Source organism: Gossypium raimondii, chromosome 3 (assembly GCF_025698545.1).
Source record: "Gossypium raimondii isolate GPD5lz chromosome 3, ASM2569854v1, whole genome shotgun sequence".
NCBI lineage: Eukaryota > Viridiplantae > Streptophyta > Magnoliopsida > Malvales > Malvaceae > Gossypium > Gossypium raimondii.
In genome coordinates, this window is record NC_068567.1 from 50,795,846 (window position 1) to 50,867,934 (window position 72,089).

Consider the following 72,089-nt stretch of genomic DNA (forward strand, 5'->3'; position numbering starts at 1 on the left):
TCTGGCTTGATAATACTATCAGAGTGTTGGATGAATTATCTTGTACTCCAGAAGAAAGTCTCAAATGTGCTATCTCATTGTTGAGGGATTCAGCTTATAATTGGTGGAAAACTTTAGTGTCAGTGGTGCCTAAAGAGAAAGTTACATGGGATTTCTTTCAAGAAGAATTCCGGAAGAAGTATGTAAGTCAGCGTTTCATTGATCAAAAGAGAAAAGAGTTTCTTGAATTGAAACAAGGGCGTATGACGGTAGCCGAATATGAACGAGAATTTGTCAAATTAAGCAAGTATGCCCAAGAGTGTGTATCTAATGAAGCTACATTGTGTAAAAGGTTTGAAGATGGATTAAACGAGGATATCCGATTGCTAGTGGGAATTCTTGAAATTAAAGAGTTAGTGGTACTAGTTGAAAGAGCTATCAAGGTGAAGAATTGAGCAAAGAGAAAAGAAAGGTGGAAAGTGAAGCAAGAGATGCAAGAAAAGATCAATGGGCAAGCCATTTCGGTCTCAAGCGAAGAAGTTTAAAGAAATGAATACTCGATCGAATGTTTCTAGTGTGAATTTTCAAAGAGATCGAGGAAGACAATATTCGTGTTCTAAAGCTCGTGCAACTTCTATGGCAAGTACAAGTAGTGTTAAACCTACTAGACCGAATGTCAACATTGTGGAAAACGACATTTGGGGAATGTTATTTAATCACCGAGCTTGTTTTAAATGTGGATCTCAAGATCATTTTGTGAAAGATTGTCCAAAAGAGAAGAGATAGAAAAGTTTCGAATGTGAGATCGAGCGGTGTGACTACTAGAGGAAGACCACGAGAAATGTGGGATTGGAACTAGTGGTAGAGGCGTAACAAAAGACACGATCAGAAGATCTCAAGTGGGAGCTCCAGCAAGAGCTTATGCCATCCGAGCTAGAGAGGAAGCATCTTCTCCTGATGTGATCACTGGTATATTTTCTCTTTACGACACTAATGTTCTTGCATTGATTGATCCTGGTTCTACTCACTCGTATGTATGCGTGAATTTAGTGTCTGATAAGAATTTTTGTGTTGAATTGACTGAGTATGTGGTTAAAGTGTCGAATCCTTTAGGCAAGCATGTGATAGTTGATAAAATATGCAAAAATTGTCCTTTGATTATACAAGGTCAGTGTTTCCCTGCCAACTTAATGTTGTTGCCATTTGATGAATTTGATGTTATTTTGGGAATGGATTGGTTGACATTACATAAGGCCAAGATAGATTGCAGTCAGAAAATTCTTGAGTTGAAGTGTGGTAGTGGTACAGTTCTTCGGGTTGAAACAGATAAGTCAAATGTGATGCCAATTGTGATTTCTGCCATGTCTGCTCAGAAGTGTTTGAAAAATGGTTGTGAAGCATATCTTGCTTATGTGTTGAATACAAAAGTGTCTGAAATAAAGATCGAATCGATGCCGTGGTATGTGAGTATGTAGATGTGTTCCCGGAAGAGTTGCGTGTTTGCCTCCGATTAGAGAAGTAGAGTTTGGTATTGAAGTAATGCAGTCTTCGCTCCAATATCGATTGCTCCCTACAGAATGGCACTAACTGAATTAAAAGAATTAAAAGTGCAATTACAAGAGCTGACAGATAAAGGATTTGTAAGACCAAGTTACTCTCCGTGGGGTGCTCCTGTGCTATTTGTGAAGCAAAAGGATGGGACATTGAGATTATGTATCGATTATCGCCAACTTAACAAAGTGACAGTGAAGAATAAGTATCCATTGCCCCGAATAGATGACTTGTTTGATCAGTTAAAGGATGTCACAGTGTTTTCCAAAATTGATTTGAGATCCGGATATTACCAATTGGGGGTTAAAGAGTCAGATGTGCCAAAGACTGCTTTCAGAACCCGGTATGGCCACTATGAATTTCTTGTAATGCCTTTTGGTCTGACTAATGCTCCAGCTATTTTTATGGATTTGATGAATCGAATTTTCCGGCCCTATTTGGATAAATTTGTTGTGGTGTTTATAGATGATATTCTTATTTATTCCCGAAGTGAAGCCGAGCATGCTGAACATTTAAGAATTGTGCTACAAACGCTGCGAGAAAAGAAATTGTTTGCTAAATTTAGCAAAAGTGAATTTTGGCTTAGTGAAGTTGGATTTTTGGGGCATATTGTCTCGGGAGATGGCATTCGAGTGGATCCGAATAAGATATCGGCAATAGTTGAGTGGAAGCCTCCAAGAAATGTATCTGAAGTTAGGAGTTTTCTGGGCTTAGCCGGATATTACCGTCGATTTGTAGAAGGTTTTTCGATGATAGCTTCACCGATGACAAAATTGTTGCAAAAAGATGTTAAGTTCGAATGGACCGAGGAATGTCAACAAAGTTTTGAGAAATTAAAGAAGTGTTTAACTGAGGCACCAGTGTTAGTGCAACCTGAGTCAGGAAAGGAATTTATTGTTTATAGTGACGCGTCATTAAATGGGCTTGGATGTGTATTGATGCAAGAAGGAAAAGTGATAGCGTATGCTTCTCGACAATTGAAACCGCATGAACGAAATTATCCTACCCATGATTTAGAGTTGGCTGCTATTGTCTTTGCTTTGAAGATTTGGCGTCATTATTTATATGGTGAGAAATGTCGTGTTTTTACAGATCATAAAAGTTTGAAATATGTTATGACACAAAAAGATCTGAATTTGCGGCAGCGAAGATGGTTGGAATTGATGAAAGACTATGAACTTGTGATAGATTATCATCCGGGAAAAGCCAATATAGTTGCTGATGCTTTGAGTAGAAAATCTCTCTTTACTTTGAGAGCTTTGAATACGAGATTAACATTGACTGAGGATGGATCATTGTTTGCAGAGTTAAAAGCTAGACCATTGTTTCTTCAAGAAATTTGTGAGGCTCAAAAGTGGATAATGAATTGCGAGAAGAAAGACTCGATGCAAAGTGGATGATAATTCGATTTTTGGATTGATTCAGATGGATGTTTAATGTTTCATGACAGAATATGTGTTCCGAAAAAATGTTGATTTAATTCAGAAAATTTTGCAGGAAGCACATGATAGTCGTTTGGCAATTCACCCCGGTAGTGTAAAAATGTACAATGATTTAAAGAAATTATATTGGTGGCCGGGTATGAAACGAGATATCTCTGAGTATGTGACAAAGTGTTTTGTGTGCCAACAAGTAAAAGCTGAACACCAAGTACCTTCAGGATTACTTCAACCTATTATGGTGCCCTAGTGGAAATGGGATAGAATTACTATGGATTTTGTTTCTGGATTGCCATTGTCACCAAAAAGAAAGACTCAATTTGGGTTATAGTTGATCGATTGACTAAGTCGGCTCATTTCATTCCTGTGCGAATGAGTTTTTCACTTGACAAGTTAGCTGAATTGTATATTGCTGAGATAGTCCGATTACATGGTGTACCTATGTCTATTATATCTGATAGAGATCCACGATTTACTTCAAGGTTTTGGAAGAAATTACAAGAGGCATTGGGTACTAAATTGAATTTTAGTACAGCATTCCATCCCCAAACCGATGGACAGTCTGAAAGAGTAATTCAAATACTCGAAGACATGTTGAGATGTTGTCTATTGGAATTTGAAGGTAATTGGGAAAGATATTTACCTTTGGTGGAATTTGCTTATAATAATAGTTATCAGTCAAGCATAAAAATGGCACCTTATGAAGCGTTGTATGGACGAAAGTGTCGGACTCCATTATATTGGACTGAACTTAATGAAAATCAGTTACATGGAGTTGATTTGGTAAAAGAAACCGAAGAAAAAGTGAAGATAATCCGTGATTGTTTGAAAGCTGCATCGGATCGACAAAAGTCGTATGCGGATTTGAAAAGAAAAGAGATTGAGTTTCAAGTGGGTGATAAAGTATTTCTGAAAGTGTCTCCATGGAAGAAAATTCTGAGATTTGGCCGTAAAGGTAAATTAAGTCCAAGATTTATTGGTCCGTATGAAGTGATAGAAAGAATTGGTCCAGTGGCTTATCGATTGTCTTTACCACCGGAATTGGAAAGAATTCATAATGTGTTTCATGTTTCTATGTTGAGGCGATATCGATCGGACCCATCACATGTGATTTCACCGACTGAAGTGGAAATTCGATCGGATATGACATACGAAGAAGAACCGATTCGAATCTTGGCACGAGAAGTGAAACAGTTGAGAAACAAAGAAATTGCTTTAGTGAAAGTGTTATGGCAACGACATGGGATGGAAGAGGCAACATGGGAAACCGAGGAGGCTATGAGGAAACAGTATCCCAACTTATTCACTGGTAAGATTTTCGGGGACGAAAATCCCTAAGGGGGGAGAATTGTGATAGCCCGAAATAGGGCCTAATCGGAATAGTGGTTTCGTAACCACAAATCCGAAGTGAAATAGTTTAATTTTATAAATTTTTATTAGTTCTTGATTGATTGAAATATTGTGTGAAAATATAGATAGGAAATTTTAATGCTTTAGTGCTTAATTGAATTTTAGGACTAAATTGAGAAAAATGCAAAGTGTGTCTAATTAGTGATTAAATGACTTAATTGAATTATTGCATGAAATTGGAAGTGTTTATGTGGCAATTAGACCATAAATTAGTGTTATGGACACAAAAGGGTATTTCTAGAAAAATATCTAAGTAATGTGTCAAGGGCATTTTTGTCCAAATTGAATAAAGACAAAATAAAGATGAAAACAAGTGTTCATCTTCTTAAAATCAGACGTTTGCTGCCAAAAAAATTCATGTCACCATAGCTAGGGTTCTTGAACTTCCTAAGCTCAATTATCAAGAAAGAAGAAATAGTGGAAGTGATCGGGGAAAAGAGAAAGTTATCGACTAAATTACAAAAATAGTCGTTTTGCATCCGAGGTAAGTTATGTGTAAATAATAGTAATATATTTTTATAAATTATGAATTTTATTGATATGTGAATCAATATTGAATGTGGAAGGAAAATTGTTCATGAATTATTCAAGTGATAAAGTGTTAAAATAAAGTGTTAAGTGTAAATTCCGGTTGAACTTAGGAATAGAAGTGGATACAAGTGACATGTCACTAGAGATCGATGTTCTGATGTTACAGTGAGTCCCGGGTGCTGGGTGATCTAGCATGTGTTGCAGACACCTGACAGTTGTGTGAGCAGGCCCGTGGACATTTCCAGTGTTATTGATCAGTGGTAGCTTGGCTACGTTTGATGGTAGCTTGGCTACATTTCGATGGTAACCGGCTACATAACAAATGGTAACCGGCTACATATCGTTGTTGCACTTATGTGCTAAATCTCTACGTATCTGTGTATATTCCGAGTGTTCAACAGATTAATGATGGGTTAAAGTGAATATGAAATGAAGTGTGTATGCAGGTACAATTGAAAGAATTGAGCATATGTGATAAATGTTAAGTGTGAAAATGTATATGCAAGTGAATTGGTAAGATTGTGCATGTGTAAGTGATTGAAATTGCTAAGAAATGTTTTGATTAGTTATATGTTAAAAGTGTTAATTATTAAATGAGTAATTATTGTTTACATGTAACTTACTAAGCTATTTATAGCTTACACCTTTCTTTCTTTTCCTTTGTTTTATAGTGATTTGAACTTGATCGAATTGGGGATCGTCGGAGCTCGTATCACACTATCATAATCATCTCGGTATTATGTGCTTTTCAAAACGTTTAAACTATGGCATGTATAGAGTCTTAATCATTTTGAGCATGTTCAAATGATATGGCTAATATTAGCTATTGAAGTAGTTATTAAAGAATATGTTTTGGTGTTATGTATGTTAAAATGGTAACTAATTCAAAGAAGCAGTTTCTTTGACAGCAGCAGTGACGTGAATGTGAAAAATCACCATAAATAGTATAAATGGAATTAGGGAGTGAATTATATATATAATTAAAGCTTATCGAGTCTATTTTTATGTGGAAGAAACAGTGTAGGCAAAGGAATTTTATAGTTTGAGATATTTGAATTTTAGTGAGACAGGGTCAGAATGGTTTTTGAAGTCCCCTATTCTGACTTTAGAAAATCATTATAAATTGTACAGAAATAATTATAGGTCATAATTTATATTTGTAGATTCCTTATTGAGTATATTTTCAAAAGAAATAAACGGTAACCTTATATTAATTCTGTACAATGAGATAATTGATTTTTAGTGCCAAGAGGTCAGATCTGTCGAGCTGTGAAACAGGGGATACTTTAATGAATAAACTGTACTAATTGGCCAAGTCAAAAATTCTGAAAATTTTATGGTAAGTAGGAATATGAGTCTAGTTTCAGGGAAAATTTATGGATTTAAAATTCGAGTTTCGTAACTTGAGTTATAATTAAATTAGTGACAGTCGCGCAGGTGAACAATCTTGTTATGAACAGTGAATTTAATTTTAAAAGCAAATTTTTATGCTCTGAATTGGTAAGTTAAATTGGATAACATCTCGTACTCGATTCCGGCGACGGTCTCGGGTAAGGGGTGTTACAGATTTTCTAGGAATAGTACTCTCCACTTGTTTCTTTTATAATTCTTTTCTAAATGCTGGTGATTACTTTCTATTTCATGTTTGTACGGAAGTATACATTATTTCTGAGTTAAATGTTATTTTATTCAATCTTGCTTCTACTATTTAATCTTTGGATTTGAATGTTTATTGCATGGAAGTGTTATTACAGTCACTGACACTGGAAAGTGCAGTGACAGTTCAAGCTAACAACCATGACAATGGAAGTTGCTTGAGGATTAGAGGAATTTAATCCACTTGTCCTTAATAGTGTTCCATTGCCATCACCGAAAGGTGTGGCTAATGTGCATGTTTAAGTCTTAGATTAAATATAGAAGTTAAGCTTGGTAAGATATTCATTGCAATTTAATGCATTGTCAATCACCTATCCTTTTATACCTTGTAAGCACTTAGTATTCTGTTCAATATTCACGTTGGGGATCCCAGTTTATCATTATCATATTTTATCTTATTGTTTTCAAGTTATTGCTTCGATAACTACTCTCACAATTTATCTCATTTCTATCTATTTATTGCACTGACATTGATAGACAAAAGACAACCATCCTCATGGGATCAATATCCTACAGACTCATATCTATCTACTATACTTGCATCGACAGTGTACGCTTTCACATTATTGCTATGACGTTAAACAGCCGATCAAGTTTTGGCGTCGTTGCCGAGGATGGCGTTTGTTTGATGTTTATTTTTGTTTGTTTTTATTTCATAATATTTAGTTGTTACTAACCTATTTTATTTTTTTTCGCTGTTTTCACATTTTATTTTAGGTGTTTTATGACCCGAAGAAATTTGGAGTTTATTGTCAATTTTGATCCAGAAATTGAAAGAACCGTTCAGAGGAGACTTTAAGAACAAAGAAGTATAGCTTTACCAAGAAACTATGAAGTCATACCCTTGATGTAGCACCAAAATGCTAATGATCCACCGTTGCCATAAGACGTTCAAATACAAAATAGGACTATACGAGATTTTGTAGTACCTGTCTTGGATGACTTACAACTGGGAGTTGTTAGGCCAGCAATCCAAGCTGGAAATTTTGAACTCAAGCCAGTAATGTTTCAAATGTTGAATTCTAATGGGCAATATATTGGACTGCCACATGAAAATGCATGAGAACATCTTAAATCATTTTTATTTATTTGTGCTTCCTTTAGTCAACAAGACGTTCCTAATTACGCTTTGAAGATGCAATTATTTCCTTATTCCTTGTAGGGAAGAGCTCGTACTTGGTTCCTTGTGTTACCTGCCGGCTCAATTACTTCTTAGAATGCACTAGCAACATAGTTTGTTTTGTGATTTAACTTGCCAACAATGAATACTCGTCTCTGAAATGATATTACAGCTTATCATTAGCTAGATGATGAGAATCTTTACACCACATGGGAAAATTATAAGTCTTTACTTCAACATTGTCCCTTGCACGGCATTTAATAGGAAACACAAATTGAGATTTTCTATAATGGGGTGAATTCACACACGAGGAATATTGTCAACACATCAGCCAATGGTCCTTTGTTGGATTGTACTTATAATGATGCTATTGGAATTCTTGAGAGAATTGGTCAGAATTATTATCAATATCCTATCTCTAGAACTGCACAAGCAAAAGCTACTTCGGGAGTTATTGAATTGGACACAATATCTGCACTTAGTTCTCAATTTTCTTCTCTTGCAAATATGATGAAAAAATATGCAAGGGACTAGTGACGTTGCACCTATACAAGTCGCTCAACAAGTCGATGTTCCTACTTTTTGTTGTGAGATTTGCAGTGACAACCACAGCGATGAAGATTGTCCACAACATGCAGAGAATGTCCTTTATGTCAGTAACATCTGCAACAATTCTTATGGTATCTCTTAGAATAACTCTGTACGCAATCAACAGTCTTAGGGAACTCACAATGCTGGACAAAATGCTGCGACATTTTGATATAGGAATATATCTACTCAAGGCAATTATAATTCATGATAAGGGAATTACAATCAACAACAGCAGAACTACAATCAGCACACTCAGATGCATCCAAACAAAGCTAGATGCTTCCATACCAGAATCAGACGCAACCACAACACTCTTTAATGCTGAATCAACATGTTCAAGAACATCGACGATAATAGTACATGCAAGCTTCTCCTTCTAACCCGTTAGCAGCTCTTGAAGCTTTAATGCAGGAGCATATGACTCGTACAGAAGTTATTGTGCAAGGGAATTCATCTTCTATTCGGGCATTGGAGGCACAATTAGGACAACTTGTGTAACACTCTTAACCCGTATCCGTCGCTGGACTAGAGTTAAGAGGCATTACCGAACAATTCGTATCATTATACAAACATTTCATATACATTGATCATGTATCATCATATCAAATTCATTCATAATCACATTGTCCGTTAAATAGGTTTACAAGATCTAAAACATGATTTTAAGAAGGTTCGGGACTAAACTGGTTACACATAAAAATTTCTAAAACTTTAAGAATTTTCTAAGTAACAGATGTCTCACGCCTATGTGAACAGCCGCATGGACGAATATAGGCCATTTGCAAGGCCAATTCTCCAACCATAAGGGTCAACCCTACACAAGCACATAATATAACATTATTCATCGATTGTGAATATCAATTTTGAACACTTCCACTAATGCATCAATAACTTTACTAAAGCTTACCACATAACCACAGTCACATTCCAATTATAAAGTCATCTACATATCAAACCTCACATTATAAACAAGCAAAATCTCATGGCTCAATACATCTCAAACATATAGGCACCAATAGCCAAAATCACTTATACACTTAACAAACCAACTAGCCTATACATGCCACATAACCAAAATTTCAAACCTTTTAAGTACCGAAACCATAGCTGAATAGTGTGATGGGATCTCCAACAATTTCCAACTCGAGCGAGCCTTCGGAACACTATAAACATAGAAAAATAACACAAAGTAAGCTATAAAGCTTAGTAAGTTGATATGTAAATAATAAGCAATCTGTTAACCTACTTTACCAATCCTCACAACATGTTCTCAAGATAATACAATCAAAATTGCACATAGTTCCACTATTTATTCATGTTCACATCAAGCTATCTACACGAGCCATATTCACTAAATTATTTATATCTTAGGCTACAGAACTCCAAATTAAGATCTGCTTGATTTTTTCAAAACTAGACTCACATATCTTCTTACTATAAAATTTTCAGAATTTTTTGTTTAGCCAACAACTACATTTAATTCTTCACAGTCGTCCCTATTCTGCTGTTTGATAGTTCCAACCCTTCTTCTCTAAAAATTAATTATCTCTTAGTACGGGATTTGGATGATATTCTTGTTTATTTCTTTTGAAAATAGACTCATTAAGAATTTTAATCATATAAATTCTAACCCATAATTATTTTTATACAATTTTAATGATTTTCAAAGTCAAAATAGGGATTCCAAAATCATTCGACTTTATCTAAAAAATTCAAATATCTCATAATACGAGATTCTTTTTCTTACACCATTTCTTCTATGTGAAACTAGACTCAATAAGCTTTAATTTCATTTCTTATTCAACCTCTAATGTGATTCTCACAATTTTTAGTGATTTTTCAAAGTTATACAATTCTTGCTGTCCAAAACTGTTTTATTGCAAATTTTACTCTTTCATGATTTCTTTCATACATTTCATAAAATTTTGTTTCCAATTCCATACGTCCTCATAAAACATATCATATTTCATCTATAAAATTCACATAGATCATATTTCATTTCATTCGCAATCATATAATCATTTATATAGCTAACCTTAGCTTTCACAAATTTAATCAATTTAATTCTCATATAAGATTCAATTCATACTTCCATATAGCCAAATGAGCACATTTTGGTATACGACATATTTAAACACGTACCTTTCTCATTTCATATACATGATACAGTATGAACTGACCAATTCACTTTCATTCGATTCTCACATAGGTTCTGTGCGTACCTGTCTTGCTTAACTCGATCGTACTTCCATTCTCAACTCGATCGTACTTCCATTCTCAACTTTCACTTACTTGTTGATTTCTGTCATGACTACTTTGCTTTCGTTGTACCGTCACTTATAACCAGGTTTCATCCACTTTTCTCGTTGAACCATTTGGAATACTACAGGATACTCAGGGATATCGTACACATAGTACCATAACAATGCCATATCCCAGATATGGTATTACATGTATCCCGTATCGATGCTAATAGCCCAACCATGGTCTTACACGAAATCACATATCGATGCCAATATCCCAGACATGGTCTTACACGAATTCTCATATCGATTCCATATCCTAGATATGGTCTTACACGTAATCTCGGTAATCCTAATGTCATAACATTTGTATCCTATCTATTCCTAAGGTTCAATCGGGACTTTTACTTTGTCGAATCTCCGTCAAACATTTCCAAATCATTGTAATCATAATTAAATTAAATATTTAAGCATTCACCATAATTATATCAATTAAGCATTTAAACATGTATAATTTAATGCTTATTAAACATACGAACTTACCTCATTCGCTGAACCGACAAATTAGGTCAACTAATTCAATACTTTGTTTTCCCCCGTTTTAGATCCAAATCTCGTTTATCTCAATCTATATAATATCAAATTTTACTTATTTAATCATCATTTCATTCAATTTAGCACAATTTACACATTTTGTAAAAATTACATTTTTGCCCTATTATTTCACATTTTGTAATTTAATCCTTATCACATAAAATCACAATTTCATGAAATTAAACACAAACCCAAGCTAGCCCAATTTTCCATATATTACTACCAGCCCATATTTTCAATTTATTTCACATTTTAACCACTAAATTTCCACATTTCATAATTTAGTCCAAAATTGACATTTTTCTAAAAAAAATCACTTTACAAAAGATGAAAAATCTAACATCATATATTCATAATCTATCATAAATCATCAATTTACTCAAGCATTCAACAATAGAAACATGTTAAATCTTTAATAGTTTTGAATTCAGAGGCACGGGGTAGCTAGATTACGAAGCAACGATCACAAAAACATAGAAATAATTAAAAATGAGACAAAAAAAACATGACACACAAGCTAGGAAATAATTTCCGAATGTAAAAGCTCTCAAATGGCTTTTCTTGCCCTAAAATTCGGTTGAAGATGGAGAAGAAAAGACGATACATTTACTTTATTTTACTTAATTTATCATTATTAATTAATTTACTTTTATAACCTTTAAAACATTTAAAATTTACACAAATGCCAAGCCATCACATTCCACTATCAACACTAATGGTCTAATTACCATATAGGGACTTCCACTTTAAATCCCTATAGCTATTTAATACCTTTAGCTATTAGAACTCAACTTTTACGCTTTACGCGATTTAGTCCTTTTTACCAAATTAAACACTTAAACGATAAATTTTCTTTACGAAAATTTCACACAAGTCTAATATCATGCTGTAAATACTAAAATAATAATAAAATAAATTTTATAACCTCAAATTTGTGGTTCCAAAACCACTATTCTGATTTAGCTAAAATCTCGCTGTTACAACTTACTTTGAAACTGAATACTCGACCACCGGGCACACTACCTAGTGACGCGAAAAATCCTAGTCCGATGGGGAAAGAACACTGCAAGGCTATCACTCTTAGGAGTGGTAAACAAACTGGCGAGCCCACTACAGACTCTACTGTAGCACCTCAAGATACTAGTGAAGTGATCCCTAGTGAGAAGGTTGAATTTGAAGAGCTTGTCGAAGTACAAGTTAAAGAAGTTACACAAATTGTCACTCATATGCCTAATTTCTAACCCTCGAAACTGTTGATGCAATCAAAGGTGTCGGCGCAATCAGATGTACCTCCACCTTTACCTTTTCCACAAAGATTCAGGGAGAATGAGCAGGATAAACAGTACCAACAGTTCCTGAACAAACTAAAGCAACTTCAGGTCAATATTATTTTAGTAGACGCTCTTGTAAAAATCTTGAATTATGAGAAATTTATGAAGGAGCTCTTGTCCAAGAAGAAGAAACTCAGTGATATAGAAACTATTTTACTCACAAAGGGTTGTAGTGTTGTTTTGACAAATAAGTTGCCCCCCAAAATGAAAGATCCTGGGAGCTTTACTATCCCATGTTCAATTGAAAACCATTATTTGGGAAAGACTTTATGTGACTTGGGAGCTAGTATCAACCTAATGCCACTATCCACTTTCCCTAATGACATTGCAACTAGCAGATCGATCCTTGGCTCAACTTGAAAGGCAAATCAAAGATATCTTAGTTCATGTGGATAAATTTATTTTTCCGACTGATTTTATCAAACTTGACAGCGAGACAGACAAGGAGGTTCCCATAATCTTGGGACGACCATTTTTAGCCATCAGACGAACTCTTATTGATGTTTAAAAAGCTGAACTAGCCATGCGACTTAATGATAAGCACATTACCTTTAGTGTTTTTGAATCTATTCAATGCAAGGATAAAAAATAACGTCATACTGTCGATGTGCTAGATGATCTAATTGAGGAAGAATTCAATGACCAAAGCACATTACTTTCTGAAGAGTTTGCAGTGACATCTAATGATGAATTCTTAGATAATTTTGATAGCATGGTTGAAGCTAATAATATTGAACTCAAGCATGGATGGCAGATTGAATCCTTAGACTTAGCCAGCAAAACAACTCCAATTTTCAAGCCATCTATCGACGAAGCTCCTACTCTGAAATTGAAACCACTACCTACTCATCTTAAATACGTCTTTCTTGGTGATAACAATACTTTTCCAGTTATTATCTTTGTAACACTGGATGTAACTCAAGAACAGAAATTGGTCCATATTCTTAAGCAACATAAATGAGCTATTGCTTAGAGTATTACCGATATTCGAGGCATTAGTCCATCTTTTTGCATGCACAAGATCAAGTTGGAAGATGAAGGTAAGCAATCGATTGAGCAACAAAGAAGATTAAACGAGAAGATGAAGGAAGTTGTTAAAAAAATTATAAAATGGCTTGATGCTGAAATTATTTACCCTATTTCTGATAGCACTTGAGTAAGTCCAGTGCAATGTGTTCCTAAAAAGAGTGGCACAACTATGGTTAGCAACAAAAAAGACGAATTAATTCCTACGCGTATTCCTACGGGATGGCGAGTCTGTATGGATTATCGCAAACTTAATGCTGCCACAAGGAATGACCACTTCTTACTTTCTTTCATTGACCAAATGTTGGATAGGCTTACTAGAAGAGCCTATTACTGCTTCTTAGACAGCTATTCTGGGTACAATCAAATTGCTATTGCACCAGAGGATCAAGAGAAAATAACTTTCACCTGTCCCTTTGGTACTTTTGTTTTTCACCGTATGCCTTTTGGTCTTTGCAACACACTAACCACATTTCAAAGGTGCATGATGGCAATATTCTCAAATATAATTGAAGATACTTTAGAGGTTTTTATGGATGATTTCTCAATCTATGGGAATGATTTTGATTATTGCGTTGATAATTTGGATAAAGTATTGCAGCAATGTGAAGACACACATCTTGTTCTAAATTAGGAAAAAATATCATTTCATAACAACTGAAGGCATCGTGTTAGGCCACAGCATCTCTAGTCAAGGCATTAAAATAGAAAAAGCTAAAGTGGAAATCATTGAGAAATTACCTCCACCGAAAAATGTTAAAGGTATTCGTAGTTTTCTTGGGCATGCGAGGTTTTACCGAAGATTTATTAGGGATTTCTCAAAAATTGCAAAGCCTTTATGCTCATTACTGGAACAAAATATAAAATTCCTCTTTGACGATACATGTCTGGATGCATTCATTCAATTAAAGACGCAGCTAGTAAATGCACCCATTATCGTTGCACCAGATTGGTCTCAACCTTTTGAAGTTATGTGTGATGTAAGAGAATTTGCTGTTGGTGTTGTTTTAGGACAACGCAAAGGAAAAATATTTCACTCCATCTATTATGCTAGCAAAACTCTTACAGAGGCTCAAATCAATTATATCACTATAGAGAAAAAAATTTTGGCTATAGTATTTGTTTTCGATAAGTTCCGTTCTTATCTTGTCGGAGCAAAGGTTATTGTATCTACTGATCACTCAGCGTTGAGATATCTTTTTTGCGAAGAAGGATGCAAAACCAAGACTGATACGATGGATCCTACTATTGCAAGAATTTGACATCAAGATAAAAGACTACAAGGGTTCATAGAATCAAGTTGCAGACCATTTGTCTCGATTGGAAGTTGGCAGCGAAGATGGAAACATATTTCAAATTGTCGACGCATTCCCAGATGAGAAGTTATTTGTTGTATATGCAACCCATTGGTATGTGAATTTAGTTAATTATCCAGTGTGTGGAAAACTCCCATTGGGTGTCACAGGCCATAAAAAGAAAGATTTCTTTGTGAAGTAGTGAAGTATTATTGGAACGAGTCGTATTTATTCAAAGTATGCAATGACAACATTATTCGGTGTTATGTTCCAGAAGAAGAGATGCTTTCAATCCTTAAGTAATGCTCCTTTTGGAGGTTATTTCGGTGGCATGCGAATTGCTGCTAAGGTTCTCCAATCAGGATTTTACTGGCCTTCATTATTCAAAAACACCCACAAATTTATGAATCAATGCGATAGGTGTCAGTCAACTGGTTTTATATCCCGACGCAATGAAATGTTGTAGTAGCCAATTATGGAGGTTGAATTGTTCGATGTTTGGGGTATGAATTTTATGGGACCATTTCCAAGTTCATTTGGACATCTTTATATATTAGTAGCTGTTGACTACGTCTCGAAGTAGGCTAAAGCTGTTGCAGTTCCAAAGGGTGATGCAAAGACAGTGCTTAATTTTTTTCACAAGCATATACTCACCCGTTTTGGCACACCAAAGGCATTGATTAATTATCAAGGTACACACTTTCATTGCAGCCAAGTGGCAGCCACACTGAAGAGATATGGAGTTAATCATAGAAAGGTTACTACTTATCATCCACAAACTAATGGACAAGCTGAAGTATCGAATCAACAAATTAAAAACATTCTTGAGAAGGTTGTGAACCCTTTGAGGAAAGATTGGTCTTCCAAACTGGATAATGCTTTATGGGCATTGTGAGAAGCATACAAAACTCTATTAGGGATATCGTCGTATCAGTTGGTTTTTGAAAAAGCATGTCACTTGCCAGTTGAACTAGAACACAAAGCAATATGCGTAATTAAGCAAGTGAACATGAACTATGAAGCTGCTGGAAAGAAAAAGTTGTTGGGAATCACTAAACTAAAGGAGATTAGGAGAAATACCTATGAAAATGCTGCAATTTACAAGGAAAAGACAAATGATGTCATGACAGAATTATTTTGCAGCGACAATTTATCGTGGGTCAACAAGTTTTATTATTCAGTTCTAGACTGAAACTGCACCTGGGTAAATTACGCTCTCGTTGGTCTGAACCTTTCGAAGTTGTCGTAGTATTTCTTCATGGTGTGGTTACAATAAGATATTTACATGATGGACACCGGTTCAAAGTAAATGGCCAGCGATTGAAACATTATTTTGGGAATATTGATCAAAAGCAAGCAGAGACCATTAAATTGGTCAAATTTTTTTTAATTTTATGGAATTTATTATTATGTAATTTTATTTTGTTTTTGTTTTTGCTCAAGTTTGTTTTACTTTTTTGTGTGTAGAATAATGAGGTACCATTATCGACGTACTTGGGCTTTATTGTCAACTCATTAGCGATAGTGGTCTATACCGAACCACTCAAGGTGACCCCTCCTATACAAGAAGTAACGATGTTTCCAGGGCAACGCTAAAACTGAGGAGTGATTCAAGGATCGTGCAAAGCCCAAAGAAAATAAGAGAAAGCACTCCAAAGACAATAAGCGCAAGAAGGAGAAGAAAAATAGGAGGAAGAAAAAACATTGTGCAGCCACATTGATGGTTGAGGAAAACTGAGTTAGATTATTTTAAGTTTTAGTTGTAGTATTCATGCATTGCATGCAGCTGTAATTTTCATTTTGTTAGTGCACATTTTCGTTGCATTGTTATTGTCATTACATTTTAATGTTAGTGCATTGGGGACATGCAAACTTTAAGTTTGGGAGAATGCATATGGGGTTTGGAAATACACCTACATTTAAAAAAAATTAGTTTAATGAAGCATGTAAGGTTTATTTATGGTTAATGCAAATGTGTTTAAAAAGTTTTGTTTCATTCGATGCTTAATTCTTGAATCATGTGAATTATCAATGAATGAGTTGGTTAGATTTGACTAAATGTTGTATCCTCAATTCTTTGATGAATGAATTAGGTTACATTAGTAATGAATGACTAGTAGCATTCCTTGAATCTTGAATGAATTTTCCTTTTATAGCTACTTATATATAAACTTATGAATAAGAGACACTCTAAAGTGGGTGTATTGTAAAACCCCAAACCCGGCCTAGACGTTATGGCCGTAATTGGTGTGTCACATTGAAGTATCTCTCAAGATTTAGACTTGTTGATTAAACTCGTTTCTTAAGTTCGGAAACCTCTTTAGTAATGTTTAACGGAACATTTACCCATATGTTTTCCTTATTAACTGCTATTATTATATTAAGTTGATTTAAAATGCGAAAGCATTTGAAAACTCTAACGTTTAAAACTCGTGTCTTTGAAAACGATAATTATTTTAAAATTCGTCATCTCCTAATCTAGCAGTTTAAAATATTCAAGGAAAACCCAATTGAAAATTTAAACCAACTTAAAGGCCTTATTACAAAAACAAAACCCAATATATAAACTAAGTTAAAATAAAAGCAAATGTAACAGCAGCGATAGTGTGGCCACCTCCGAGTCCCTCGTAACAACGAATCGTCTATGGCTGAGAATTACCTACACAATTAAAAGGAGAGGGTGAGTTTACGAAAACTCAGTGTGTAATCCTCTACTAAACAGTCAACATACAATATGCAAGATATGATGCAGGCTCGATCCCTATTCAAGAGCGATGATAAGTGTGGGCCTTGGCCTATTACAGTAACAGTGTGTGGGCCTTAGCCCAATACAGTAATAGTACAATGCAGTAATGCAACCCATTCCAATCCAGCCAACACACCACTCCGTACCACCAACACACCATGTGGGGATAAAATCGACACACCCAACCAACACACCAATATCACAACAAAGCTGTAATAGTAGTGATGCAGCAACGATGCCAATAACAGTAACGCAGCAAAGCTGCCAGTAACAGTATATGTGGCAAAGTCACCAGTAAAATATACTTCCCCTATATTAGAAACCCAACCCCGTGCAGTATGTCAAGTCATAAATCATAAGTGTATGCAGTCTGTCATACTCAGTAACAGTCATGCAGTATGTCATGCAGTCTATCATAGAGCAAATCGATCTTATACGTATTTCAACTCTTAAGGGTATAACAGTCATTTTACCTTTCGAGGGTATTTCAGTTATTTTACCCTTCGAGGGTATTTCGATCATTTTACCCTTCGGGGGTACTTTGGTCATTTTACCCTTTGAGGGTATTTCAGTCATTTTACCCTTCGAGGGTATTTCAGTTATTTTACCCTCTGAGGGTATTTCGGTTATTTTACCCTTCAAGGGTATTTCAGTCATTTTACCTTTCGGGGGTATTTTGGTCATTTTACCCTTAAGGGTATTTCTGTCATTTTACTCTTTGAGGGTATTTCGGTCATTTTACCTTTCGAGGGTATTTCGGCCATTTAACCTTTCAAGGGCATTTCGGTCATTTTACCCTTTGAGGGTATTTCGATTATTTTACCCTTCGGAGGTATTTCTTTTATATTTCTTTTCTAAACGCTGGTGATTACTTTCTATTTCATGTTTTTACGGAAGTATACATGATTTCTGGGTTAAATGTTATTTTATTCAATCTTGCTTCTACTGTTTAATCTTTGGGTTTGGATGTTTTTAGCATGGAAATGTTATTGCGGCCACTGACATTGGAAAGTGCAGCGACAGTTCAAGCTAACAAGCATGACAACGGAAGTTGCTTGAGGATTAGAGAAATTTAATCCACTTGTCCTTAATAGTGTTCCATTGCCATCATCGGAAGGTGTGGCTAATGTGCATGTTTAAGTCTTAGATTAAATATAGAAGTTGAGCTTGGTAAGATATTAATTGCAATTTAATGTATCGACAATCACCTATCATTTTATACCTTGTAAGCACTTAGTATTCTGTTGAATATTCACATTGGGGATCCCAGTTTATCATTATTATATTTTATCTTATTTTTTTCAAGTTATTGCTTTGACAACTACTCTCACAATTTATCTCGTTTCTATCTATTTATTGCACTGACATTGATAGACAAAAGATAACCATCCTCGTGGGATCGATATCCGACAGACTCACATCTGTCTACTATACTTGCATCGACAGTGTACACTTGCACATTATTGCTATGACATTAAACAATTGATCAGGTGTGAAAGACAATGATCGATAGCGGAGGAATGTTGAATGGTGATGGTCACCTGGTGGATGCCGGACAGTGGTTAGTGTTTCGAGCTGTCAGGTTAGGGCGTGTGTCGAACGGTGGTGATTGATGTCGAACTCGAAGGTTCGTCACTGCGTTGGGTTAGGGTGGGAAATATGATGGCCGATGGCGGATGAGCATCGAACGGTAAAGGTGACATGATGGACGTAGGACAATGGTAAGTGTTTTGAGCTATCGTGTTAGGGTGTCATTCGAAGGTGAGTGCCGGATGGTGGTAAGTGAAGTCAAACTTGAAAGTGCGCCACTGCATTGGGTTAGGGTATAAAAGACGATGATGGTGACTTGGTGGATGCCAAATGGTGGTGATTGGAAGTAGGGATTTTGGGAGATTTTAGCTTAGGGATTTTGAATTTTGGGAGATAACTGATAAGCTTAGGGATTATATTTTTAGTTTTCATTTATTAAATTATTTTTAGTTTTTTGGAATTAGTTGGGTTTATAATTGTATATTGGATTGGGTTTATATTGGGTAGGAGTGTTAGGGGTGGGTCAGTGGGCTAATACATATAATATATAATATTAATTATTAAGTTCGGTTAATTACCAAATTTCGAACCGAATTAACTGATAACCAAAATTCCAAAAAACCATTAACCGGCCTCCGACTGAACTAAGTTCGACCACCGACCAATCAACTGAATTATATCGGTTTGATCGATTAATTCGATTTTAACCAAAGTTTGAACACCCTTAATTGTAACATCCCAAAAATCTCAATGTCACTAATAGTAGTATTTCGAAAGATAAATAGCAATCTTTTTCCAAAAAAAAGTAAGAGGTTATCAATTGAATAATGATAATAAAATTAAATTTTGACATTAGGAAAGAAAGCGTGAATAGTGAAATTTTAGTAAAGACTAAAGTGAAAACTTGTGAAAGATGGACTAAATGTAACACCCTCATACCCAACCCGCTTGCCAGGACCAAATACCGAAATGTTACATTCGTTGCCGAAGCAACTTAAGAGAAATTCAGTTCAAATACTCTTCCTAATCAAGTTAACAAAAAAATTTGTAGTTAGTATTAAATTTATAAATTACATTCTAAGCTTTAATCAAGCTTTTGTTAACTCCATCTAAGTTTTATCAACCACTTAGGACCTGTTTACAAATTTTCCTTTTCTAACATCAGAAGCATCGTTGCGACATCAAATGGCCACGTCGCGACATCAAATGGCCACGTCGCGACATGCAATTTATTTTTCTCAATTTCTCTAAGTTTTAAAATTTCTTTGTAGTCTAAAACCTACTTCCTATTCCACTTTTTACTTCATTCGCTAATCATTCATTCATATAACTTATTCTTAACTCTTAGCATCATATATTCACACTAAAATACTATATTTACACTTTATGCAATTTAATTACTATATCATGAAATTCACTATTATTCCTATGCTTATATTTTCCATTTCAACACAATTTGATTCTCAATCAAATTTATAAGATTGACACAACTATTAAAGTTATACAAATAATTCTATTAAGTCATCATATTACATATGATTCTCAAACAAATTATAAGATTACATATCTATTAAAGTTTTACAATTCATTTAAACTATTCTTATGTGCTAGTAGTTCTATCACTTAAAATAATTTTTAGCATCATACTCTTCTACTATTATTTCCTCCTCCTCCTCTCCATTCCACATCATTTATGTACGTTTATTTTATGAGAATTTATGGCTTTTAGTATTGTATGCCTGTATGCAACATTAATTTCAATTTTACTAAATACATAATTTTAGCAAAGTTGTCCACTTGAGTAACAATCACCAAATTATTTATATCTCAATATACATAATTCAAAATTAATATCCTCTTTTGTTTTTGAAACTAGGCTCATTGAAGTTTTACTATAAAATTTTAGAATTTATACCTAAGCCAATAAATACAGTTTATTCTTCAAGTCTTCTCATGTTCGCTTCTAGCAAAGAATGACCCTTCTTCACTAAAAATTAAATATCTTTTAATACAAATCTCGTATTATGTTACCATTTGTTTTTCTTGATAGACTCATTAATCTTTCGTATATAAACTTAATCACCTAAACATTTTTGTACAATTTATAATGAATTTTCAAAGTTAGAATAGAGGAACCCAAAATCATTCGACATTGTCTCACAAAATTCATATATCTCATAATATAAAATTCTTTTGCTTACACGTTTCTTCTATGTAAAACTAGGATCAATAAGATTTCATTTCATACTTTAATTAACCTCTAATTTGGTTTCTACAATTTTTGGTGAATTTTCAAAGTCAAACTACTGCTGTTGTCCAAAACTAATTTAGTGCAAAATGTTGATAACCAAGTTCGTAATACCCTCATTTCCTTTCTCTACAATATTTCTCATACTCTACTTTAATATCATTTTCATGTTTTTTATATAATAACGAACTTAAAAATATATTGAAATCTTGATATTCTTACCTTGTCCTATTGATTTAAAACTTTAACTTTATTTTCTCTCTCCTCCAACTTCTAGTTTCTTGAACCCTTGGTTATATTTTTTGTTCCCCATAGTCTCCTTATCATTTTTCTCTCTTAGTGGTTATGGAAATTCCTTGAAATTTTAGGTAAAAGTGGTAGATTTTTGTGGAAGGGCCAAATTGTAAAGAAAGAAAAATTTTCTTCTTCTTTCCCCCTCACTCACGTTGGAAAGGTCAGAGGATAATCTTTTTTTTGTTCATCTCTCTCCTTTTATACTAGACATTTATAATAAAATATCTTATTAAAATATTAATAAAGGAATATTTATCTAATTAAATAATTATAGAATAACATCACCATTACCTTCTAGAATTCTCTCTTTCTAATTGACCATTTTGCCCTTTATGATTTTCAAAATTCCATCCTTGAATCATCACTTAATTTGGTAAAATTACAATTTAGTCCCTTATACTTTTTCTTATTCAATTTGGTCCTTATTCATCCATTTTCCTTAATTTTAAATCCTTCCACTTTTAAGATATTTACACTATTGGCCCTTCACTTCAACTATTCCATATTTATACTTGTTTCACAAATTTTTTTGCATATTTACAATTTAGTCCTTCCTTAATTTAATACATCATGTCATGCTTCTTGATTTAACTTTCTTTGATATCCTGCAACTTTCACTTTTTGATCTTATACCTTGTTTCACTAAGATTTTATGTCATATTATTTACGACTAAGGGAGTTTTGAGGATGTTACACTAAAAGTGAAAATTTACCATTTTAGAAAAAGGGAAAATTTAACAAATATATTTTTATGAATGTGACATGGATATGAATTGATAGGTGGAGTCGAAAATTTGAGATATGGACTAGATTGAAAATTGGTTAAAAGTACACGTACTAAAGTACAAGTTTTCCATTTTAGAGGAAGGATCTAAATGCAATTTCTCACTTTTAATAGATATTTGGAGACATAATCATGAGGTTAGAATATCTAAATGCTAAGGTGTAAAGGAGAAAATTTATGGAAATTAAGGAAGAAATGTGTTGAAATTTGATTGGTTGGTAATTAAAAGATTAAATTAAAGAAAAATAACATGTAGATTTTTCTACATGTTATAAGGGAAAATGGCGACAACAATAAGCAACTAAATAACAATAAATAAATAAAAATAATAAAAGGAAGAAAGAAAAGTAAGGAAAGGAAAATTCTTTAAAAAGAGAATATTATGTAAAATAAGAATATTTGGCTTTTAGGGATTGAATTGTAAAACTATGTAAATTTGGGATTTTATGGACTAAATCGTAAAAATTGTAAAATTTGAATTTCAAGAACTATTTTGTAAAAACTCTAAAATCTAAGGTATGGAGGTTGTTTAGTAAATTTTGAAACATTTAGGTATAAACATGGACACAATAGTTATATACTTGATTCCATGAAATATTTGATAAATAATTATGTATGAAATTAAATAGTAGAAATTTGAAGTTGGTAAGTTAGATTGGTTGTTATTTGTATGTGATTTGGAATATTTATTTGAGTTATGTATACAAATTTGTGATAAATTAGTGTGAATATGTAAAATTAAATTCTAAGGCTATGAATAAGCTCAAATGGTGAATAGATGTATAAATTTTGATATAAAACACGCAAATGAATTTCAAAAGTTAAAATTGAGTCCAATAATAGCAAATTAAGTGTTTGAATTATGAAATGTTATTGAAAATTTTAAATGTGGCATCTCTTATCTGGGTCTGTTATCGGGGGTAAGGGGTGTTACACTTATTTTTCTTTGTATACCACATTGATGTTATGTTTGTTAAGAATGTGTCAGTTTTAGTTTTTTTTTCGTTCTTGACAAACCTCTTTTCAATGTTGCCCATGAGTTCTTTAGCCGTGGTAATCTTATCAGACATAATGTCCCAAAATGTTTCAATGCATGCAATGATGTTGGTAGGTATAATAATTGATGGATCAAACAAAACAATCTCACAGACTTCAAATATAAACCAAAATAATAATATAAACCCCATCTCAAGATATTTAACACTCCATTAACCATTTCCGTTAGCCATTGAATGAAAAAGGTCACGTTATTATTTTAGTTAACCATTTAATGAAAAGTGACCAAAACAAAAAAGATCACATTAGTGATGAAATTGAAAATTTTTATAATTTAGTGACCAAAATAGAAACACACTAATAGTTGGGTGACTAATTGTAAGTTTACCCAAAAATAAAAAACTAAAAATGGGAAAATATATTAAAAATGGGATAATGTCACATTTAGTACCTATACTTTTATAAATGTCTACTGTGGTACTGATACTTCAAAATTGTCCAATGTGGTACCTGAACTACCAATTGCTGCATTATTTGGCACTTGTACTTTCATAGAATGTCCAATGTGGTACATGAGCTATCAATTTATGTATTATTTAGTACATATATTTTCATAAAATGTCAATGTAATATGTATATTTTTATGATAATTGGAGTAAACATCCATAGTAAATGCTAAACCAACCAATGAAAACTCAACACGTGGATTTTTTCACCAAATCATTAATTCCACATGGATGATATAATATTATGTGAAAAGATAAATAAAACAAACAAACAAAAAAAAGAAACGATAGTCGAAGTCAAGTTATTCAACCTATCACACCCGAATTTCCAAAATACCTGAACTCAATGAGGAGTCAGGGGGCTGATTAAATAGTAATGGAAAGTTATGGGTACTAGCGAGAAATTTAGAGAATTAAGTGGCTCGTTAGGAGAAAGTTAGACTCCTAATCTGGTTTGGTTAGATTGGGACTGACTAGTTACATAGTGGGAAACATAATAATTAGGGCTGTGTGGTGGTGACGGCTTGTGAAGATTGCGCTATAAGGGTATATTTATAAGTAAGAGGACGAGAGAAGAGGGGGGATTCCTCAATCCTGTTTACACATTCTTCTCTTCAAAATTATCATCTTGTTCTTCAGTCGTCTTGAAGAAGAAGAGGTTGTAATTGTGGGAGGAGGCTTTGCATGTTGTAGCAGTCGTAAGCATAGATGTCTAGGAAGGAGAAATTGAGAGACTACTGCCAGGTCTAAGGAGACACTAGCATTCGGGCAAGCCATGGTGACAAGGATAAGGAAATAAAGTAAGTTTTTGCATTCTGCTTTTGGGTGATAAACGATGATATGTTGTTTGCATGAACTAGGGAATGCATAAGTAATCTGTGCATGGATATTGTAGTTGAGTCATGACAAGCTAATTATTGTTTCTTTAAGATAGATGATGATTAGATGCATGTATTACATGACAACTGAGGAAAAAACCTCAATGGGATAAATGAAGTTAGGATGGGAAATGAGAAGTGAAACCTATTAGTTACTGCCTCGAGCGAAGCTCCGGGACTTATGAAGGGAACACTACGGTGTTTGAGCATCAATGTTGGGTGATGTAAAGGAGGAATGGGAGAAGGATTCGGGTAATATGAATTATGGAAAGGTATTTACCACGACGACGGTATCGACTAGTCCTTTGAGGTGACACCATGATGACGGTATATGGCATAAGATCATAGACAAAAGACGATATGACAGTCTAGTATGAAGCATGTTGCGTAAGACCATGGATGTAAGACTCCATGGTAGCATAGTACAAGGTACAAGGTATATGGTGTAAGTGTCACGGGCCACAGTTCAAAGCCCGTGACCAGCGTACCAAATGCATCCAATGGAGGTCTGTTGCTCAGATGGGGATCATTTGGCCTACAAAAACTGGCCCGATTCAAAGAGATATTGGACAAGCCTGTCAAATTGAAGCCTGGTTGGCCCGATAATGAAGAGATGGCAACTTAGGCTAATATGGTAACTGATCTTAGAAGATAGAGGGAATCTTATCTTGTAAAGATTAGATTAGATTTGATATGGCTTATCTTGTAAATCCCTAAAATTAAGGGATATGGTTAAATCTCATCCGTCGATGTAAATGTATCTTGACATCGGTTTTGGGGAGCTCAACTATAAATAGAGAGCCTCCCTCATTTGTACTCACTCCTGAATTGTTTCATTATTCTTTGTGAATAAGAATTGAGAGCATTTACTCAAACACTTTGCAAGCGCTCTTTCTGTTGTTCTTTTGTAGCTTCTTTTGGCACAATCGCTTCCGCTATACAAATTGGTGCCTTGGAGGAATTCTAAGGAGTCCTCACTTTTGGGCGTAAAGGCTGACTTAGGCGAGTTTGGACGAACGGATCGCCTAAGGCCGCACGGTTTGCGAGACGAAAGGTCTAGCCCCTGACAAGTGGTATCTGAGCCAAGTTTTGAACCAAGTGATATCTGAGTTGTTGGTTCAAAGGCACCGTTAGGATGTCGAAAGAAGAGTTCGAACAAAGGTGGGCGAGGAAGTCTTTGAGGGAGACATTATCGGCAGTAGAGGAACGTGTGGGGAAACTCGAGGGATCCATGGAGGATGTAAAGGAGGCACTCGATGGGGTCGAGGATCGCATAACAAACTAGAAGGAGCAGTCCAGAGACTATGTAAAGATGTCTCTTGGTTCCACCATGGATAAGGTAAACGAGTTGTTTAATTCACACAGGAATAAACTATCGGAAAGGTATGATGCTCTCGAGGCCATGATGATGGCTTTGAAGGAGGAAACAATGGCCACGACGAGGGCTTTGAGCACAAGAATAGAGGAGCTCGAGGGAGAGCTGGCATTGTGTCAAGCAGTCGTGGGGAAAGGAGTGGCAAATGCAGCACTCAGTAACGAGGGTGTCCCAAAGCCGAAGGAGTTTGTGGGGACAAGGTCTGCATGTGATGTGGACAATTTCTTGTGGAGGATGGAAAACTACTTCCATGCCAAAGGCATCATGGATGATGCGGTTAAGGTAAACATTGCTTCAATGTTTCTTACTGACATTGCGCTTTTATGGTGGCGAGGTAGAACCACAGATAAAAGGCATGGTGAGATTGGGACGTGGCAAGAGTTTCAATGCGAGTTGAAGGGACAGTTTTACCCAGAGTTTGCCGAGGAAGAAGCTCGGGCAAAGTTGCAAGGGATGATGCAACGGGGCACAGTGGGGGAGTATGTTCGAGAGTTCAAGGAACTCATGCTCCAAGTTTCAGATGTGACCAATGAAGAAGCATTGCTTGCTTTTCAAAAGGGATTGAAGCCGTGGGTCAGACAGGAGGTGGAACAAAGAGGTGTCCAAAAGCTGTCGGAAGCCATGACGGTAGTTGAGTCCGTGGTGAAGCTTGGTCTAGGGAAAGACAAGCTTGGGTCTTCCAAGTCCGATGGAAGGGGCGTATGTGAAATGGATCACAAGGAAGATAGAGTTAATGGCAATGGCAACGACGACAATGGTGGTAAAGGGAAACCACGAGTTGGGAAGAAGAAACCCAAGAGGAAAAGGGACAAGCTGAAATTATTTCTTTGCGACGGTCCACACATGTTGAAGAAATGTCCGAAGAAATCCGCGCTTAAGGAGAAGCCGGTAGGTAAGGTCTTGGTACTTGGTTCGAGCGCAAGGGGTGTCGAAGCAAAGAAGGCCGAAAGCGAGAAGAAGCCAGTGGAGTGCTTCTTGTGTCATGGTCCGCATAGGTTGCGGAAGTGTCCGAGAAAGTCTGTCATCGAGGGGAACAATGGAGCAAACAAGGAGCCCAAGAAGCTTGGTTCGAGCAAGGGAAAAGCCGAAGCCAAGAGGGCAAAGAGGAGCAAAAAGAAGCGAGTTAAGTGCTTCTTGTGCCGTGGTCCGCATGAGTTGCGGAACTGTCCAAAGCAAGCCGGAGTCAAAAGAAAGGCAACGTCTGAGCTTGGTGAGTCGTCGGAGGGGCTTCCACCCAAGGAAGACGTGAGTTTGTCATCGAACTTAGTGGAGAAAGTTGCGATGAAAACAGTGAAGCTGGGACCAATGAGGCTCAAGTTGAGTGAAGCGTCAGAGTTGGCCGAGTCATCGACAAGGCTTCCACCTATGGGAGAGGTGGGTGGTGCATCAGACTTCAAGGAAAAGGAAGTGATGCATGAGGGACAGTTGACCAGAGTAAATGCGAAGGTACATTCCGAACACTGTGATAGTGTTTTACATTCTAACTTGTTGACTTGGCGAGAACGTAGGGGCCATTTCGAAGTTCTTAAGCAAAGAGGCCGAGAGACTGTGGGCAAAGCGAAGCCAAGTGTGGCAAATCAAGAGGATTCTGTTCGAGCAAAGTTAGAATGTGGGCAAGAGAGTGACATAGCTTCTTGTCATCGAGATGTACAAACGAGTAGGACGGTTCGAGTTAAGAAGCAGTGGAAGCCGAGGCAAAAGTCCCTAAGGAAGGGAAAGGCTAAGGCGTCGAGACGAGACCGAGTCGAATCAAGTCAGTGCCATTCAGAAGTCGCAACGAGGACGTTGCGAGAATGGGTGGGGGAGAATGTCACGGGCCCCAGTTCAAAGCCCGTGACCAGCGCACAAATGCATCCAATGGAGGTCTGTTGCTCAGATGGGGATCATTTGGCCCACAAGAACTGGCCCGATTCAAAGAGATATTAGACAAGCCTGTCAGATTGAAGCCTGGTTGGCCCGATAATGAAGAGATGGCAACTTAGGCTAATATGGTAACTGATCTTAGAAGATAGAGGAAATCTTATCTTGTAAAGATTATATTAGATTTGATATGGCTTATCTTGTAAATCCCTAAAATTAAGGGATATGGTTAAATCTCATCCGTCGATGTAAATGTATCTTGACCGTCGGTTTTGGGGGAGCTCAACTATAAATAGAGAGCCTCCCCCTCATTTGTACTCACTCTTGAATTGTTTCATTATTCTTTGTGAATAAGAATTGAGAGCATTTACTCAAACACTTTGCGAGTGCTCTTTCTGTTGTTCTTTTGTAGCTTCTTTTGGCACAATCGCTTTCGCTATACAAATTGGTGCCTTGGAGGAATTCTAAGGAATCCTCACTTTTGGGCGTAAAGGCTGACTTAGGCGAGTTTGGACGAACGGATCGCCTAAGGCCGCACGGTTTGCGAGACGAAAGGTCTAGCCCCGTGACATAAGACCATAGATGAAAGATGCTATGATAGCCATGTATAATGAGTAAGACAATAGATGAAAGACTCTATGGCATTATAAGATAGTACGTTAGGATGGCGAACCGGTGTAAGACCATGGATGAAAGGCTAAACCATGGTGGTATGATGTCAAAACATTACAGAAAGGCCGTCGGATTAGTAATGTGGAAAGGGCTATTAAGATGTAAGACATTAGACCCCCAACGGGAAAGTTCACCACACTAGAGGTACGCCATAAACTAAGATAAAAAAACAACATGAATGAAACGATAAAGTGTATATATGCATAAGCGAGGTGCGCCCGAGGGGTGTGGGTTTTCAAATTAATAAAGGGATTCGCCAAAGGCAATGCAAAATGGGGCCAACAGTACGACAATCGAGTCCACTAGAGAAGCAGTGAATCTTATGAGGAAAAGCAGATATGGGGAAAAACTCTGTTGCCCTAATGTCATGAACCTTAGGCTGATGGAAGGACCACCAGCACTCAGTAGAGAGAAGATGTGGCAAATGGGTGATTAAGTGGAACTCGGACAATAGGGATTTGTAGGTGAGGGTCCGCCAGCAGTGAAATAAGTCTGCTGACAATCTTGGGGAAGACAATTCGTCAAGTAAGAGATATAAATTTGGGGAAATTTTGGCTGGTATAAATATTGGAAATTTTAGGGTTTTTAAAAAATTAAAGAAATTTTGAGTTAAAAATTGTTTTTTTAAAGTAAAACTTATATTATTTAGGTTTAGTTTTTTAAATTTAGTTTAATTTCGTTTCATTTTTGTTTTATTTATCTTTTCACATAATATTATATTATCTATGTGGAATTAATGATTTGGAAAAAAATCCACGTATAAAATTTTTATTGGTTGGTTTGATATTTACTATGGGTGTTAACTCCATGTTCCATATTAATACAAAGATTGATAGTTCAAGTATCACATTGAACATTTTCAAAGTATAAGTATTACATTGGATATTTTATGAAAAGTATAAGTACCAAATAATACAAAAATTAATAGTTCAAGTACCACACTGGATATTTTCAAAGTATAGGTGCCAGATTGGACATTTTATGAAAGTACAATTACCAAATAATACACAAATTGATAGTTCAAATACCATATTGGATATTTTATGAAAGTATAGGTACCAAATGTGACATTATCCCTAAAGAAATTAGTGGTAGATTTTGGAATACCGAAAAGGAAGATTCTCACAACATCCATCTACACCGTCCGAAACGCAGAAATCAAACAGTACAGTACATGGCTCCACCTTCAATAATCAAACATTCCGAGAATCTTTCTATCTTATCTCTTATTGGTCCGTGGATTTCACTTCCTTCCTTGCGCCTTGAAATTATATCAGCCCATTTCCCTTCCCTCTCATAGAATGCATTGGGCTCAAATGCTTTAATTTCTTTACTCCCACTCCAATTTTTCAAGCACCAAAAAAAAAAAAAGAAAGGAAACAGAAAAAGAAAACTGTAACCCGCTCTTAACTTCTTCGCATGCAGTCGGAGCTCCGGCTCCCTTAACGGAGCCCTGTTCGATTGTCCAATTTTCAAACTCTTTTAGATCTCTGTCCTTTTATCTTTTTAGATCTCAACTAAACCAAATAATAAAGCAAGGAAAAACAGGTGGAAATAATATAAAAGATTTCAAAAAATGTCGAAACCCTGGGGTGGCGTCGGCGCGTGGGCCGCCGAGGCCGAGCGAGAAGAAGCGGAGGAACGTGAAGCTGCGGAAGCCGCAGCCGCTGCGCCCACGGCTGAATCGCGGAGTTTCCCTAGCCTAAAGGAAGCCGTTAGCGCGAAGCGCAAGAGTAAGAAAATGACTCTCTCGGAGTTCACCATGGGGACTTATTCGTCGTCCGCCGGCGCCGGAGTTGGTGGTGGTGCTAGGGTAACGGATTACAACAAGCTTACGCCCGAAGAGATGATGCTCCTCCCCACCCGACCCAAAGAACGTACCCCCGAGGAAATGCAGTATGGCCGTCTGGGAGGTGGATTTTCGTCTTATGGTAGGTCCGGTCCATCTGCGGGTCGAGGTATGCGTGAACGTGACGGCAGCGACGGCTCATGGGGCTCCGGAAGAAGGCAGTACGGAGGTTTTGATGAAGAACGACGGGGTCCGCCTTCTAGGGTTTCTGATTTTGATCAGCCGTCGCGTGCCGATGAGGTGGATAATTGGGCAATAGCAAAGAAAACGACTCCTTCGTTTGATTCGGGCCGGCCTAATCGATACGGTGGGCTTGGAAGTGGGGGAGGTGGTGGGAATTCTAAGGCCGATGAGGTTGATAATTGGACGGCTGAGAAACGGCCAATTCCTGCTCGACCTTCGTCGTTTGGTTCAGGTTTTCGTGACTCTGGACCGGAGCCTGATAGATGGACCCGAGGTGGTGGTGGGAGTGGATTCAGAGAGGAAAGGCCTAGAATAGTTTTGGATCCTCCTAGAGGGGAGGTGAATGAGACGGTGGTTAAGACAAATAAGTCTAATCCATTTGGGGCAGCGAGGCCCAGGGAAGAGGTATTGGCGGAGAAAGGATTGGATTGGAAGAAACTGGATTCTGAAATTGAAGCAAAGAAGGTAACTAGCAGGCCTACCAGCTCTCACTCCAGCCGGCCATCAAGTGCACAATCTAGCAGGTCTGAAGGTCCCCAGCTGCAAGGAATTGAAAATGTACTAAAGCCGAAGCCAAAGGTCAACCCGTTTGGAGATGCTAAGCCTAGAGAAGTTTTGCTGGAAGAGCGCGGTCAGGATTGGCGAAAGATTGATCTTGAACTAGAACGTCGTAGGATGGACAGGTTTTCATTCCTCTAATCAACTTGTTCATACTTTATTTTGAAATAGTCTTGATGGTATTTTGTTTGAACTGATTTGCATCTGTTTCCTTTAATGTTGTTGTTAACGATGGTTTGAGAGATGCTTATGTTCTTAGCATGTTTGCTTGGTAAAGTTTGCCTTGCTGTTACCACTTTGCTGTCATCGCAGATTATCTTATAGTGGGTATACTGTGTTGTCTTATGAGCCATCATTTGTTGCTAAGACTGAAGTTGATGTAGAACAGCTCAAATGTCATATGATGAATTCAGTTTGATTATGACCTTAGATTTATTGAATGATGTAGCACCACTATTTCTTTGGAACCACAAAACCATAGTTCATGATCAGATTGTTATCATGGTGGCATTGTGACACAACATGTGGCATGTGAATTTCTCTGGTACCCTAACAGAATATGTAGTGGTTGAGCAGACAGCTTACAGTGGCTGAAGTAGTTGATGTTAGGGCTCCATTTTAGAAACTAATTTTGGATTATGTTCGAGTTCTGACGGATTGCTAACTTCTCAATCAAGTTTGAGCAGCTTTTTCATGCGTTAAATACACACAAACTCTTATTTTCTTAAAATTGTTTCATGTATGAAAATGTAGATTGCTCTATTATGACTGAAATATATTCTTGGTTATAGTACCATAGCTCTAGGGGCTCGTTGAATAAAAAACTATGGTCAATTCATTTTTCTTTTTTGGTAGGTTAGAGGAGTTAATTTATTTCTTTTTTTATGTCCTCTTCTTGCTAGCCCAGGAGATTTCTTTTTCTATTTTCTTTTTCTTGACAGCAAAGCATTTCTCTATCTATGTTCCCAAAATTTACTTACATTTTACGAATAAAAGATGTTATAATTCAGTGTTGCTTTTAGTTCTTTATCTCCACTTGATTGCTTTCCAGTGCAGGAGATCAATGCAAATACAATATCCTAAACTTTATGTCAGGCACATGTAGGTAGCATATGCACCAGTAGTTGCATAGGAAACAGTTGCCTAATAAATTTTTTGTCTCTTCGGTCAAAGATTACATGATGATCCTACTGCATTTTTTTTTAAAACATTCTGCCAGGCTTTTATGCTTCTTCATAGTTCATGAAGTGCTTATTTATTTTTGTTATAGTCCTTTTCTCCTTCATTCCTCCACTTTCAATCTTGTTCCTTTTATGGAAATTAAATCTTTGGTGGTATTTTGATTTGTGTGCTTCACTTCTTCTTTAGTTTAGTCTTGTTTCTCTTTGAGTTACCTTAATCCAACATCATCTTTATTTCATTTGCCAGATTACTAATGCAACATAGTTGAATGCTGCTGCTTCTTTGTCAACTTCCTATCTGATTTACCATTTTTCTGTGGTGATGGAATGCTTTGTCTTATTTATATTATTACTTGTGATTTCCTGGGTAAGGTTGTCTTCTAGGTTGGTTCAGATGCCCCATCTGTTCCTTGTGCTTGCTCCTAATAGTGTCTAAATTCCATTTTGCTCCCTTCTTGCTCACAAGCAACTTTGAATATATTTGCCATATCATCATGTTCTTCATTTCTAACGAGAAAATTGTTTCAGGCCAGAAACAGAGGAGGAAAAGATATTGAAAGAAGAAATAGATAATCTGAAGAAAGAGCTTGAGAAGGATTCAACTCCAGCTTCGGAATCTGCTTTGGACCAGTCTGCTTTACGTGACACACTACTTCATAAGGAGAGGGAACTAGAGAAACTTATCCGAGATTTGGAGAACAAAGTTAAATTTGGGCAAAAAGCTGTTGAAAGGCCTGGTTCTGGATCAGGCAGGATTGGCGGCAGCTACTCTGATAGACCACCCTCTCAGTCTGGTTCTAGTGATAGCTCTAGAAATATGGAGTTCATGGATAGGCCTAGATCTCGTGGTACTGTAGATGGGTGGACAAGACCTGCTGATGACCGAAGAGGATTTCAGGGAGGATTTCAAGGTGGCAGGGATAGAGGATATCCTGGAAACAGAGATGTGGACAGGTAAGGATATAAATCATTACTAGTTAAATCTCTCTTGTCTTTCTGCTATTTCTTTATCTATTTTCATGGAAAACTTGGCCTACTTATCTGGATATTTTGTTTTTTTCTCCCTTTTTCTCTTTATAGATATAATAAATAGGATAATTTGCGAGTTTTAGGAGTGTGTTATCCAAGGTCCTTTTTCATGTAGATCAGAAGCCTTTGTTCTTTTTTAAACTTAGAAACTGAGCAATTTTATAAGTATTCTTTGATCCCTGTATAAAACTAATATATCTTGATGAATTGAACTATTTACCATTGCTTTCATTGTCTCTAATTCTATTACCTGTACATAATCTTCTGAGCTATATATTGGCATAATTTGGCCTTTCATAGCGAAACATTTAGCTAAATATTGGCCATTCTAATTTTTGTGTATATATCTGCTGATGGAAATCACTGTCTCGTATATATGGCTAATGGGAAGTATGTTGGTTTTTGATATGGCAGGCCAAGGTCGAGGGAGAGATGGTGAGCCCTGGAATTGGCATTGTTTTGTTAAATTCTGTCTTCAACTTTTGACTACTTGAACCAATAATATTTTGTCGCCTCACATCTTTTCTTTAGTTGTTCTCTTCTTTTCTGCTCTGGTAAAGTGGAGCAATGATTCTTCAGTGTCGGAATGCCGAACTCTGCGTTAATCTATTGTTAAATCTTTGAAACTATGTATGGCCTTTCCACCACTCTTTTTTTTTTTTTGTACACTTTGACTCAAATTTTATTTAACATATGCACTGTGGGATTCACCAGTTCATTGTTGAGATTCCTTTTGAAATGTTTAACAGATATTCTGGCATATTGTTCTCTTTTGTTGGAAGGTTGAGGATGGATGGTTCCCGAAATTATTACCTTTTATTTTCTTAAATTTTGGTACGAGATAATTTGTAATTGAGATGGAACCATCGGAGCTCGGATTTTTTGTTCTCGCTAAAAGGAAAAGAAATTAGGCTTAAAACAAAAATAATTCAAGTAGGCATTTGAGGTTGTTAATGTAGGGCTAAAGGGTTTGTTAAGAAGGAAGAGTATGAAATGATCATATTACGAAACTACATAACCTTTCTATTCAAATAAATGATGCCAATAATTTGAAGTTATTGTTTAAATTTATTTTGGTTGGTTCAAGTCTAAATTTATGATTTTAATTATTATTATTATTTGTAATTATAGTTATAGTTATAAATTAAAGAAAAAGAAGTCTAACTAATTAAGCTTCATAAGCGAAGCTGGAAAGCTTTTTCCTTTTCCTGGATGTTATAGGGCATGATTGATTATTCAATATGTATGTTTAAGAATGATTAAATTTTATGGTGATGCACGAACACCTGTGAGGTTATGAAGTAAGGGTTGGTGTCAGTGTATCAAAGTCCACACGATTGATTGTTTCATGGTCAGCGCTGTTTGCCGGAAGTTCAACACCACTTCAAAAATCTCGTTGTTTGCATTGACAAAAAATAACTCAGTGCTCTCTTTCCCCTTCAGCCAACTCTCTCAACTTTTCTCATTATTTTAATGCCTACTTGCATTCGTCACAGACTAATTTATCCTATATATATAAAAAAGTACAAATAGAATTTGTTTGGATAGATTTGGGTTGCCCAGTTCCAGGTTTGAATATTTACGGCTGCTGCGGATCCACTTCCATAAGTTGAGTTGACCTTCACATCTCAATCTACAACTAAACTATTACTAGATCTTCTCCATCTAAGGTATCTATATTTCCTAAATCTCCCTTTTTATCTTCTAATCATATTCGTAAGTGTTTCAGACTCTTTTATCTTTGGCATTGTAGCAGAAAATTTGTCTGTTGTATAACATAATCATAGTAGTTTCCTATTTGACCTTAACTCACAAGTTTAAATTTATTCTCATAATCTTCTCAATCGCTGAATCTACAAAACTTACTCTATTATTTCATTACTCGTTTTATGAACGGTGTTATTGATTTTAGGGGAAGCCTTGGTAGTATTAGCAGCAAGAAGACTGTAATGGCAGTCGCAATCAGTTTACTACTTGTGGCTTCATTGCTTGGTTCATCCTGAGGTTGTCATTTTCCAGCTATTTACAACTTGGGGGATTCAAATTCCGACACCGGAAGTGTCTCCGCAACATTCGGTCGGGTTCCGTGGCCTTGCGGTGAGTCCTTTTTTGGTAAACCTGCTGGTCGGTATTCTGATGGGCGTCTCATAATTGATTTTATAGGTAAGGGTGGCTCGATTCGCTTGGCATAGATGGCTTGCGAACCTTTATTTGTTTGTTTTCATACCTCCATAGATGAGATGATCTCTTCAAGCCCATTTCTTCTAAGCAAGAAGACCTGAGAGACTTATTTTGTTATCAATCTGTGCACAGCTAATGAGTTGAAATTGCCATTCTTGAGTGCATACCTTGATGCAATCGATTCAAACTTCAGACACGGAGCGAATTTTGCAGCAAGTGGATCGACGATTCAACCAGCCGATGACAAATTATTTGATACTGGTTTTAACCCCTTATCTCTTGATATACAGCTCTTGCAGTTCCAACAACTTAAAGAGCGCACCAATGAGCTTTATGATCAAGGTTAGATATGCATACTTTGTAGACTGCTCCATAAACTGATATGCAAAAGGTTTATATCTGTCATGAATGGCAATGAATATAGTTCTTGCTTGTTTTTCAGCCAAGAATCCGGATATTACAGATAGGCTCCCTAGGCCAGAGGAGTTTTCAAAGTCCCTTTACATATTAGATTGTGGGCAAAATGATCTGCATTATGGCATTATAACAAGTATAGAGGATCAGTTTAAGGCATTCATTCCCAATATAATCAATCAGTTTGCTGCAGCAGTAGAGGTATTTCTCATGCTACTTGTACAATTGTGATGATCCGCTTCGGTGTAGATGACATTGAGTTGAAAGTCGTGATTTTCTACATTTTCAGAAGCTGTTTCAACAAGGAGCAAGAGTGTTTTGGATACATAATACAGGTCCCATTGGCTGCTTGCCTACTGTCATCATAAATTTCCCTCCAAAGCCTGGGAATGTGGACCAAGCAGGCTGCATTAAATCCTACAATGAGTTGGCTCAAGAATTCAAGAAGCAGCTTAAAGACACAGTTTCTCAACTTAAGGCCAAGCTCCCTGGTGCAAGGCTTATATATGTCTATATCTACTCGGCTAAATTTTCTCTAATTAGTGAAGCCAATAAATATGGTATGTCTTTTTACCCTGTTATTTGACCTCCATTAGTACCCCAAGTTCCGTAACACCGCGGATAGAATATACTGACGTACATACTTGAATTGGCGATTGCAGGCTTTGTTGATCCTTTTGTAAACTGTTGCGGTGACCATCATGTGGAATGTGGGAAGACGGCAGTGGTGAACGGTACTGAAATCTTTGGTGCTTCATGCAGTGATCCTTCAAAACATATTAGTTGGGATGGCATTCATTATACTGAAGCTGCAAACTATTGGGTAGTCAATAGGATTTTGGATGGCTCTCTCTCAGATCCCCCTCTTCCTATTACCAAAGCTTGTCTATAACCTCACATATCTTGTCCTGTATCAAAGAATTAACCTCATTTATGTAATAATAACAAAATAAATTCGATTATTTATACTTCTCACAAACTAGTTAAAAAAATTTCCATTGAATTCACAAACTACTCGAATCAAACATTGAAATATTCAAATTGGATTCGCTCCTTACTTTAAGTTTAGCTCCACAATGAAACTTGAGAAGAAATTCAAGGGAACTGCTGTATTTTAATCAGTCCTGATATCGGTAGGCATTGGAGTAACCTTCAAGTAGTAGCTAACAATAAAATAATCAGCAACGTTTGAGTTTGAGGTTGTTATGAATTAGGTGATGCACGCTTGTCGATTCCATTACGGATTTGCAAGAAAAAGGTTAAGTTCCACTCGCCAAGTACGGTCAACGTGTCAAATATCTGCTAGTCGTCAACCTGTTTGATAAAAGATCTGAAAGAATCAGTATGGAAGGGCAAAGGCCCAGTGTTGGTAATGGTATCATTGGGAGATGGAAGACTGCTTGGGCTTCAAGAAACAGCGTGAAAACTTTTACAATAGCAGCTTTCTTTGCCGTCGCTTTCTCTCTTTTCATACTGAGTGGAAGGCAAAGGAATCTCGGTGGATCCGGTACTTGTGATTTTCCTGCTGTATTCAACTTTGGGGATTCCAATTCTGATACGGGTGGAAAGTCTGCTGCTTTCCACCGAATTCCTTTGCCTAATGGCAATACTTTCTTCCAAAAGCCATCTGGGAGATATTGCAATGGAGAACTTATTATTGATTTTATAGGTCAGTCTTTTTACTCTTTCTGATATTCATGAAAATTTCTGATCTTTTTAGATGCATCCGTACGAAAGACTTATCTGTTCGCCACAGGTTATGGTTTTCTTTTAATTCACTGGTTTTCTATATCTATCCGCTAAAGGTTAGAATTTGAGGCTTTCTATCGATTTAAAAGTTTAAACTTGGGTTTTTGATTGTGATTTTCTGTTTTAGGGATTAAGATGGAATTTGCCTGTATACTATCAGTCAATGTTGAATGTTGCTGTCATATAATAATTTCATTGAAGTTTTTCACTGTGCTTAATTCTTGAACATAGATACCAGAATTGACAGAAATCTATTATTTGTACTTAATAAACTATTCAATGAGCTAATTCTGAAACACAATGGCAAAACTCAATTTTGAGTGAAAATATAGTGATAAATTTCATGTTAATCCTGTTTTATAAGTGATCTGCTGACTGCTGAGTAGTTTACAATCTCTACTTTATAAGATTGATCTTGACTACCTTGTGTCTAAGAGATTCTCTTGCGTTTCGAGATGAATCACCTATTAAGGTTCCATTTATTCAAGTTTTCAGACTGAAACTGAATGTACACTCTATTTCTCTCTTCTACTAAACTTGGTTATTGTACCTTGCAGCTGAGAAACTGGGACTGCCACATTTGAGTGCGTATCTGGACTCAATTGGTACAAATTTTCGACATGGAGCTAATTTTGCTACGGGAGGGTCTACAATTCAACGACTTGATGCTAGAATGTTTAAGATAGGGTATAGCCCCATCTCTCTTGACATACAACTATCACAGTTTGAACAGTTCAAAGAGCGAATAAATGAGCTATATAAAGAAGGTAATTCAAAAATTAAGGGCAAAAGTACTGTAAATTCTAAACTATTAATAATACTCAAAACATTTTGGCACGGATTTTTTTTTCAGGTGTGAATTCAAACATTAAAAGCAAGCTTCCAAGACCAGAGGACTTCTCACAAGCACTTTACACATTTGATATTGGGCAAAATGATCTTGATTGTGCATTCAAGTCAATGACAGAGAAACAGGCTATAGAATCAGTTCCAGGAATTATTAACCAGTTTGCTCAGGCTGTTAAGGTAACTAAGATGTTATGCTTACACAATATATCAGTCTTCGGTTTCTTAGATTAGGAGATTGTTTTGGAAAATACCGTATCTATGATTTTTGCACATGATACTCCATGCTTGAAGCTTACTTTAAGCATAAATGAACGGTCTAATACTAAGTATTAACTTTCTTCATGTGGTTCCTTTTGTTGGTTCCGATTGTTAGCACAAATCAATAAATGGTGCTACTGTAAGTAGCATTTTGATGCTTTGAAATATTAGACATCCAAGCGGAAAGGAAATATAGTGGCACCAGATATCCTTTTACATTTATTATTTCCCTAGGAAGAACTGGAAATGGCTTTGCTTATTTGTATATTATTGCATTTCCATGATAAGACTGGAACAAGGGGAAAACTCTTGAGAACTGATATCACAGCAACTTCAGGATCTTATTAGCCAAAACTAAGGACCAGTGTTTTCCTTCCCTGCAGCAACAATCATAATTTACCAGGAAACTTTACAGATTCTAAAATCTTGAAGGATTTAAAAAATGAATTGCTTCTCCATCATGTTGGCCAAAAGGAGTACTGCAGTTTGTGAAGTCTATTAACTGAAACGTAAGAAAGGGAAAGAAGCAGTTTTGACAATTGGCTTCAATATAGTCCATGTAGTTCAGCATATACTAATAAGAACAACATAATATAAATTCCCTTTGAATCTCCTATATCGCAATTAGGTTAACAAATGTGAATAATGTAAATCTTAAAATTTATGTTTTAACTCTATTTTTGTTTATCTTTTCCTTTTCAGCGGCTACATAATCAAGGGGCAAGAACATTTTGGATACACAACACAGGTCCAATAGGCTGTTTGCCCTTTGAGGTTCTGGATTATCCTCAGCAACATGAAAATGTGGATCAAAATGGTTGCTTAAGGTCTCTTAATGAGATTGCTCATGAATTTAACAGGCAGCTTAAAGATAGTGTTATCCAACTTAGGCTGCAATTCCCAGATGCAGCACTGACTTATGTTGATATTTACTCGGCTAAATATTCTTTAATTTCTCATGCAAAGCACCATGGTAAGCTTAGTTGCCTAATCATTTTGTTTCCACAACCAAAATTAATAAAAGACAATAAACCCCTATTAGAAATTGCAAAAACTGCAACTTTCTATAATGAGCTTCACATGTCATTCTGTGTTATACATTTAACACCGTTCCCCTGTTGCAGGATTTACAAACCCCCTTGGATATTGCTGTGGGCATCACCGGGATAATCTGTGCTGGAGGAAGAAAACATCAAATGGAACTGAAATTTCAGCGACTCCATGCAGCAACCCTTCAGCTTATATAAGTTGGGATGGCATTCATTATTCCCATGCTGCAAATTTGTGGGTAGCTAACAAGGTTCTTGATGGATTGGTTTCAGACCCTCCAACTCCCATTACTGAAGCATGCCACAGGTCTCTTAATTTGTAATTTGTAAGCCCAATGCAGCAGTTTAGGTCTCAATAACCTGCAATATGGAAGTTACCAACTGTTGAATGATGGCCAACTATGCTGGTTCATTTAGTTCCATTGTAATTCAGTTCTAAACCAATGTATTTTGGTTATGCACTGATATGTTAGGTGCTGATTGACATGTTTTAGTTTATGTACAAGTTATGTTTTTTAAGTTTCAAGATAGTTAGTGGTAGTGGTTAAGTATTTGGTAGTTTTTTTTACTTTAAGATGTAATGTTTTCTGATGAAAGATGTGTGAGCTTCTTTGCATCTGTTTATCTTTCTTGTTCCCTTTGTTTTTACTCTCTTTGAACACCAACAATTGGTATCGATAGCTGCTATCTTTGAGGGCTTTTTGTTTTCTTTGTATGTGTTTTCTTGTGTTGAAAGAAAGTTTCTCTTTTCTCTTGTTGTTGTTACAATGTCATTAGGCAGCTTCTCACCACCTCCACCTCCCATCTTTGCTAGAGAAAACTACCACATTTGGATAGTGAAGATGAAGACTTATCTCCAAGCTTATGATATTTGGGATGTGATCGAGTCAAACAGGGAGCCACTACATCTGAGAGCCAATCCAACAATAGCTCAAATTAGGTAGCATAATTATCACATCATCGTGACGAGAGGAAGCTCCTCGTCACGACTTCAAGTGCTTTCCCGGCCTTGGCATCTTCATTGTGCTATTGGGCTCCCATGTCTTGCGGCTCGATCATCATCCCTTGTATTCTTAGACCTGAATTGGCATCCTACACACTTAAATAGCCCATTTGTCCCTCACGAGGCCCGAGTCTGCCTTACGGGTCATCGAAATGGTAGAAAATGAGTAAAAACGTTTATTTTATTAACTTTTAGTTTCTAACCTACTAATACTGAAAATGCAATAATTAATTATAAAAGTGCTAGAAAACAAGCCCATCAAGTGTAGAAATGACCTAAAATAACTACTACATTTGACAACAAGCCACTTCGTTAACTCATTGAAACCAGAAATGAATTGCGTGTTTGAATAGAAATAAACAAAATGAATAGAAAAGAGGAATGGGAAACATTCAGGAATGATTATGGTTTTTCCCCCAAATGGAAAAATGAAATAATTTGGAAAAAATGTAGGTTTCCAAAATGGAAATGGAAATGATTCATTTGCAATTCTATATGGATTACTTACAAATAATAAGAAGAATGAATTAATGTTTTTTGAGCTGTTTTGAATCCCGAAAATGAAAACAAACCACTCGGTCATAGTGAACATGTTGATTTGTGAAATATTAAACATAATTTCTCAAAATTTTACCGGGGGTAAAATCGTATTGGGGGTAAAATAAGGATGAGAAAACTGTTTAATATAGAATATTAAAGTTTTAATCCAACTGAATCGAGTTGGATTGCATTACAGAATATTGGGTTAAAAGGCCCAGAAAGTGCTCGTAATTGAACCCAATGTAAGAGAGGCCGTAAACCCCTCATATAACATGAAGGGGGAGACAACCCTAGTAGGAATACTAGGGTGTGTTGTCCACCCCACTCCTACTCTAAGTAGGAAGCTGTTTTTCTATTTGAAATAAATCACTACAACTCATCAAGGGTTTTACCTTCTCTTCTTATAAATAGATGGCACAGGTAAGGCATAATACACAACTTTGAGAGATTATTACTTTGCCGAAAAATAGAGAGAATTTATTCTCAACTATTAAATATATTTTTCTAAAATAACAATTCTATCGATTTCTATTAAAGAAGAGAGAATTTACGTTTTCACCCTAAATAAAAGAGAGAAAATTTTTTCTAATTCTGTGTTTTGATTCAATTGGTTTAAGCTCAAACACGAAGCAGTTCGTGGTATGAGAATAGCGAAGAAGATCTTTTGGTTGAAAGTTGAGAACAACGAACGTTCGCTAAGTCAAAAACATAAATATGAATTCGGTTAGGGTTTATTGCCATAAATATCACAAACCGGGTTGACTTCAAATTTTTAATTTTTTGCTATGCAAGAAAATCGTTTTCAAACCGGATTTTTTCCAATAGAAACAACAGTATAAAGGCAAGCTTTTACCTTTGCCTTCTTTATGTTTCTCTCCTTATGCAGTTTGATCTGGTTTATATTTAGATTGTTGGGAAGTGGAGCCACTTCATAATCTTCCTCAACAACTTCCCAATAATAACAACCCTCCATTTATGCTTGCATTCTCACAGCCCATGCTTGATAGTTCTCTCCATCAAACACAGGTGGGGTTAAGATAGGTTGCTTGATCCTGATTCCATTTTTCTCAAATCCTCACAAGTGTATCTCTCAGTTTTTCTCTTAGGATTCTCACTAGGCTTCTCTCATAGGTCCTTTAAGAAAAAAAATAGGCTCTTGATACCACTGTTGTTTCACTAGAGAGCTAACTGAAGGCACATAAACTGAAAATGGAGAAGGATGATCAAAATTCATTAACTAAGTAATTGTTATATACATATCTCAAGCTAACAAACTTTAACAAACTCAGCTTTCTACTCCTATTAATAAGCTAACAAACTTAGCTTCCTTCTACTACTAATAAGCTAACAATCTCCCTAGAAACTAGGACTTTGACTAAGACTATCTTAATGACAAAAAAAGACTTTTCAACTCTTAAGACACTAACACTAAGGATTTAAACATGGTTTGGAACTGCATTTTCTAACATACATGTGCTAGCAACCCCCATGACATACCAATTATATCCTCACTAATCTATTACGTTTATTAGGGCATTTCATATGATCACATTAACACTTACAACATGGTTCTCATGTTCTCATGCAAATAAAGATGATATCATGTTTTTTGATATAGGGCAAATGTCCAATTCAGATCATTGGAGCTCTTTGAGCATCATCTATTGTCTCATATTTTCAATTTCCATATCATGTTTCAAATTCACTTATTAAGATTTTCAAGCATTTAGTGCTCTCAACAATATTTTCAAACATGCGTGCGCGCACGCGCACACACACACACACACACACATTGCACTTTACAAGATTTTCACCATTCCTCTTTTTTAAGATATCTCATTATATGAACTTTCACTTTTAGCCCAATTTAACAATAAAATCACATTATGTCATGTTCATGAATTTCATTGTGTTTCTTCTAATTATCACAACTCACTAGCTATTATTTTTCTCATATAAGTAATCTTAATCACATTTTGAATATACAATCATTATATACTTTATAACATCATTTTGTTCTAACGATTTTCGTAAACATTTTATTTAGGGAAAGTTAAAAAAATCCATGGTAATTACATCTAGTGCACTATAGCTCAAAATCAAGCTTCTTTACTCTTTCTCAAAACTTAAATCCATTTTATTTAACCACCTCAAGTCTTCTTCTCCACCCATCCCACACATCTCATTACAAAAATATTGACAACAATATTAATACATATGCTTCAACAACTTCTCTTACTAAATACCACAAATAAATAAGGTAGAGATGTCAAGAACATAATATTTCACATTGGTTTGGAGCTTTCTCACACTAACCAAGTTTTCTCTCACTAGCCATAGAAACACTAAGTCTTGGACAGGTGATATTGATGGAGGATATGAACTTAGAATTAAGTTTTCTACTAAATTTTAACAAAAGATCAAAGTTTGGAGGTTGGGATTTGGATGAGATAGAAGATAAAACAATAAAATGGAAAGTGAAAAAATTTGGAAAATTTGTTTTCTCTTTTATTTCATGTCCAGCAATCATTATTAACTCCTATTTTCACAATTTAGTCAATTCCATTTTAGTCCTCTAACTTCTTAAAATTTATGGCTTGACCCCTATGTACCATAAGCTCAGATAATCATTCTTGCAATTTCCTTTCCTAAAAATCAAATAGATTCCTTATGTCTTCATTTGTTGATTTTTTTTTTGAATTTTCCTTAGAATTTCATTGAATCGGATCTTGAAACTGTGTCATTTATTGTACCAAAATTTGGGGCATTATAATGAACGAATACATGTATGATGTTAATATAATAGAAATAGTTGTGTAAAATATTTTGAAAATGGTAGAAAAATTACATACTTCGAGTTGAAGTTGAAAAAACTATTTGGCAATATAATCTAATATTCAATTTACATTTCCATTGACCAGGACAAAAAATGCATTCAAAGTATGATCGACAACAACAACAATGAACTTATATCTAATTGTAAAAAGACAATATGTAATGGTTTATTTGTTTTGACATGTCTAAAGTAAAAATGGTAGGGATAATTAAGATTTACAAATGTGATACCGAAAAGGATGTTTTGTGTGTGAAAAATGCAGAACATTGAAAAGTACAATATATAAGGCGTTATAGATGTGGTAATTTTCAAAATAAGAGGAATGCAACTATAACGGTGGCATAAGGAGGTGTACTATATCAACACATTCGTTGCAACTATAATCTCTATCAACTTGTACAACCTTCTTCCTATAAGCATGACATACTAGGTAGTACCATCCAAATGAAGTGTGAGCTCCTAATAATGTTTGTGCATTATGACCTAAGTTGTTGTAAGAGACTAATTAAAAAATAAATAAAGGATTTTAAAAAAAATAAAACTTTTATTATTAATTTTATAAATAATTTTAGAATGTAGTATATAGATTATTATCTCGTATGAGCTATAATTAATAAATTTAAGAACATCAGAAATGTGTCTTCTATTCCTGAGCCCTCAAGATATAATTCGTTTTGGACTGTACAATAAACTCCTCAATTTCATTATGACCAATCACTTCTTGAGTGTGTCCTCAAAATATAATTCTTTTTGGACTATGTAATAAACTTTTCAATTTCATTATGGCCAATCACTTAATTAAAAAATGTAGCGAAAGATATAAATATTTCTTTCTTGTTAGTAAATGTAAAATTATTAAATATTGACAAAATGAAATTAATGTAAAATATTTATAATACCTATTTAAAATTTCAGATGTTTCTAAGAAGGTCCAAATTCTTATCAACTTGAGTGGTCTATGTGGATGAAAGATTGTGCTACCCTATAAGATTAAAAACATAAATAGAAGAAAGTGAATTAAACTTAATTTATCATTACATGTTATAATACACATTGTACAGCCTAAATTTACCCGGGCCTCACCAAATAACAGGCCCATTACAAAATAAATACCCAAGGCCCAACAAACAGCCCAATACACCCAAACAGACCCAAGACCCAACAAACTAACCCACAGCCTAAATAGCCCAAAACATTAATCAAACACAAAAAAGAATCAGAAAACCCTAACCCTAGGTGCGCCGCACCTATGGTCCTCTAACGCCGCGCCTTTGACCTGCTGCCACCGTCCCCGTCACATCTTCAGTGCAAGTGGCCACCTGCTCTCTGCCACCGCCAGTCTCCTGCAAACACAACAAAAATCAACAAGACAGTAGCAATGAGATTGGAGATTTTCTTTTCCTTTTCTTTCGGCTATAAAGCCAAATATTGTAAAAAGGAAAAGGGGGGACTTTTGTTTTTTTTTTAAATCGGTATACAAACCGATTGAAACCTTTGTAACATGGGGGTTGTTTTTTTTTCTCTTCCGATTTTTGTAAGGAAAAAACACATTAGCAAGGGAAATAAAAACAAAAAACAGATTCAAGAAACCTTTTTGGTACAAGTTCTATTTTCCTTTTTTATTTTTACTTTCCTCTTTATTTTTTTTCTTTTTTTCGTAACTGTTTGTATTTCTTTATTTTTATTTTTATTTTTCTTTTATATTTAAAAACTGTATAAATAACGTAATAAAAAATAAAAAAATAAAAAAAATTCCTTCTTTTGAATTTTCCGGCCACCGTGTACGGTGGCCGGCGCGACGGCGACGTGGTGGCCCTGTTCGCCGGTTTCTGGGTTCTGTCCTGATGCTTGAGAGAAAAAAAATGAATAGTTTTGAGTTTTTTTTTAAAGAATGGCTGCTAATGAGTTTTTTGAAAAAAATTTGATTTAAATAAGGGTGCAAAACGGCACCGTTTTGAGCTAGGGTTAACAGGCTCCAAAACGACGCCGTTAGCTCTGACCATGCATGACCCGACCACGGTGGGAGGATCCGTGTTTTAACTTTGGGATATTTTCTCGCATGATCCCTCCTATTTTACTGACGTGTTGCAATTTGGCCCTTTTCATTATTTTCTTTTATTTTTGATTTAGCTTCATAACTTCATTTTTGCTTCAATTTGGTTCGTTTCAACGCTGCGTTTTGGGGCTTTGGTTTATTTTCCAGTTTAGTCCCCCTCTTTTCGCGCGCATTACAATTTTGTCCTTTTTGTGTTTTTCATTCTTGATTTCGGCCCTAAAATTTAATTTAGCTTTCAATTTAGTCTTCAATCTGTCATTTTAGGTTTTCTTTATTTTTATTAATTATTTTAATATTATTAATACTATTATAGTGCTTCATTATTACCTTATTATTATTATTATTATTATTATCGTTATTATTATTATCATATTATTGTTTATACTTACTATGTAAATTTAAAATATATTAATCTTATTATAGTATTATTATTATTTTAATTACTTATATATTTATATGCACATACGTTTGATTTTATAATATATATATGCATATTTTTATAATCTATATATATATATATATACGCACCTATATATATACTTTTTATATTTTATGATAGTTACATATGTATATGCTTATTTATATATATATTTTATATAATAATTCTAAAATATATACATGCATATATTTTCATATTTTATAATTTTATGTATATACATACATATATGTTTCCCTTAAAATGTACATACACGTTCATATTTTATAATTTTCATCTATTTTCCTTTATTATTTTTATGTTCATTTATGTATTTGTTTATAAGTTCATTTTATGCTTTAGTTTATTTATTTATTGATTTGCTATGGAATGTATGATTGATTTATTATTCGTTTTGTTCATTTTTTATTTACATAATCATGTTTATTGTTCCATCATGCACGTGAATATCATATTTTAAAAAAGGGAAAATATTTCAAAAATAAGGCAATGTTTTGCGTTTGGAAATTCGAGGAACGTGCCCTAAGGTACTGGGTTTCAATTTCTCGTTCCACCAAATGACTTAATATCCTTTTCAAAAATTTTCAAAATAAGGCAATATTTTGCGTTTGGAAATTCGAGGAACGTGGGTTTCGATTTCTCGTTCGACCAAATAGCTAAATATCCTTTTAAAAACTTTTCAAAAATAAGGCAATGTTTTGCATTTGGAAATTCGAGAAACGTGCCCTAAGGTGCTGGGTTTCGATTTCACGTTTAGCCAAATTGCTAAATATCCTCTTGAATTTTAATCCATGCCATTCGAAATTTTTTAAGGATCGTATTTTGAATTTCTTTAAAGTTTTCAGCTTTTCGATATTAAGACATTAAGTAATCAACTAGGTACCAATTTTGGGCGTATCGAGGGTGCTAATCCTTCCTCGTGCGTAACCGACTCCCGAACCCGTTTTTTTGGATTTCGTGGACCAAAATCGTTGTTTTAATAAAAAACAAAATCGTTTATTAAAAACAACCAGTTTTCAAGGTGATCCAATCACACATCATCAAAAAGGATTGGTGGCGACTCCCGTTTTCGTTTTCATTTTTCGAAACCCAAGTCGACCCCGTTTTTCATCCAAAAAATGGTGTCAACACACATATTGTGTAAATAGGACTTACCATTAAAATTTTTAACTATTGTAGAAGTAACAAGGACAACTATTTCATCATTTTTGGGATTGCAACATGCTATCATCTACTTGATAAACCCTTTGCCCCTAAAGAGTAATATGCAACAACCTATCGTTGAGTACATAGTTAAACATAATTTTTAGAATTGGTGCTAGTACATACTCTTTCAGAGATAAAAATTAATTATTTAAGTTATTGTATCATCATCTTTAATACGTTCTAGCCACGAATTTCTTGAAACATAATTTTTTACATTTTTTCGAGCCACTAGAAATATTTGGTATGTAGATAAATGGTTTATAATATCTAAAAAATTAAAAATACGTGTAAGGTAAGTGTTGTTTTTTTCAGGCAAGAGCTGAGAGAAGTGAAGGGAATGGATTCAAATTTTTGTAATTGATCAGTACAACTTTAATGAAAGTGAGAATCAAATTCTTTATAAACTGAGAGAATAAGATTTTGTAGAAAATGGGTCTAATAGGAACCATAACACCGAAATTGGTCTGCTATGAACTGATTTTTGGTTCCATTATATTTTGACTAATTTAGAAAAGAAGAGAAAATTGATCTGTATTAATTTGCTTTAACTTTTTGACTGACGACCACAAACCTTTGTTCTTTGACCATGGCTAATCTGATTTTTAAGATAAATAATCACTTGATGATATTCTCAAATAAGAAAAACTTGGAAATGGATTTAACTTAAACTCACCCCAATGCAGAAACTTGTTCTATTTTGGTAATTAAGGAAAATGTGTATGAGATTGATATTTTTTATTTTATTTTATTTGCAGTATTGGGAAAAAACTCAAAACTTATGAGGACAAAGAACAATATCATGGTAGATTTTGATGGAATCAATCACTTTCAAGTTACATCCTTTGCTGTATTTTTGAGATTATTGTTTTAAAACCATCAAAATTTTTAGAATTTATTTATATTTCTTTTTCCCCCAAAGAGAAAGCAGATTCACTAAAATAAAAGAATTGCTTTTCACTCCCTAGTATTTGTATTAGCTTGATGTGTGTTATTGTAAGAAGAACCCTAATACCATATGAAAGGCAAAATTGTTTGTAGGGTAGAGTTACTCAGCCACATAATAGTGACATTATTGTGGAGGATAACTTTCTTTTGGAAAAATGTGGGGAAAAATTTTAAATGCAATTATATATTAATTCGGATTTGAGTGAATGTTTAAATATAAATATATGATTGATATATTATTACAAGGTTATACTATAATACTAGTATTGGAATGTTTGAATTAAACAACTTATACTATTATTACTTACATCTCTCATCCGTGTTTTGTTTGTCGATTAGAGCACTGAAAGTCTTTAATAACGAGCGATCCAAATAACTTAATTGCTTTATAAATTGAGATAATATGTTCAATCATCTACCAAAGGTATTTTATATAAAAAATTCAATCTTAGAATTAAAAAAAAAAGGAATTGTTTGAAAAATATAGCCTATTAAATTTCTAAATAAGACTATAATTGAATGAGATTTTGGGTTCTAATAAAATCTTTTTCAATTAGAGTATCAGAGCAAAAATTAACAAGTTTTGGTGTGGCAAAACTAAAGACTATGCGTTTTCTATTAGTTTGATTTCATTGTCGCATATAGACTTGATCGAAGGGTTTGGGCAAAAATATAGGTACAATAAATGGGCTTGGACAAAAAAGCCCGTTTTCTAAACATGCCGGGTCTCGAGTAAGATTTTTTGGCCTGGACCCAATCCAACCCGAATTTGCCTAAAATTTTTTCTGTTGTTTTGTTGTTGTTGTTGTTTGCTGTAATTTTGCTATTATATTCTACTATTGTGTTGTTATTATTTGACCCATGATCAGGTCTAGTCGCCGATCATTTTGCAAGACTCGTATTCTAATCCTAATATAAACAAAAAGTGAATTCTTGTATTTCACAAAAAAAAAAAACTAAGGACATGATAGTTGAATATTGCATTGTTGTTGGAATTAGATAGAATTGATAGTCAAATCAATTTAACAAAAATTGACGAGTGTATTTGTCAGGTAGGGTAAATGCTATTAAATTGGGAGTCAGTATCATTTCTTTACCCAGTTTATTAGCCCAAACTCGTAAAATCAAGTCCAAATTGATAAAACCCAAAAATAAAAATGTAGCCTAAATAAATAAAGGCCATCTAAAAAATAAAGTTAAATATATATTAAAATTGTTATTTATTTGTGTTTATAAGTTTTCTAGAATATTTTTATTTTTAAAATTTTGAACGATTTAATTGAAAATGGATGAAAACATAGAGAGGTTGTTAGTGCAAAAATAATTAACATAATATTATATTAATACAAATGAGATTGTAAGCAAAGTGGTGTATGAGTTGGATTTTGACAATAAAAATAGGAAATTAGATAATATGGTGTGCAAAATCTACTAATTTATGCTATGCAAGGAAGCATCATCTTTTGTTGTTATACAAATTGAGAACATAATATTAGTGTTGGATATAATTCACTACAAGTATTTAAAAATCCTAAATCGTTTAAGTTGTAATTAATGTTTGTGCATGTGGATTTAACTCTGCACACATGTCTTGCAAACGTAAATTCTTTGTTTGGTGCTTTTTAATTTTAATTTTCTATTTATTGTTTTTATATTGTTACAATTTACAAACATTCCGACTGTAAATATATCATTTTCTATTTTACTTTATTTCTTTTTAATTTTAGTTTCTTTCCAAATTGCTTTCTGTTAGGTAAAACATATAACTGAATTGTTAAAGTTTTAAATAACTTATCACCAAAAAATAAAATAAAAATATTTAAATTCATAAAAATATATATACATATTAACAATGAAGTATATGTAAATTACTATGCATGTTATCACATCAATATTGTTAAAATTGTAATTGTTTAATCATTTTTCTTAAAAAAATTAGTTTGATTAAACTGAAAGTTGAAAGTAATGTGTTCCATAAAAGAGTAAGATCAAAAATAAAATAAGTAGACATTACAGATTACATTTATCATATTTATATATAATATTCACAATCGGGGATGAAATTAGAATTTTTTTTTAGAAAGGTCGAATTAAATTATAATTTTTACAATGACAAAAATATAATTTATCATTTTAATAATTTATATCTTTATAATTTTTAAGGGATTAAATCAAATTTTTATATTTTTAAAAAGGACCAAAATATGATTTTATCTTTATTAATTTAAAATTTAAAAAATTTAAATGAAAAATTTTCCGGGCATATCAGCGCCCGAGTTTCGGCCCTGATTCACAACCTTTGGTCCGGTGTTCATATTTAACATATCGATGAGGAGAAACCCATAAATCATCAACCTTAGCTTAAAGACAGTTTTTCTTGTATTGTTTCAACCATTATTTCCCTTTTAAGAACTGTTTATCATGAATGCCTTCAATAAAATTACTGCTAAATTTATTGCCATCAAATAAGGCAAATTAATGTATGGCGGAAAAAGTTACTTAAATATCTTTAAATTATGAATTTTATTCTAAATTCATTTTAACCTTTAAAACATTCTATTTTTATTTTCAAACTAGTATTTCTTTTATTAAAACTTTTAAAAATAAAATATAAGGAAAAATTAATATTGTAGAAATTAATAAGTAAAAATCTTAATTTTGAGATTTTCAAAAGTTATCATTCTTTTTTCCTTTAACTTTTTTTAATTTTTAATTTTAAAAATTATGTAGTAACATTTATTTTTCTTTAAAATTTTCATTTTAAATCATGTCACATAAAATTTTATGTGCCATTTATGACTAAATTAATATTTTCAATAATGGAAGGACTTGATTTATATAACATTCATAGTGGAGTATTCTTGTTTTTTATCCGGTATTTTTATATTTTTTATTAAAAGTAATATTTAAGCTATAAATTAGGTTTAAAGAAGACAATGTTGAACAAGAATGCACCACCTGTGATGTTCTTATTAATTCGTACTATGTTGATAAAAAAATTACTAGTGTAAGTGAAAAATTGGAAAAGGTTATATAATTTAAAGATTAGTTATCCCTGTAAGTCTGTATAAAAAAATTATACATGTAAGTCAAATTTTAAGAGATTATGAAATCAGTAAAATATTTAGTGAAGGAAAATCGTAACAAATGTAACAAAATCATAGTTGATCCCAAGCTGTTAAACTTTTATAAGTAGGCATCAACTCTTCACTGAGTTTCTCCTCAGTTGCATACTTAAACTCTCCCTTACGGCAGTTTTGGATAACTCTTACTTTCTCCCTACTCCATGGCCTTTGGTCTATCTTCCATTTTTGTTATCACGATCTTTGCTATCTCCTTTACGAACCTTGCATCAGTGTCGTTGGTGCTCGCTAGAAAGCCATGTCGATTCCCTGCAATATTCAACTTTGGTGACTCAAACTCCGACACTGGAGGCTTGTCAGCAGCATTTGGCCAAGCTCCTCCTCCCAATGGGTTCTCTTACTTTGGCGCCCCCGCTGGCCGCTACACCGATGGTCGCCTTTTGATCGACTTCATAGGTACTCTTTTTACACCCCCACCTTACTAAATTCTGATACTTTCCCCGTAACACAAAAATGTCAAAATCTATCAGAAATTGCATGACTGCAGTCTAAACGTTGAAGATTGTATGATATTACCCTGAACTTGTTTTAAGTTTTTTGGGGTCATTTTTCAATATATTTGGATTAAATCATGAAACCACGATATCAAAGATTGTTTTAGCTGCATATAATTTACTTTATCATTCATCGGTCATATTAGTCAGCATTATCTGTGATTATTCCTCATAATTGTCCTTTCTTGAGAGGAATTAATTACTGATGTTTGTTACGAAAAATCTTTATCTAATGATTTTCAAATTGATACCCACGATCAGTGATTACAGATTCTTTGGTAAAGTTAAAAAAAAAATGATTCTATTGATCTGAAAATTTATGAGAATTCTCTTAATCAGATTGTTCGGAGTCTCTTACAAGAAAGCATTGGTGACTATTACTAATTTAATCATGGCTAGTTATAATTATTTTCTTTATTTACCAAAAAAAAAATTGATACCCACAGATCCAATCCGGGAATATTAATGATGCAATTGAGTAAGACAATGGTTCTATTAGTATATAGTTCATCATAAAATTATTGGCATCCACCGATGCTTAGCGAAAGTAAACTAGTTTTACTGGCATGAGAAAAAACAGACCATCTAAAACAGCCATTGATGTCCCTGTCTAAGATGTCCTTCCCTGGTCCCATTTTTCAGACTCCGATCTCCATAAAAAGGTGTAGCACGCGCAAATTGGATCTTATCAAATACAAGCAGATAAAAAGAAGTGTGTTTGGGAGCATGGGCCTTTGTTGTCTTGTTTCGATTTCAATTATTGTAATGCGTGAAGAAAATTGCCTTTTTCTCTTTGATTATGATTGATAACAGATAAAACTTAAAAATATCAAACCAAGAAAACACCTAAAGAATCTCAAAGACTAAAGGGGTTTTGATCTTATTTACTTTTTCAGCCGAGAGCCTTGGGTTGCCATATCTAAGTGCATTTCTTGACTCTGTGGGGACTAACTTTAGCCATGGAGCTAACTTTGCCACTGCTGGATCCACCATTAGACCTCAAAACACAACTCTGCAACAAAGCGGGTTCAGCCCTATCTCTTTGAACGTTCAATTTTACGAGTTCAATGATTTCCATGCAAGGACACAAGTTGTACGTAAAAGAGGTAATCTTTTAATTACTACATTTCATTTACCTTATTTCTCAATTTCTGCCAAGAAAACACACACCCAATTTCTCCTGTTGTGCAGGTGGAGTTTTTGAAATCTTAATGCCAAAGAAAGAACACTTCTCAAATGCCTTATACACCTTTGACATCGGCCAAAATGATCTCACTGCGGGTTACTTCTCAAACATGTCTACTGATGACGTTAAAGCCTATGTTCCCGATGTGCTTAATCAGTTCCAGACTATAATTCAGGCCAGTAAAGCTAACCTAATATTCGATTAATCATTAATCGTGGAATCAAATGTTTGAATATAACTTAGCATTGATTATTACTTTGAAACCTGAAATTGTGCAGTATATATATAACCAAGGAGGGAGATACTTTTGGATACACAATACAGGTCCTGTTGGGTGTTTACCATATGTAATGGAGCGTATCCCGGTCTTAGCAGGTCAAATTGATGACTATGGATGCGCCTCTCCATTCAATGAAGTTGCTCAGTTTTTCAACCGTGGATTGAAAAAGATTGTGGAACAGTTACGCAAAAATTTGCCCCATGCTGCAATCACTTACGTTGATGTCTACTCAGTGAAATACTCCCTAATTAGCCAAGGAAGAAAGCATGGTGAGTGAGTCCCATTATGAAACAACTAAAAACTTCATGACAAATACAGGGTTGAAGTATTCATAGAAGGTTCTGGATTTGACAATTGGATTGGATTGATATGAAAAAAATTGCAGGGTTCAAGCACCCTCTTAGAACATGCTGTGGCCATGGTGGGAAGTACAATTATAACAAGAACTTGGGGTGTGGAGCAAAGGTTAACAAACATGGGAAAGAAGTGTTGGTGGGAGCTCCTTGCAAAGATCCTTGGACTTACGTAAACTGGGACGGGGTTCATTTCACTGAAGCTGCTAATAAGTACATATTTGAACGTATTGTTGATGGTTCACTTTCAGACCCTCCAACGCCATTAAACATGGCTTGCTATAGGAATTAAGCTAGGAAGGGGAACGCAAGTCTTTTTAGATTTTTAGTTGTCTATTTTTGTTCGTTTTTTAATGGATTAAGCAAGTTCTATGTCATTCTTAAGTTGGGATCTCTTTAGTTTGATTATGGATTATAATTTTATCTTTAAATTAAAATTTAATTAGGTTTTTTTGTTTATTTCTTTATGGCATTAAATGATCAACTTAATTATTAAAGTAAAATTTTCCTTAATTATTTTTACTAAATTAAATATCGACTACCTTTTAAAATTAATTTCCTAATGGCATGAAACTTTATAGCTTATATTTTACCAAATAATGTTCCACTTTTTTAAATGTATTTTTCTATTAAAAGTATAAATACTTAATCCCATATTAAAGTGTATTATTTTTATTTTTATTTTTACTTAGGGAATTAGTCACCGTAGTTAATGATGGATAGCCTAATTTCAATAATATATATAGAGAGAGAGTTGAGTGCCCTAACTACAAAAGGACAAAATTGTTCGTCCGTTTAAGGTTTGATTATGTTACCAACACAACAAGCAAAGGTTTATAATCAAATTTCAATTTGGTTAAGACTTTATTTAGCATTACTTTTGAAAAGTGCTTTTAAGCCCCAAAAGTACATTTAGAACTATAAGTAAGGCTAAATATACAAAATTTGAAGTTAAAAGTATTTTTGAACCCAAATGCAATGTAACACCCTATTTTGGCCCGGGTCTAAAAAGCCCAAACTACAACGGTCCTATAGGGCCAAATCCAAACCAAACAGAGGCCAAAAAATTAACCCCCAAATGACACTCAGAAACCCTAGGGTTTCAACAGCGCCGCAGCCACGAGCCACGAGCCTCGAGCGATCCTCACCTGCAAGAAACAAACAGCAAAAAGGAAAGAAATCAAAGATTTGCACATCAAATAGGATAAAAAAGATACACTTCTTGATTTGTTATTCTTATTTCGGCTATATAAAGCCACTGAATGTACTGTAACGAGGATCGGAATTCGAAATCAATTAAAGAAAACAATTACTTTCACTACCAAAAACAGAGAAATCAAATACCGAAAAAGCAAAAAACCGATCCAAAGGTCTACATTTTTTTGCTTACTTTCGTTTACTGTTTTTTTGTTTATATTTTTATTTTACTAAAATAAATAAGAGAAGGAAAGAAATAACTTGTGTTTTGAGCCCAAATCACCGTGAACGGCCGAGGAAGCTGTCTCCGAGAAAAGACGGCAGGAAACCGAAAGATTTCTTGGACTTTTGAGGCGTTTCTACTAATCTTTTAAGGGTTTTGAGCCCAGATTTGCGTTTAGGGGCTTCGGAAAGACCGGATATGAGATTCTCCCCTTTTTCGGCCACCGCAGACGACAGTGTCGTCACCGAAGATCGGCGGCCGGAGCGGTGGCCGATGATCGGCCGGTGCCTGGACCTAGGCCGGAGAACTGAGGGGTTGAGAGCTTTTTTTGGATTTTTTTTAGAAAAGAATGAAAGAAATGATTTTTTTTTGAAATATTTTTGGCTTAAATAGCCAACTAAAATGGCACCGTTTTGGGCATGGGTTGACCCGAAACCGACCCGACCCGGCCTAGGATCCGTGTGTTTTTGAGTGGAGGGAAAAATTTCGCTTTTAGTCCCTCCTCCTTTTAATGTTTTTGCAATTGAGTTTCTCTTTATTTTTAAAATTCGCCCTTTAATTTATTTTAAATTTCAATTTAGTCCTCTTTGAACGGTGCCGTTTTATGGGAGAAGGGACAATTTCCTTTCCAATCCCTCTGCATTCTTTGCGCGTTCAATATGGTCCTTGAGACTTCAATTATTTGCGAATTTGCCCTAGATTTTTATCACAGTTTAAAATTAGTCCCTTTTTTTTAGAATTAATTTCAAAATATTTTTTTTTCCTTTTTAAGTTTATATATGTAATCATTATCTTTATGATCTATATATTTATTAACTTATATATATATATATGTACGTATATATTTTATACTTTCCATACATATTTTATAATTTCTATATATATATTTTTCTTTATTCTCATGAATGTATTATACATAAATTTATTTTTATATAAATTTTATATTTTCTTTTTTCATAATTTCAATGTATATCTTACATACACACCTTATATTCGTTATTTATTTTTTTAAGTTCGTTTATTTCCATCACTCGTTTATTCATTTGTATTTTATTTATATTCAAAAGAATGTTTTTTTTGCTCATTTGTTAGAGACTTTGCATGTCATTGGTTTATTTTTATTTATTTATTTATCTATTTATATTATTTCCATACAATTGTCATATTTATTATTGTTATTTGTTATTGCGACATTTTATACACACATTCAATATAACATTACATCATTTTTTACTCGAGTTTAAAAATAGAAAGTTTTCAAAATTGAAACAATACTCGTATTTATGATTTTCAAGGAAATTGAGCCCTAACGTATTGGGTTTCAATTTTCTTCGTTAAATCTAACAATCGAGAATTGCTCGTAAATCAAAAAAATAAAATGAAAAGCTTGTTGTCAGGAATTTAATATGTTGTGTTCTAACGTATTGGATGTGACGTATTGATTTCTTGAGACAAAGATTTTTAAAAAAAATAATAACAAAGGAAATATTCCAAGTTTAGGATTTTGAGAAATTGTGCCCTAACGTATTGGGCTGCGATTTCTTTATAAATCTTAAACAAATGAATATTCTTTTAAATTTTATTACACGAGTGTAATACCAATTATTTGCCTGAGCCCACATAATAAACTAAAACAGAAAAAAATAAACAGTCCAACACTAGCAGGCCCAATAACAAGCCCAACAGCCAATTTTCAAACCCTAGCCCAGCAAAATCAATTTGCTGAAACCCTAAAAGCCTCCCTAGCAGCACGTAGCGCTGCAAGCCCCCACCTCCAGCAAGCGTTCAGTCGCCACAGGACTCGGAGATCGGCCTCCCCATGCGCATCATTCGCGCGCACGGCACCTGCAAAAAACGGGCTCAAAAGAGTCCGAATGAGAAGAAACAGTAAAATAGTACTTGTATTTGATCTTTTTCGGGCTATAAAAGCCTTTGAAAATCTGTAAAGAGGGGGTGGGGAATCAAGAGAGAACAGAAAATATCAGTATTTTTAGGTGATTTTTTTCCTTCTTGGAAGTGTCCATCGTTTATTTATTTATATATATTTTTGTATTTTCTTTTATTTGGATTTTATTTCACTTAAAGTAACAAAGAAAAGAAGGAGAAAGGAACATACCTGGTGCCGTTGTGGTGTCCCCTCTCCGTCGCAATCGGAGGCCGGGGCTTCATCGGAGGCCAAAGGTCGGCCTAGCGGCGGCGGCAATAGGAAAATTGAAAAACCCTAGCAGAGAAGGCTAGGGTTGTTTGGTGTTTTTTAATATAAACTGTTTTTTTCTTATATTTTTGTTGGGTTTTATAACAGACGAAACGACGCCGTTTAGCTGGGAAAGGGTCCGCGCGTCGACCCGACCCGCAGTTGGGTCCGCGCGTCTCCACCCTAAATGGGGAAATTGCGCAGCTAGCCCTCCCCCTTTTGCGACACGTTTTAATCAAGTCTTTTTTTTATTATAAATTTGGCCTTTAAACTCTGCTTATTTTTAATTTAATCCTTAATCAATTTTTTTTAGTTCTTTTATATTATTTGGCATTGTGTTATTATTATTATATTATTTACTATCATTATTATTATTATTATATTTCCTATTCATATACATTCGCATATTTTATATGTCATATATATGCATATTTAATATATATATATATATATATATATATATATATATAAGCTTTATACATGCATGCATATATTTCATTCGTACATTTTAAAATTTATTTTTATATAGTTTTTTCATTTTAACTTTCACATGCTTTATATTTTATACATACTTGTACATTTTTATTTTGTAAATATATACACATATACATACTTTTATGGTTTTTTTTCTTATTTTCATAATTTTACATATATATAAATACACACACTTTTTAGAATATACATATATAATTTAAATTAAAGTATTTGTTTCATGTTATACATTAACTTTTTTAACATGCCTTTTAGAAAACATATATTTTGGTTGCGTCAAAGCATTAAAATCGTCATATTTTACAAATTTCCAAAATATTTGGCATTTATGATTCTTGAGAAAGATCGTGTCCTAACTTACTGGATTGCGATTATTTTTCGATGAATTTAGAAAGCCAAGTATTCATTTCGCAATAAATTCACAAATTTCAAATAAAAGCTTATTCTCGGGAATTCAAAAATGTCGGGTCCTAACTTACTGGTCATGACATTTTATTATCTCGAAATAAGAATTTCTAAAACAAAAGACAATATTCGGTATTTTGAAGATTTAAAAATATTGTGCCCTAACTCACTGGGTGTGGTGTTTTATTTCTTTGAAATAAGAATGTTTTATTATTTTGATTCATTCACGAGATAAGAAGTTTTCTTTTAAAATCTTTTCAAATTTTCGACACCAAGACATTAAATAATCAATTTGGTACCGATTTTGGGCGTTACGAGGGTGCTAACCCTTCCTCGTGCGTAACTGACTCCCGAACCTGTTTTCTCAAATTTCGCAGACCGAAATTGTTTTTAAGGTGAGCCGATCACACCTCAATTAAGGATCTGTGGCGACTCCAATTTTTATTTTTAAAGTCGACAACTAAATTTTTGTTTTCAAAAAATGGTTTCGACAACGAGTATTTTGGACTAATTCATTTTTGAGGAATTAGAATGTCGTGCCTTAACGCATTGGGTGTGACATTTTCTTTCTCCGAAATGATAAGAGTCTTAATAAGTAATTTTTTTAATTTTTTATTAAGGATCATATTTTCAAATTTTCGACATTAGGACACCAATTAATTAACTAGGTACCAATTTTGGGCATTACGAGGGTGCTAATCCTTCCTCGTACGTAACCGACTCTCGGATCCATTTTTCTAAAACTCGTAGACCAAAGCTATTTTTTAGGTGATCCAATCACACCTCAATAAAAGATTGGTGGCGACTCCCAATTTTCATTTTTTTTAAGTCGACAACTAATTTTTTTTTTTGTTTTCAAAAAATAGTTTCGACATGCAAAAACAATTTTTTTTTTCTGGTTTTTATGTTTGGGAAAAGTGCTTTTGGGGTTAAATGACATTTTTAGCCTTTATCTATAATTTAAAGTATTTTATGTAATATTTATATTGGATATAAAATTATTCTCCTATTAAAATTTATTTCAAATATATAGGTTATATATTTAAATTTGTAATTGTTTTATTTTAATATTTAAAATACAATTTATATATTCTAATTTAATTTTACAAATAAATAATATTTTTTTGAAGAAAAATGTTGGACTGCTTATTATTAAAAAGATAGCACCAAAACATAAATCTATAAAAAAACTCATAAAGCCCAAATTAAACACCTTCCTAACCAAAAATCCCTCTAAAACAAAACTGCCCAAGGCCCTATCAGCCTAAAAGTCCTTATCTTAATCTTAATCCTACCTTTTTCCTTAAACCCTAAGACAAAGCCGCAACTAGCCACCAAAACTTGTCGGTCACTCTCCTTATCATTTCCCATGCTCTGACCAACCTTTCTAAAACTCTATTTCTCTGGGCATCCCAGCCATGGCCAAGTTCTCTTCCCTGATTCGATTCCGTTTACCGATTTTCCCATACTAAAATGCCTTTAGCTAGTTCTTACGATTTCCGTTCCATTTTCCCAAACCGTTATTCTTCAGCATCTATCTCTTTAACCCACTCACTTTGTTGTTTCTGGACTTTGCTTCAGATGTACTATCTCCTTCAATCTTCGCATACTATTCTTCCTTTTCACTGAAGTCTCTTACCTATTGCGTAGCAATCCTCGAAAATCCTCCGTCACAGCGGCTAACACTGCCCCAGAAAGTCAGTTATTCAGATAAGTATCGTCTCCTACCCTTAATCCCTTTTTCACAAGGGTACGTGCCACATTATTCCCTATTCTTGAAGCATATTTGAATTTGCAGTTAATAAAGTTTCTCTTTAGGTGCTTTACATTAAGAATATAGGCTCTGATTTTTGATCTATTGTCTAAGTCTTCCTGCAATTTTCTTAATATTGATAGGGCATCACCCTCGATGTCGACTCTTAAATAACCAAATTCGACTTCAAATTGGATTGCTTGTACACAAGCCAAGGCTTCTGCTGCAAATGCATTTGGTATAGATGTGATCATCGGTCGGGCTTGACCCAAGCAAAAATTTAGGCTCGTTTGCTAGGCATGGGCCTGACCTGGCCCAAAAATGAGCCTAAAAATTTTCCCAAGCCCGGCCCAGATAAAATACTAAATCTCAGGCCTGACCCTGCCCGCCCATATTAATTTTTTTATTATATTATTTTTTACATAATTTTTAAATATATATAATACATAAAAAATACTAAAAATATTAAAATAAATATTTCCGAACAAATTGAAAATGAATTTTAAAAATATGTAAACTTAAATAATACTAAGATAGATGCAACTTAACAAGAAAATGTCTCTAAAATAATAACAAAATTAACAATAAAACAATTGCTATACAATATCCAAAAAATAACAACAAAATAATAGTAAAATGGTAGCAAAATAGGTAGAAAACAACAAGAAAATATCATTAAAATAACAAAAATAGCATATTTTTTTTGCCATTTAGTGAATTCGGGCCGGGCCGAGATTGGGCCAAAAATGTCTTACTTGAGGCTTGACCTATTTTTAAAACGAACCTTATTTTTTTTGCCCAAGCCCATTTTTCGAGCCTATATTTTTGCCTAAACCCTCCCACTTTTCAAACGGGCCTTCGGGTCGGGCTGGGTGGCCAGGCTCATGAGCAAGTCTAATTTGATATATTTTTGTTTTAGTATATTTTAGCTTTTAAAACCTGACCTTCTTCATCCTAAACCATTATTTCTTGTTTTGTTGTTGATATGCAGCATCAAAGTTTATCTTGACATGCATGAGCTCCGGTGGTCTCCACCGTTCAATCCCTATTCTCCGAACATGTGGCTTATTCTTAATTCCTTCTAAATCCAGTAAATAATTTTCAATAAAGTACTTTATCTCCTCTCTAGTTTGTTTTTTTCTCTCATGAAATAATTTATGTCTTGTTGTCTATAATGCCCATATAGTACATACAATTGTTCTGCATTTCTGGTTTGAGTAGCTATTCAAAAGAAACTAATCCATTCATTGTATTGTGTATAATTTTGCTCTTGTCGCCACTCAATCTGTAGTTTTGACCAAACTTTTGATACAGTAAGGTAGCCTCTAAAGACATGCTCCACACTCTCCATATAGCCTTGACATTTTGGACAATCGGTCGAGCTTACTAACCTCCATTGATAGAGGTTGGATATATTCATTAGGTAGTTGTGTGTAGACTTCCATATCATAATTTTGATTTTAGAGGGTAGATCTAGTAGCCATAATTTTTTGTACACCAGTTTGTAATTATTTTGGCCAATTTGTAAATTTTTGTTGTCGTTTTGTAATAAGATTTTGTAACCACTAACCGAATAGTCTCTTGAGGCTTCTCCGCACCATACCAACCTGTCTTCATGTTAATCAACTAGGAGGGCTATACATAGTATTCTTTTCACATCTTCCTCACAAAAGGTGTTGACTAATTCCTCATTCCAGCGATTTGAAAATTGATATATTAAGTCGGAAACTCATTTGATATTCTGGTTTATCTTTAATGTTTGCACCTTGTGATCCACAGCACCTAGTATCCATGCATCGGTCCAAACCGATATTTGATCTCCCCAAACTAACACACCAGCATATCCCTTTCTCAAGAAGTCCCCTGGTTGACCAAATACTCTAGGTATAAGATGGTAAGTTTTCCAATTGCGCATTCATAAAATTTGATTGCAGGTAATACTTAGCTTTTAGGGATTTTGCTAACAAAGAATATGGATAACTCATTAACGCCATCCATGTATTGCTAAAAGTGCCATATTGAATTTTGATAAACATCGAAAATCCATACCTCCATCTTCTTTTAATTCACCTAGTTTCATCCATTCACACCAATGAATTCCCCTATTATTATATTGTTTTTGCCACCAAAATCGTCTCATTAAATTTTCCAATTCAACACAATAAGATTTTGTTTACAAAAAACATACCACAGAATAAGTAGGGATTGCCTGTAAAATTGATTTAATAAATATTTCCTTACCACCATGCGAAAGATGCCTTGTGCTCCACCCATTGATTTTACTTAGTACTCAGTCTCTCAAAATTTGAAAAGATCTTTTTTTTCCCTTCCCACCATATTAGGTAAGCCCAAATACTTTTCTGGGTTTCGTAAAGTTCTTACCTCTAATGCATCTGCAATTTGTTCCCTCATTTGCTCCTAAACATTAGAGCTAAAATAAGTAATTGATTTCTAAAAATTTATATACTGTCCCGAGCATATTTCATATTCTCTTAGAATCGTTTTTAAATTTTGAGCTCCTCTCTCTGTAGCGTCTTCGAATAAGATACAATCATCTGTAAATAAAAGATGAGTAACAATCGGTCATCGACGACACACTTTTGCTCCTTTAATTCTACCCTATTGCAAAGTTAATCTCATTAGAGATGAGAGTCCTTCACTACAAATTAAAAACAAATAAGGGCTTAGTGGGTCACCTTGTTGCAAACCCCTAGTTGGTTTAAATCGATCCCCGATCTATCCATTTATACATATCGAATAGCTTACTAGGATGATACATCTTAAGGTTAAATCCACAAGGGACTCTGTAAAGCTTTTGAGGTTTAGTCATGTCTAGTTTTAATGCTAAGCCTTTTGTGTTGTCCCATCCTTCGTTGTTTGAGAGTGTACATCAATTCATACGCAAGAAAGATATTATCAGTAATAAGTCTTCTCGGAACAAATGCACTTTGGGCTTCCTTAATACATATATGTAAAACTTTTTGAAGATGATTTGCTATCATTTTTTATATGATTTTATAAAGAATTGTGCATAAACTATTAGGACGAAAGTTTTTGAGGTTTGTTAGGTGGGCCACCTTTGGAGTAAGAACTATATTTTTCATATTAACACTTTCAAGAGAGCCCTCCTTGTTCAGAATATCAAGGTAGAATTCCCCAACCTCCTTTCCTACAATATGTCAATATGTTTGAAAAAATAATACCGAAAATCCATCATTTCCAACAGCTTTTGTCGGCCCCATGGTTTTTAACGCAAGGACAATTTCTTCCATTGTATATTCAGTAGTCAACCCTTGATTCATGCTCGTTGTAATACAATTTTCAATACCAAAAAGGATATAGTCCAAATTGTCGATACCACCTGAAGAAAAAATATTTCCAAAGTACCTCTTTACAACAACTGCCATTCCTTATTGATCTACAGTTGTTTTTCCTTGTTTGTTCTCCAATTCATCAATCTAATTCATCCTTCTTCTTTGGGATACAAAAATGTGGAAAAATATTATATTTTTATCTCCTATTTTTAACCAATTCGCTCTTGGTCTTTGCTCCTAATATCTTTCTTCCTTTTCAATTTCCAAGTTCAATTGTATATTTGTGTCAATTAGCTCTGCTAAATTTTTATCCGTTCTTTGCAATCCATCAAGATCCTCTAATTTTATGAGCCATCTTCTTGACAATTCCTTCCTTAGTTTTTTTTATTCCTACTACCCATCTTTGTAAGCCCTTTTCCCAAACTTCAAATCTCTCCACTACACTTCCCCTACTTTGCTCCCATAGTCGCTTCACCTCCTCTTCACAAGAGTCTTCCATAGTCCATCATGCTTTGAATCTAAAGCCTATCCTTGTGCTATTTACTTTTTCCAAATTAGTTTGAAACAATAGAGGGTAATGATCAGAGAAAGAATGAGATAAATGTCTGATTGTATATTCGAAAAATAAGTTAATCCATTCCAAATTCGTCACCATTTTTTCGAGACGTTCATTTACATTTGTTTCTAGAAGGTTTCCCCTCTCCCAAGTGAACTCTGCATACTCTATATTCTCAAGATGACAGTCTTCTAGCGCTTCCCTAAATTCCTCCATTCATTCTTCATCCCTTGGTAATCCTCCTCCTTTTTCAAAAGAATAAAGAATCCCGTTAAAACCCTCACAAACCAGCCATGGATTCAATTGATCTATTTTTAACCTTCTTAAAAAAATCCTATATGCCACTTCTTTCCTAAACTTCTAGGGCCCTATAGAAACCTATCAACCTCCATTTTGGCTCATCTCCATCTCCTTCAATATCAACATCAATATGATTAATAGAATAACTTCTTAAACTGATGGACAAATCTCTCTTCCACCCTAGACTTAGCCCACCCCTTGTACCTAAGGATGGTACGTCAATACCATTATAGAAACCACATCGTCTTCGAACTCTTTCCATTCGTGTACTATCCATCTTTGTCTCTATGATGAAGATAGCTTGGGGATTATGTTGCTTCAGTGAGTACTGAAGCCTTCTTATGCCCCGTAGACTTCCCAAACCATAGAGATTCCAACTTAAGATTTTTATTGCGTCTAGTTGGCTTCCCTATTTGTAGCCATTGATATTTGTTTGTTGCAAATCTCTTTGTGTTCCATCTACTGTAGTCTAACCATCCCTATAGCTTTTTCTGTAATTTGTTTATTTGACCTAGGTTTTTTCTTGCCCTCGCTATTTACAATTGGAAATTAGTCACTATCATCCTCTATATCTTCTCTTTTTGTTCCTTTGGAGGATTCAATTCATTTCCTTTATCTTGAGTCCCTCTTCTTTCCAAGTTGAAACCTAAAATAAAGCTCATAAAGATTTCACTTTTTCATAGAGTAAAATTTCTTGTTGGTTTACCAGTTCTACTGACCGTTTGTCTTCCCATGAAGTCCCTAAAATTTCCTCCATCATTGTCCTCCCTCAACCAAACACTTGGAGTAATCATTTCCCTTCTTGGTTGTGCCTTCAGGGACATATCTCATCCATACTTTACTTCCTTCATCCCAATATTTATTCTTTTCCGACAAAATTTATCTCCATACCTTAAACACCCACACAAGAAACATAATAAAGACAATTTTTCATATCTGAATTTCACATACAAAAATTTGATTATGATGCAATTACTTTTTCTTTCTTCTTAGTAGTTTCCTTATATCCAATTGAACCTTAATTTTCATAAAATTTTTATAACTCTGACTTGACTGTCTTGCATCTTACTCCAAGAATTTCCTCACGAAATCTCTAAGCTATTTCACCACGCTTTTTGAGAAAAACCTTGGCGAAAGATCATGTACTTGAACCCAAAAATCCAAGAAAACCAAAAGAACAATATTCGGGTCTTCCCTTTCCCTCAATCAGTGCAACACAAGAAGGTGGTTATTGAATGTCCATGGTATTCCACTCATAACACGTTCCACATCAACTTCATTAAAGAAAAAAATAGCGCTTTTCTCCTAAATCTAATATTTGTATTCCCTCCAAAGGATGCCACAAGTTAGCCATAGTATTTTTCATGGCAGGGAAGTAGACCACACTTGCTGTTAGACAGCAACCAACCAAACAAAGATCATAACCTGATTTTTGCATACTACGCTCAACCCCAAATTGTATAATTTCTTCTTCCTCATCATCAAGACATAACTCTGCCATGTCTTTCTCCATTGAAAAATGTATTCCTTGTGCGCTGACTTCTTCCTAAATGTAGACTTCTATCTGGACATCGCCTTTAATTGAAAAAATAAACCAAATCCAATCATTGTTGTTGTCGTTCTTGAAATTCTTGCTTTCTTGGAATATATAAACACCGACTACTTCTTAAACATCGCATTCGATTGAAAAAATAAACAAAATCCAATTGTTGTTGTTATCGCTCTTGAAATTCTTGCCTTTTGGAATATATAAGCGTTGCTTATTGGCGAAGATCAAAACCCTAGAGACTTTTTCCTACCAATTTTGGCAGACGAATTTCGTGCTATCGTAGCAGACTCTAAAACATATCATTATAAGACAAATAAATAATATTAATTGCTTACAAATTTTCAAAATTTGTATTTCATATACCAAAATATTAAGCAATTATAAATTATTTTTATATTTTTATTGAAATATTGTAATATTAATAAACTTAAACATTATTTAAATGATTTTTTACTTTACTACATCATATTTAAAATAGACATTTTATTTCTCAAAAGCACTTTTTGACAAGAATACTAAACACTAAAATCTTAAATCAAAATTTAAAAAACAGGCACTTTTTAAAAGTAATATTAAACTAGCCCTAAATAGTGTAATATTATTTTCGACATCGAAGCCTCCCATTAAATATTATAATGGCACGATGAAGTCTCTCGAAAAGTTAACACATGTTCATTTATTTGAACATATACAACACGAAAATGATCAAGATACCCAACATGGTTTAAGGGTTAATGTAATGATTGTCTATGTAAAATGCAATATAAAATAAGGGAAAATACAAAAATAGTAATTATATTATTGATTTCATTCTATTTTGGTTATTCAATTATTAGTTTTTTTAATTTAATTACTAAATATTTTAAAATTAAATATTTTAGTCACTCTCCCATTAGTTGCAATTAGATGAGTGACGGAAAGCTAACATTTGTTTTTTTTATTGGTCTAATTACAAATTTAGTCATCTAATATTTACACATTTGTTGACAAGTAAAATCAATAAGAAAGAGGAGATATATAGGTATAATGGTGGTGGTTCACCCTTGGCTAGAGTAGAGAGCCATCAATTTCGATGGATTGAATGGTCGTTTGGTGGGATTGGTTTAGATGGAGTTAAGTGTCTTAGTTTCTCTGTATCACTCTTGCCTTCTTAAATGTTATGGTTAGGCTTATATATTGGAAACAATGGAGTCCACGTATACAGGGTTTACTAACATTAGAGTTATACCTTGTTTTCTTGATATGACTTCTTAGGAAAACTAAGTAATTAATGAGTCTAAGACCCTACGTCTGCTCAGCAAAGGTAGCCTTGCAACGGTCTGACACGGTGTTGACTGTGGCTTAAGGTTCGCTTGATAGGAGGTTCGCTGAATAGGGACACATGTATAATATGTGGTTTGCCCATTGAGGACACATGAAAAAGGTACAATAATATTCTATCAATTTGATCTTAAATATAAAAATTCAACAAATTTAGCCCTCAATATTTATAAAATTTGTCACTTTAGTTCAAATTCTAAAAAGTTCAAAAATTTTAGCTCTTAACATTTATAAAATGACAATTTTTTTAAAATTTTGTAAAGGTTGATGGCTAAATTTTGTTTTAGTATCTAAAATATTATTTCGTTATAATTTTTATCCACATTTTTAAGGAGGGTTTAAAAAATTGTTGACTATTTTACCTAACCAAATGACGCCATGTGACATTTTTAATAAAAGATAAAAATTATTTTATCAAATATATATAAACTTTAAACATTTATAAAAATAGAAAGAAATATATATAAATCTAATATACAAATAAAAATAAAAATATTTTAAAATTATAAAATATATAAACTTCAAATATATGTATATATATATATATATGAAATAATTAAACTATCTTAACCAAAAAATCAAAAGAAATTTTGGGTTTCTTCTTCATTGAGTTTTTCAAAATTGCTTCTTTTTTCATGCTTAAATTTTGCTGCTAACATCGTTGGTTCATATGGAGTGGATTTTGGAATCTTGATTCCGGGGTTATATTATGTATACATATATAAATATAAACCCTAAACCCTACATATATATATATATATGTAATATACCACAAAAGGATGCATTTTCACATGGCATTTGTCTGTATTTTTTGGGAAAGTCAGAGAATTTCAACTTTTTTTGAAAATAACTTAAATCATCCCAGGTGAAATAAATAAATAAATAAATTCAAACCCAGAATTTATTTGAAAACCTTAGAATGTGGTTTCATCCAAATCGGATTTAATTAAGTATTTTTCTAAATTCATGATTAATCAAAATCCTAATAAGTCAAATTTAATTATGAAAAGGAAATAGTTAAATTGTATTTAATTAAGGGTAATTTACCAATAAAAGCCTTTTTTTTTCAAAAATTACCGAAATGGGCCCATTATTTTATTATTTACCGGAATGGTTCTTTTCCGGGAAATCGCGTCCACGTCAGCGCGAGTTGCTGATGTGGACGCGATGTCAACCGCGCGTGAACAGTACCCAACGGTCAAAAATTTGACCGTTGCCCCCCCCAACGGTCAAAAAAAAACTATAAATACCCCCACCCCTTTTTATTTTTTCACAAACAAATCCTCTCTCATATTTCCTCTCAATTTCCTTCCAAAATTCTCTCAATTTCCTTCAAAAATTCTCTCAAATCCATATTTAATTTCAATTTCCTCTCAATTTCCTTTTTTAAAATAATTTTAATTTTTTTATATTTTTATAAATCGTAAAAATTTGAACGATTTCATCAATGGCAGGATCATTGACTCGTCTTGATAGGCATCACATATCGGTGGAACAAATGACAATGGTAAGTGTTAAATTTAATTTTTAAATATTATTTAAGAATTTTTTATTTATGCATTTTTAGATAATTATTAATTTATTATTTGTTATAAAAGTCTGAAGATCGGGTATTGGAATGCAATATCCGGAATATGCATGCTCCTCCATCACTGTTGGTAGAGAACTACCTGCGGGAAGCGGGTTTTTGGCACGTGGCGACAGTGGGCCGGGGATGCAAGTTGGACCCGAAACTGATCAGTGCGTTCATCGAGAGGTGAAGACCCGAGACGCACACATTCCATCTTCTATGTGGAGAGTGCACTATCACTCTAGAAGATGTTAGTCTGCAGTTGGGATTGCCGGTGGACAGACACCCAGTCACCAGGTCTGCCCAATCTAGCAATTGGGAGATGGTGTGTTACGAGCTTTTGGGCTCTATTTCGGAGAAAATTGAGGGAGGTAAGGTCGAGATGGGCTGGTTACATGACACATTCCCTGATCCGGATGAAGATTCAACCAAAATTGAAAGAATCTGATATGCTCGGGCATACATTCTTCAATTAATTGGAGGTTATCTGATGCCCGACACGTCACGGAGCCGCGTACATCTAAGATGGCTGCTACCTCATTGATTTTAGAGTAGCTGCTGAATTTAGTTGGGGGTCTGCCTTCTTGGCAACATTATATCGGGAGATGTGCGGGGCGACGCAACCGAGGAGAGCAAACATCGGAGGTTGCCTGTCACTACTGCAATCATGGGCACGGTTTCGTTTTCCATTTCTACGTCCTCGAGTGAACCACCCATATACATTCCCACTCATAACAAGGTAAATTTTATTATATTACATTTTACAATTATTATGTAGATTTTTAAAAATAAAAGTATGCTAAAAATTTATTTAGTTAGGTGGAACCATCCGGCAAGTTATGCTCGATTACCGTCCTCTCTTGAAGATATACGGCTTCTATTAGACCAACGGTCGGAAGCAGAAGTAAGTATTATTGCAAATAGATATTTCCATACATTCGCTATTCGATTGATATTTAGTATTTAGTATTTAGTATTATGTATGTATATAACTAATATTTCTATCATGTTCATATAGTTTCAATGGACACCATACGAGGATCCGGTAATTCAGACAGTAATCCCGGAAGAGTTTTTACAAAATCCACAAGCTTGGTACGTGAAAGTCGTGTTGGTCAACTACGCAACCGTGGAGCCGCACTGCATGCATGAGTGCTACTGACGCTTTGATGTAGACAACCGATTCCGGTGGATCTTGAGGTGTTTGACGATCAACACAAAGTCGACCTTCGGTAATTGAATACGGATTGGCCGAGATACTGGTCTGAGTACACGGAAATGTGGGAAGATCGGTATGAATATCTACCTACTCGGGAACCAATCATCGTTCCGGGGTTATCGTGCGTTCCAGAATACATGCCATGGTTTAGGATCCATGGCAAGCCGTATTTACTGACGCTAGAAGAGAGGCAGTGGCAAATACGTGTCGAAAGGGTAAGGCGCGGGCCTCTAAATCCAAGATGACAAGACGAAGGTAGCCCCTCAACGAGGCCCAGGCATTCACCCGACTCATCATCAGCGGCCATGCAATCACCAGGCCCAACGAGAGCACCGACGTAGTCACCCGACGCAGCAGTTCAACCGATGATACCCACGCAACCGCCTTTTTAGATGATGCCAGGTGCGTTTCCTAGCCCTTATATGTACCCTAACCCTTATATGTATCCTTTTCTGAGTCCTATGGCAGGTTGGAGCCAAATGCCCGGTTTAGCTCCATTTCCTGTTATGTCGATCGGACCGCCGATGTATAGGCCAGCGGCGCAGGAGGGATCGCAAGGGGGGCCGTCGGGGAGCTCTCCTTTTTACCAATCCCCACCAACGTAAGGGTTTCAAACACCGTCGCCTTTCCTGATGCAAACACATCCACATACACTATTCTTTAAAGGTGGATCATCGTCCCAAGTCCGAAAACCAGATGCCGAACCGGAAGAACCAGAATCCCTACCGGAGGAACAACAACCGCCGCCGGAAGCTAGAGAAAGGAGGAATCCAACAAGATAACCTTCGACTACCGCCATGTGGCAATCGAATCCCCGCATAGACATTGATTGTCAGATTTAAATTTATTTGTACAAATATTTTGAATATTTTGATATTATTTTATGTAAAAATAGAATTTTTTGAGTTATTTTGATATTATTTGATGTAATAAAATAGAAGTTTATTTGATGTAATAAAACCCTAACCTAATTTAACCCTAAACCCTAACCTAAATTAATTAAAAACCCAAAACCCTTAATTTAATTTAATTAAAAACCCTAGCCTAATTTAATTAAAACCCTAACCTAATTTAATTAAAACCCTAAACCTTTAATTAAAAACCCTAACCCTAACCTAATTTAATTAAAAACCTAACCTAATTTAATTAAAAACCCTAGCCTAATTTAATTAAAACCCTAGCCTAATTTAATTAAAACCCTAAACTCTTAATTAAAAACCCTAACCCTAACCCTAACCCCAACCTAATTTAATTAAAACCCTAAACCCTTAATTAAAAACCCTAAACCTTTAACTTAAAAACCCTAACCTAATTTAATTAAAAACCTTAGCCTAATTTAATTAAAACCCTAAACCCTTAGTTAAAAAACCCTAACCTAACCTAATTTAATTAAAAACCCTAAACCTAATTTAATTAAAAGCCCTAACCTAATTTAATTAAAAACCCTAGCCTAATTTAATTAAAACCCTAAACCCTTAACTTAAAAACCCTAACCTAATTTAATTAAAACCCTAAACCTAATTTAATTAAAACCCTAAACCCTTAATTAAAAACCCTAACCCTA

General features: G+C 34.5%; 4 protein-coding genes, 3 long non-coding RNA genes and 1 pseudogene across 7 annotated transcripts; 6 read left to right on the forward strand and 2 right to left on the reverse strand.

Moving 5' to 3' along the window:
- Positions 1 to 4,732: 4,732 nt before the first annotated feature.
- Positions 4,733 to 5,775, forward strand: LOC128039671 (uncharacterized). Its single transcript, XR_008194126.1, has 2 exons — positions 4,733 to 4,863; positions 5,582 to 5,775. It is a non-coding gene; the product is annotated as an uncharacterized LOC128039671 (long non-coding RNA).
- A 6,388-nt stretch (positions 5,776 to 12,163) lies between these two features.
- Positions 12,164 to 12,805, forward strand: LOC105795943 (uncharacterized). Its single transcript, XM_012625593.1, has 2 exons — positions 12,164 to 12,304; positions 12,383 to 12,805. The coding sequence occupies exons 1-2, from the start codon at positions 12,164 to 12,166 to the stop codon at positions 12,803 to 12,805; spliced, it is 564 nt and encodes a 187-aa protein (XP_012481047.1).
- Positions 12,806 to 29,983: 17,178 nt separating this feature from the next.
- LOC105794598 (eukaryotic translation initiation factor 4B2) lies at positions 29,984 to 34,084 on the forward strand. The gene is made up of 3 exons (XM_012623848.2): positions 29,984 to 31,370; positions 32,955 to 33,380; positions 33,870 to 34,084. Exons 1-3 carry the CDS (start codon positions 30,232 to 30,234, stop codon positions 33,892 to 33,894), a joined length of 1,590 nt encoding a protein of 529 aa, XP_012479302.1. The 5' UTR covers positions 29,984 to 30,231; the 3' UTR covers positions 33,895 to 34,084.
- Positions 34,085 to 34,318: 234 nt separating this feature from the next.
- Positions 34,319 to 37,014, forward strand: LOC128031988 (GDSL esterase/lipase At5g14450-like; annotated as a pseudogene).
- LOC128039830 (uncharacterized) lies at positions 35,767 to 37,245 on the reverse strand. The gene is made up of 2 exons (XR_008194519.1): positions 37,109 to 37,245; positions 35,767 to 36,958 (listed from the first exon to the last, which is right to left on the reverse strand). It is a non-coding gene; the product is annotated as an uncharacterized LOC128039830 (long non-coding RNA).
- On the forward strand, positions 37,073 to 40,579 carry LOC105795944 (GDSL esterase/lipase At5g14450-like). The gene is made up of 5 exons (XM_052628476.1): positions 37,073 to 37,719; positions 38,357 to 38,566; positions 38,653 to 38,825; positions 39,609 to 39,879; positions 40,031 to 40,579. Exons 1-5 carry the CDS (start codon positions 37,395 to 37,397, stop codon positions 40,276 to 40,278), a joined length of 1,227 nt encoding a protein of 408 aa, XP_052484436.1. The 5' UTR covers positions 37,073 to 37,394; the 3' UTR covers positions 40,279 to 40,579.
- An 11,556-nt stretch (positions 40,580 to 52,135) lies between these two features.
- On the forward strand, positions 52,136 to 54,887 carry LOC105794599 (GDSL esterase/lipase At3g26430). The gene is made up of 5 exons (XM_012623849.2): positions 52,136 to 52,516; positions 53,511 to 53,720; positions 53,806 to 53,975; positions 54,079 to 54,349; positions 54,466 to 54,887. The coding sequence occupies exons 1-5, from the start codon at positions 52,264 to 52,266 to the stop codon at positions 54,723 to 54,725; spliced, it is 1,164 nt and encodes a 387-aa protein (XP_012479303.1). The 5' UTR covers positions 52,136 to 52,263; the 3' UTR covers positions 54,726 to 54,887.
- A 397-nt stretch (positions 54,888 to 55,284) lies between these two features.
- Positions 55,285 to 56,186, reverse strand: LOC105794600 (uncharacterized). The gene is made up of 2 exons (XR_001134054.2): positions 55,892 to 56,186; positions 55,285 to 55,581 (listed from the first exon to the last, which is right to left on the reverse strand). It is a non-coding gene; the product is annotated as an uncharacterized LOC105794600 (long non-coding RNA).
- Positions 56,187 to 72,089: the final 15,903 nt, after the last annotated feature.

Excerpts from the sequence above, each read along its gene's own strand:
- LOC105795943 (XM_012625593.1), top strand. The coding sequence starts at position 12,164 with ATGGGGAAAGAACACTGCAAGGCTATCACTCTTAGGAGTGGTAAACAA. Across the intron at positions 12,305-12,382 it reads AATTTGAAGAGCTTGTCGAA|GTGTCGGCGCAATCAGATGT; the intron begins GTACAAGTTAAA and ends ATGCAATCAAAG.
- LOC105794598 (XM_012623848.2), top strand. The coding sequence starts at position 30,232 with ATGTCGAAACCCTGGGGTGGCGTCGGCGCGTGGGCCGCCGAGGCCGAG. Across the intron at positions 31,371-32,954 it reads GAACGTCGTAGGATGGACAG|GCCAGAAACAGAGGAGGAAA; the intron begins GTTTTCATTCCT and ends AAATTGTTTCAG. Across the intron at positions 33,381-33,869 it reads GGAAACAGAGATGTGGACAG|GCCAAGGTCGAGGGAGAGAT; the intron begins GTAAGGATATAA and ends TTGATATGGCAG.
- LOC105795944 (XM_052628476.1), top strand. The coding sequence starts at position 37,395 with ATGGAAGGGCAAAGGCCCAGTGTTGGTAATGGTATCATTGGGAGATGG. Across the intron at positions 38,567-38,652 it reads AAATGAGCTATATAAAGAAG|GTGTGAATTCAAACATTAAA; the intron begins GTAATTCAAAAA and ends TTTTTTTTTCAG. Across the intron at positions 38,826-39,608 it reads AGTTTGCTCAGGCTGTTAAG|CGGCTACATAATCAAGGGGC; the intron begins GTAACTAAGATG and ends TTTCCTTTTCAG.
- LOC105794599 (XM_012623849.2), top strand. The coding sequence starts at position 52,264 with ATGGCCTTTGGTCTATCTTCCATTTTTGTTATCACGATCTTTGCTATC. Across the intron at positions 52,517-53,510 it reads CCTTTTGATCGACTTCATAG|CCGAGAGCCTTGGGTTGCCA; the intron begins GTACTCTTTTTA and ends TTACTTTTTCAG. Across the intron at positions 53,721-53,805 it reads ACAAGTTGTACGTAAAAGAG|GTGGAGTTTTTGAAATCTTA; the intron begins GTAATCTTTTAA and ends CCTGTTGTGCAG.